Here is a 72,089-nt window from a genome sequence, read left to right as displayed (position 1 = left end):
ACTGCCCATAAAGCCTGTATTGGAGTATTTTTGAATGAATCAGAAATTAAATTTTATATTTGTACTATCTTCCTTCACAATATAACAAGTTAGTTAAGTTTTGGCCTACTAAAAGATGCCCCAGAAAACCTCTGCCTCTTTTGTCAGATACACCTTTGCCAGCACATGTGCACTCACACCTACAACTTACTACACCTACCTTCTTTTTGTCATCACTGGTGATACAAGATATATTTCATATATATATATATATACTAATAATATATGTACATACACATATTTAGTATAACACATGTTTTTCATTTGAAGTTGTCATTCTTGAGGAATGCCATTTCAAGTGTGTTGATACAGTAAGTCCTATTAGTGCTTTTATGGTCTCACATACATACCTACCAATCTGTACTTCACATATATACCAGACCAGTCTTCAATCTCCCCACTTTCCTTGATGTTTCCTCTCCATCAGCTATAAAAGTCTTTCAGGCGGTAGAGGAATATGTCATATTTTCTCATTTGTTGTGAACAAGGTTCAGGTCATCCATGCAGTCTGTTCAGCTACCATAATTGCTTCCTCTTAACAGGTGGGGAATGCTTTGCCAGAATATGACAGTAAAGGAAGTAGATTCATGAACTTAAAGAGCTTTTTCCTGCCTAGTCTGATCTCCAAGCATTTCAAATTTTATTAACCTCTTCTATTATCTGTTTTATTATTCTAGTGCATAATATCATACAAGCAATGTGGTTGGACTATCAATAAATGGCTCTGCTATTAGAAACAAAGCAAGACTGACATAAAAAAAAGAGAGATCTGACTTTCTTCTCTGGTCAAAAGGACAAAATAAGGCAACCTGACTCATGTCCTTGGCAACTTTGCTACCAGAATTTCCTTCTAAACATACCTGACTGCAGTCCCCCAATATTGACAAATGCTTCAGCTGCAAAAGGGCTGTTAGCTTCAAAATGAAGTATTTTCTTGAAAACAAACAGAAAACATACAGAGTATGTAAATACATGTTTTAGGCATTAAAAAGTTTAGGACTCAAATGGCTTCAACTTTCCAACTTCTGGTGAGACCTCTGTAGCACTAACTTAGTGTGCAAGTTTGTATTTCTATACAGGATAGCATTTGTTCCAATCTAACCTTCTCACATAGAACATTTCTATAGTTATTTCAGTTACTGAGTTTAAATTTTTCTCTCGATCCACAGTATGGAAATTATACTGTAACCACAGATATTTGTCTGGAAACCAGTATAGTATCAGTATCATCTGCTGATTTTTGTCTTCTGAGTTCACCCAAAGTGAAACAATCATTCTGGAAGACTATGCAGAATGGATATTAGATTAATCAGTTATGTATTTGTCAAGAGAGAAAACATAAAGAAATATATGCCCTGTATATTTCTAAATTTAATGAATAAATTATGGAAACAATTGCATGTGTTCACAGAAGAGAAAATCTTACTCAAGCATTTACAAGTACTTTATTCAACCATGTTGTAGATATAATGCCTCCTTCCCCTTCTGATGTACTTCACCAACAACCAAACCAAAAGGTTTTGTGCATCTCTTCATTTTGTTGGGCCAGACAACAGTAAGGGAAGGTGTGTGGAGAGATATTTCACAGGAAAAATAAAATCACCCATTGTCCTAATTGAAAGAAAAAATAGCTTTTCTGAATTATCCAATGTAGTTTTTGAAAGTAAGTGAAGAAATTGAATTTTGAGTCATGCCATTATTTGGTTATTTGGAAGAAAGGAGGGTATACCAATAATAATAATAATTTAAAAAGCATCCAAACATACACGTATTCTGTTTATTTATTTATTTATTTTCTACTTAGGAATTGGCTAATAGGGAGGGTGATGTGGATTATGTAATGGGCTACTTCACTACTCTGGAACAGCACAGCCTAATGGGAAATGTATGTAGCTTCCTGCATAGACTGGGGAAGAAGTAAAACAATTTCTTTGCCAAGGTCTCAGAAACAAAAGTAAAGAAAGCTTCATCCCTTTGTGCTGCAGTACAAGCGTACAGGGAGTCACAATGCATTCTTCTAATGAAATGCTACTGAAAGCATATCTTGATTTCCCTGGCAGTCAGACCACTACAAAGCTGCACCTGTTTTCTTCCTCGTACTCTGCACTTAAAAGTGTGGCTGAAGTTTAACACTGCCAATAGCAGGTCCTTCTTAGTGAACAAAATTGTATGTCAGAAGTTGCATACAGGAATGACAGAACTGTGCATCCATATTAGGTGTTTGTATGCCTTCAGATCCCATAGACCAGTTTAATGTTATAATAAGGCTCCTCAATATGGATAAGAAGTATTCCAAGAAATATTTTTTCATATAGATATGGAGCATCCTTCTTCACTGATGCAGAACAACTGCCTGCAGATCAATGAAAATCTGCTATTTTCACCCATTGAAGAGATATAATGTATTTGTCTCCATTCCTAATTCAGATGAAAAAATCTCTCATGATATATTCTCCTGTTAGTTTGTTGGCATAGAGACAAATACCCAGTAAAGTACAAAAAAGTGCCCGTGATAGTTAGGAAAAAAAATCCCTAACTTGTGTTAGTGCTAATAATTAAAATATAGGAAGCTACAAGTCAAGAATCTGAAAGCCAGAAATGAACACTGATTTCTCTCAGTTTTAGGCCTTTGAAATACTTTTAAAGTACTTTTGATTAATCTGAACTCTTGCCATTAAAGAAGCTCATCATACTGTATCATGCAGTGTTCAGATGCCCTAACTTTTGAATGCTTGCCTCTGTGGTGTTAATAGAGCATTAATATGCTCATGTTTAGATACATCTGAACATCGTTTTTAGTTTATAATGCAGTAATTGTTTTGAAAACAGTATATAATCACAAAGTCTATATAATCTATTTGTAACATTGGCTAGAAAGTCTCTCTTGAAGCTTGTGAAAGTATCAGATAGTTACTTTGCCAGAGGAAGCCACCTATGACCATCTAAGTGTGGTACAAGCTATTGATTTCATCTTGCCCAAAATAATTTTTTGTACTAAAAGTTGAGAAGTTTCTTAGTCAAGTCCAAGTAGTGTCTCAGATTCCTGCCAGCATCCTACCTGAAACAACTTCTTTCAGTTTTAACATCTGTCATTATTCACGTCTGTGCGCTTCCCTGTTGTCTTCTACATGCAGTTGCTGGAAGTTGCTATGTAAAAACAATCAGGCAGCTTTTCCTGTCACATTTGGTGAGTGCAGATCATTGTGAGATGCAGAAATAATAGTATGATTTAAACTTTAAGTAAATCGAATGCTGTATGTTTATGTTTGTGTGCATACACATATGCACACATGAAAAGACATACATCTCTTTATACACTAGCCTGTCTCATGCACTCACAGCCTATGAAGTCCTGTATCTGGGCTTTTTTTCAGATAACCATTTGCACTTCTTGTACCAAATCAATCTCAAAGTGGTAGCAATTTAAAAAAAGTCAGTAAATCTTAGGGAAGTAAGTGAAAGGTCATATGTTGGGAACAAAGAGAAGGAACATCAATTGTATGCAGCAAATACTGTTTATCTTTTTCATTCATCTGACAGTTTTGAAAAATTGTGTGTTATCTAACAATTGAAAATAGAAGAATGCTAACATTTTTATATTAAAAAAAAAAAAAGCTTGTTCTAGACTTTAATTTCCAAGTATTACTTTCAGTACATTGATAATTTAATTTAGTGCAACTTTTAAAAGCAGAAAACCTACAGCTGCCTGTTGTACCCTATGCGGTTTCAATACTTGTTATAATCTGATGTGTAAGTTAGTGTACCTTGAGGAATAGGGAGTCTTCCAATTTATTAGCTGAAGTATCTTACATCTTTCGATGCTTGAAAAAATTTTATATTGACATATCCGGAGTTTTTATTGAAGTTATATTAGTGCTATCTATCAGGGATATGCTAGAAAATCTATAACTTCCACCAAAATGTTGCCCATGTGAGCAATTCAGTTTATGAAGTACAATCTTCTCAGGCTGGCTTAGTGCCTCCTGGTTCATTTTTCAAGCTATGTGATGTTTAATGAATTTGTCAAAATAAAAACTAATACACAGTTTCACGTCTATCATCAAATTATGCTTTCCAATATAGAGCTAAAAGTATGAAAAAAGACACCTATATGAAGGTCTGCAAATGGAAAGCATCTCAGGTCTATGCTATTCTATTTCCTGTTTTGACACTTCTTTGCAGTCTCAGAGCTGTTTTACTTTGGTTGCAATTACACTGGGAGTTTGTCCAGATAAAGTAATGACACTGTTTCATTATGTGAAGCATGTAGATATTTGTCTGCGGTGCACCATCAAGCCAGTCAATATATTAGCGAAAAAATAAATAAAAGGAGAGGTTGATAGGTCTTTATGACCTTGTTTAAAGCAATCTCAGATCCCATTTTCTAAACTACTAAACAGAGATTTTCAAACTCATTTGTTTTACCTTATATATTAAGTCAGAACGTTACATCAAGTAACAGACTGACATTTTTAAAAATAGCTTGACATAATGTTTGCCCTTTTTATGTATGCTGCATTGTTTTCCTTGGGCCTCAAGTTTCTTTGAATAAAGCTAAGAACAGTAAACCTTTAGGAATACTAAAAGGGAAAATTAATTCTCTCTGCCCTGTTCTGCAGACATGAGTAATATATGTTATACTGGCTACCAATTTTCATAATCATAGGCAGTTGTCAATCATCATAAATCAGTCTCTGCTGTGACCTCTGTGGGATTAAGCAGGTCACTCAGAGTGCTTCACACGTTTTATTTTTCTGTTTTGATGGAGTGAAGTAATGGCACAGTGGCAAGAGGAGAGTCACAAGACCTGTAACTTCAATCAGGTGCCATGTGTGCACTCCCAGATACAGTCGGGGCTTCGGGACTACAAAGCTGTGCTCTCACTGCAACTGCAACCAGGAATGACAATTCCCCAGCCTTCCCACATGCAAGTGCAACGTTCAGGCATATTAAGCTAATAAAGCATATTAAAAACCCACTGGGGGAGCACTGCTGATTATGGAACATAAACTAGCCTAACCTTACAGCACAGAGAGGCTTCTCGTGGAGAACATATAACCATCAATAGAGATATTCCCATGTTTCATCATTAAAAAGTGTATCTTAAGAGTATCTTTTGTAAGCCTGTAGTGTCAGTTGCTGAGCTGAAATGATGTGGCCTTGAATTTACTGGAGTGATGCTGATTTATGTCTGCTGATATAAATTTTATACATGTGGATGCTATTAATACTAGCACATGGATAGAATAACATTTAAATGCCTCAAATTCATCTGAACAAATAGCTTGCTGGCCTGTAAAAACTTGTGCTGTTAATAGCTTATCATGATACTGTGTGTGCCTTGATGCATTGGAGTGTAAGCACAAGCTTAGATATGCATGTAATCATGTGGGATTGAGAATGTGAAAGAGGAGCAGTATAGTACGAAACACTAAGTGCCATCTGTAAAAAATACTCATTGTATGACAGAAAACAGCCTATTTACTGGCCAGGATAGTGCCAGTCCCAAACTAATCCCTGGCTAGTCGTGCTATTTCAGTCCTGTGTGGGCAGGTTCCGACAACCTTTCTACTGTTTTAGCATTTTCCCATGTGTGTTCAGGAGGTGATAACTGCTGGGATAGTCAGCAGAAAGAACCAGCACCACGGAAATTAGACAGGATATTTTTTTTTATTTTTTTTTCAGGCAGGGTTGAAATCACTGTAGGAAGGAAAGTTAAGATGTTGAAAAAGACAGAGGGCTGTTAAAGTCTGTGATTGCCCCAAAGGGGTTAATTGAGTTTTTCAAAACATTTTCCATTGGTCTCAGATGATAACATCTAACTAATGAATCAAGAATGAAGATTCCTTGAAGGAAGTTCATTAGCATAATTATGCTCATTAACATAATACGTTCATCACTTAATACAGATCTGATTGGCTCACTTAGGATTAAAAGCCTGGAGCTGTAAAACTGAAGATGACCTTTGCTGTGAGCTGGCAGACTTTACTGCTCAAAAGGTTTGTGATCATGGGGTCCTGGAGCTTGTGTTTTCATCAGTGCTTGCAGTATATTTTTGTTCACAATTACAGCCTCAAAATAATAAGGGCTCTCAGTTTCTTTTTAGTACTGGAACATCTAATATTTGCCAGTCAAATTCCTATGAGACAGTACTGTACATAGGAGTGTATATTGGAAATAGTTAATATATAAACTCCATATAAGTTGAGTTCATTTATTCTTGATAATAACGGAATGCTAGGTTGGCAACCTAATGTCCTATTTTTCTGCTTAGTTGGAACCTGTCATGTGCATGTTAATATTAACAGAAAAGCTGAATATGAAACTTGACTTCGCTACCTAGAACATTAAAATTTCAGTAAGTTCAAAAAAGAAAAACGCAGAACATTTGAGAGGTCATTTTGCTTGTTCTTTTTTTTTCAGTAAATTGCATGCAGCTCTCATTATATCATTTATCTCTCATAATAGCTTAATTTGGACTTCTTCCAAATTAAAATGGAGACAAAGTCATTGTTTTGCTGTTTTCAACAGAGATGCTGAATTTCTTATGAATAAGGCAATAGAGCAATGTCTTGAATACTAAAAGGAATACACAATTTCCTTCTGGTAGCTGTGCTGGCAATTGAGTTAGTATGTTTCCCTTGCTTGAATGGCTAAAGAAAATAATGGTTTTGTCCCTTCAAATGGCACTACTGAATCCAAGAGTTGATTTCGGCAATGTGACTCATACATCATGCTGTCTTAGTCCGCATATGGTCTCTTCTTCTAGAAGAGTTCCTTGATGGATTCCCGTGTGATAAAACACATCGCTCTGCACCTTATATTGCTTCCATTGCATCCTCCATGCTGCAAGGGCAAAATAAGTCAGTAATCCCTGCTTATTTCTGGAACATTCCCTTTTAAAGGCAATATATGATGTTATTACTAAAACTATAGTTTTCAGAGATGATGAGACAATACTTCTTCTTTTAAGAAGAGTTGTGATACAGTCATATCCACACTAGTACTACGTATTGTCCCTACCTGTTTAAGCTAAACTGTCAGCATGTTACATGCTAATTTAATAAGGCTGGTCCAGTACATAACTACATGTCTGTATGCTAGTCACAATAAGCCAGAACAAAAACAAACAAACAAACAAACAAACAAACAAAAAAAAAAAACATATCTTTGTGGCAGCCCCATAAGTAGTACCCATCACCTGTGAGGTGAACTCATAGGAAGTTTTATGCTATACATATGACTGATGTCATAAACCTAAGGCTGCTCTATGGTTGTTTAGCAAATTTCTACTCTAAGCTCTGTCTGCCTGCAGCTAATTCTAATATCAGCTTGTGAGAAAGAAATTTTCAGAAGTGTTTCAGTTTTCCAGTGTTTTGAGAGGGACACATCAAAGGGGCCTCAGTAACAGTTTAGCCGTCGGAACATGCTGTTTGTCATGCTTCAGGTTGGTACTCCCACCCCTCTTGTGTCTTTTTTCCACCTGGGAAAATTACAAAGTTCAATTTCAATTTAACAAATTGTGCCTTTGACTACAACCAGGAAACTCCACTGATGTTCCTGTGTTTGCATGGACACCAAAAGTAAAATTTGACCATGCACCATCATCAAATGTAAATAACAGAACTTAAGAATAACAATTGTAGGCATTTTTAATAGCATCCCACAATAATATGGAGCACCTAGCAAACAGCAGTATACCCAATTCACTGAATTTTAAGTCAGCAAAATGCAAGCATTTCTGTTGGAAAATGGCCAGGACACAACTACTATCTGCTATATTTTATTTGTGATATTCTCCTCCATAGAAAGTGATGAGAAGAGGTCAAAGACACCCTTTAACTCATGCCCTGAAGATTAATACAATTTACACTGCCTTTTAAATATTAACTAGTGACTGTTCTCAGTTTTCCTACGACGTAAGTAACGATAGTAATAATTAATATCAAATGCTCTTACGAACCTTTCAAGACATGGATTTCAAAGAACTCTGCAAAAATATGAGTGTTGTTATTTCCCAGTTTTGCAAATAAGGAAAGTGATGTGGTTTGGTTTAGTGATTTGCCTAAAAGCACATATTGATATAATGTGTTTCTAAGAATAGCACTTAGAAGTTTTGGGCTGTCAGCTAAAGGATTGCTTCCCTAAACCACTTTGCTTCTGATACCTATGTTAAGACCTGTAGAACACTGATTTAGATATGGCTGAAAAGGAAGATCACTATTTAGTGTACCAGCAATGCTATGATTTTCAGAACATCAGACTGTGTTATTGGAGATAACTCAGAGATTTCTCAGTATGAACAGACCTAAGCTGTTGCTTTTTGAACTAGTGAGGTCGTGGTCCTCACTAGTGGATGAGTATATTCAGGAATACTTGTGTTATGTTTTAACATCCTTTCCTCTGTAAAATTCTTACTGTTGTGCCTGCTCTTCTTGAAAGATTTTACTTGATTGATAATAAGTACTGACAGGACATTAAAACTTAAAAGAAAAGTTTAGTTCAAAGTGGAATAGAGTTAAATTCAGTGTGAACGGTGAAGTAAACAGCAGTGTTTGTGGGATAAAGTTGCAAATAGAAAGCTCTGCAAGTATTTTGCTTATAAGAGTAAGTTTGGCCTCACTAGTCTCATCAGAGATGTACCAACATTTCAGTCTGCACCATCATTTATTCATGGAAACTTAGTCATTAGCTACCACTATAATAGTTTAAAAATAATAGTAAAAAATTAATGAAAGGTAGAAAGTCACTTGCAATTTTTTACTTCTGGTATAGAAGAGAGCAAATATTAACAGTTTTATTGCTATTCTTAAAATGGCAAAGAAAAAGAAAATAAATATATCCACAAACTATGTATGATAATGTCTTCTTTGTGATGTACCAAAGCAGTTTACAGTCTTTCACCATTTTATTGTGCACATCTCTGATAGCTGTTGAGGTAGCAGTATTACATGTGGTAGAACATGGACTGAGATACACATTATTGGGTTTAGTTAGGCTCCATTCAGCACCGAGTAGTCCAAGGTCCAAATCTTCACAGGCCTTTATTGTTTCTTACTTTTGGTTTTGTTGGAATGCTACCAACCCTATGCTGAACCATCTGAGAACATCATGAGTCAGGTGAAGGATGGACATCCATGGCCTATGCACTCTTAGGCTTATGTTTTAGGCACCATCTGACCAAGAAAGGAGACTTCATTGTGATGCATAGGCTAGATCACCTATAAATTAGGAGTAAAATTTATAGATAAATTCAAGTGATTTAATTCTGTATCAGGAGAAAAAGGGTTGATACCTAGGAATGCATTTCAGACATGCTGTGCTAAGACAAGGGAAAGCTCTGAAAACTAGCTCAAAGAGGTGCTTCTCTTGTGTATTCTTTCTAACTTTGCTCTTACTCCTTGAACACCTACATCTAAGCTGCAGGTCCTGAGAGTCAGTTGTGCACTTAGGAGCACTGGGAAATGGTTGAGTTAGGGGGACTGGAGAAGGGAGTGAAAGAATAAAGGAAGTAACATACCTAGGAGACACTAACTGCCAGAATCTGAAACACTGCTTTTGAATGTCGACCACAATGCAGCCAGAAAATCAAAAGATATTAAGCTAGTCAGTGATATGGAGTATTTGAATTTATTATAATCAATAAAACGGTCTGGATAAAAGAATACCAACACTTCCCAGTACCTTGGCCAATGAACAGTATAGTAATGCTTTTTATGAGACCTTGTGTTATTCAATTCTTCCTGCTTGGCAGCTCCCTTCTTCAGGAAGTGCAGTCTCTGCATGCTAAGCGTGCATATGCTATGCTTACTGAATTGGGGTTTCCAAAAACACAGGCAGAAGTGAATGCTTAATTTCCAGAGTTGCTAAGGCTGTTAGGTACTCTATTTCCCATATTGGGACACCATGGCCTGTACATGGCTCAGCTAGAAGGGCTAAGGTCCGGGGTCCAGAAGGCTACCTACTTCTGGACTGTTTTATATATGTGGCTGTTGCTGTTCCTACTGTATGTTTTTTTGGTTGGTTGGTTGGTTGGTTTGTTGTTTGTTTGTTTTTAGTGCTTAAATCTGCTTATTTCCCATTGTAGGAGTCAAGGTAGAAATCTGAACCTCAGACACAGCACCTAAAGCCTGACACCACAGGAGAGAGTAACTCCCTTACTGTTCAGGGAGAAGAGAGAAAGGGATCAAACCTCTTTGTTCTCCTGAGAGATATTTTTTGTTTTCAAGATTTATTGAAAATGAAAAGGTGTATAGAGGTGTACTGTGTCTTGGCAGTATTTCTTTTCCCCAGATATGCCCTTAGAAAGAGGTGTGTGGTTTTTGGTTTCTTTCAATAAGAAATGAACTCAAAGGAGTAAATTATGTGTTTTGCAAAGAGTCTAAAACTTCGTCTGAGTTGCATGCAGGAAATGGGGACTTAAGTGGAAAGTGGCTGAAAAACGTGCATGTAGTTTTCTTCAGAAGTAAAGTACACGTGCTGATACTGTTCTTAGAAGCTACCATAGTAAATGCCTCCTCTTTATCCTTCTCTTCTGTATTTATCACCATTAAGCTCTAAACCGCATTTTCCAAAGTTTTTGGACAATATTTATATTGTTTTATTTTGGTCACTTTTCATGTATTTTTTTTTCTTATTTCTAACCAAATCCTGTCATTCACTTCTGCTAGTTTATAGCCTTTGAAGATTCATTTCTACCCTCAAAGCTTTCCTGTATGTTTGCTGCATTGTCATAGTGACATATTTTCTTAGTACTGCATTGATTTAACCTGTCATCCAGGTTGGATACAGTTCTTTTATTGAATCCATGTTGTTAAACACTAGTTCTAATGCCAAGTCATAGTGATGCGATTAGCACTGGGTAAATAATAAAAATGAAGTGTCCAATAATTCATTTGAAAGCATGATACTGAATAGTCTGTGAATATTGTTCACTAGTGCAGCAGGATCCTGTTGTGACTCAGGTAACTGTTCCTAATCTGAGCATTGCTGAACAGCCACTGAAGTCAGAAGTTCACATGCAATAATGTGAGAGCCCACCACAGTTGTCTGGGTGCTGGTGTAGAGTTTTGTTTATTAGTTTACCCAGTAATCATTTCTGCCAGTGTGTACAGGCAAAATTAACTGCTGTTCACTAATGATTGTGGATCCTTGCTTGCATCTGAAGTGTAGGTGACACATTGCAAAACACACATTTCATTGCCTAAGGTAAAAATTTAGTAATAAGCCATATCCTAAATTGGTGTAAAAGGGGTTCTGCCAGCTGAGAATTTTATCATGTTATATTCTCTAGGGACACATTATCAAATACATTCCTATTCATGTATCACTTTGTTTTGCAAGAGCACTGTTAATAACATTCTAAGAGCAAATATCTGAGAGGTTCAGAGTCTTATCCAGTATAAATTAGGATGCTTACATCAACCAAATTTCTTGTCTTCAGACTCTTGTCTGTGATTAATGTTTGTGGTAAACAGTCATAATATCAAATATTGCTTCTATTAATGTCATGTTATTTTATGATACAGTAGGTGTCATAGTTAGGGAGAAAGGGGCAGTGTAGGGTGCTACTTCTGATTTCCCTGAATCCATGCATCCAAGTACTGAGTATTGGAAGGAAATCTTGTGATTCCTTGCCTCAACAGGAGGACTGTGTCCAGATCTACATATACAGACTCATGTTTGGTGAAACTCTGTTTGCCCTGTGGTTTTGACTGCATTTCTTCTGAAAGAGGTTGATCAACAATGCTCTTAAAATAAAGTATTTTTAATGAGCAATTTGGGAAGAGAAAAAAGTTTTTTACTGACCATGTTAAAATTACATTATCATCAGCTGGCTCTTGACTGAGTTCTGCTAACTGCATACTCTGTTTTGCTAAATTGCACTAAGAGAAGACTTATATTGCATATTCCATCTTCTAGTAAATAATCTTTCAATCTTTGGCAGACATAGTTTACCCTACCAATCCTCTTTTTCTCTCCTTGTCTGTATCTATTAAGAAGCTGAGACAGCCCTGAGTGACACAGCCTAGTATCTGAGCCTAAACAGTGTGCTGCTGAATTGCTCTTTACTTTCCAAGGACCAAGATGTGACTATGTAGTTTTCCAGTTTGTATACTTTCAGTTATATCACTGTGAATGTGCCTTAGACCAGCTGTCGAGCATATTCAATATGTATACTGTAGCATCAAAGAAAGGTTTTTATTACTTACACTTACAATATGATTAGAAAAAAATTAACATGTGTCTAGACAAGGTCTTACTTAGTAACTTCGGATTTATTCAGTCCTTTTGCCTAGGCCTTATAGCAGAGGTTTGCTGCTGTATTGGTAGAGCTGTGGAGGGGAGCAATAAATCAGCGTTCTTATCATGTGCCCTGTCAGTATCTGGTCTTTATGGGGAAAACTGATGATTAAACAAGCATTGGATCCCAGTCACTCAGACATGCACCAAAGAGATAGGCTACTCTATGTGGAAATCCTCCTGGAGTGGGGGCACCTAATGACAGTAAAAGAAGGCTTTGTCATAACTGCATATGCCACTTCCCTGCTGAATGAAAGAAGCAATTTTTATTTATTTATTTATTTATTTTTTCACAGTGTGACTGTGTCTACCCCAGGATTTTTGATACTACAAAAATACACCTAGCTGACATTGTTCAATAGAAAAATGTGTGTATCTAGCTTTGGTGTAACTCTGATCCTAGAAATAAGAGATACAAGTTGAAATGGGAAATAAGCACTGCTGTATACGGTCATCACTGTCACAATAACACTGTGTATGATGTATTTGATGATTTTTTTCTATAGCAGTCTAGCAACCTAAAGATGTACTGAAGTATTTGTCATACCCTCACCTGGTATCATTAAACACGGCCAGAACACATTTATTTAATTGTGGGTGTCTAGCATGAGTGAGTCAAATTGTAGGCTAGATGCAACTTTAGAAATTGCAGGGAGATGAACTTGACTCTGCGTTTTCTTGACTTATTGATGGCATGTGATAAAATGCAAATGCCTACATTGTATCTGCGAAATAATAATTAATTATAAATACTAGTAGTTATATATTTCTTAATTGTATAAATATACATCTCAGAAAGGAACTGGTCACATTTTACAACCTAATTAAAAGAATGTATAAAAGGATTATTACATGCAGTGGTCTCTGATAATTGAGAAAGACAAATAAAACCAAGGCAAATAAAACCAGCTGCAGGCTATTTGAAGCAAGAAATTTTGTATCAGAAGAGGAAAGGAAAGTCTGCGCTGAATGGGCACTGCTCTGCATGCTGACATGGCTGATCTGCACATGGAAGGAAGGCTTCATGGGGCTGTTACCATTGTTCCAGCAGTTCTAGGACAATACTATATCACATGGTATGAAAGGAACAGCATGTATTATCAAATTCCATTACCCAGAAGCTATTCTTCAGAGTCTTTGGTTCAGGTAATTATTGTGGTCCCTAATTTGGCAGCTTGCAATAAACCTTTCTGTCATAGTGCTGCAGTCAGACAATACTCAGAAATTCTGTTGCTAAACCGGCTCAGAGTTCTTTCCCTTGGTACTGGCAGCTGCAGAGAAAAAAAGATTCAGTTAAGAAAGCATACTTACCTATGAGACCTATGCTACGTGCTTTGCTATCCATTTTATTTTGCTTCTGCTAGCAATTTCTCCTCTTCTTTTATTGTTTATTTTCTTGTTTGAAATAGGAAGTATGTAAGTATCTCCTAGGTAAAAACAAGAAGAAAAAACACATAAAAATCCCCAAAGCAACAGCAAAAAGAGAAAACAAACAAAACTACTTGCAAACTGTGGAGATGCTTTGAAGTCCATTGCTGTGTATAGCAATCTTCTCATGCTTCAGATCAGGCCTTTTGTGTATATTGTAACATGTCTATATATTAGTGATGTGTTGTGAGTTTGAAGGCACAAGTACTCAGAGAGATCCCTGGCATGCTAGGAAATCAAGTTTGAAAATAAGTGGCCTAAACCAGGCTTTAAGAACAGGCTGAACAATTTCCAACTGGAAGTTTTTATATAAGAAGATATTAAACAAAAATGTTGCATGGGACATACTACTTCCACTGAAGTTTTCATCAGAGTGAAGATGCACTGAAAAATTTAGTAAAATCAATATATCGTGTTTTGTAAAAATGCAATACAACATAATTGTTAGGGTGTGAAACATTTTGATGATCAACATGAAACATTTCATAATTTTGTTTTCGTTCTATTTGAGGTGACAAAAAATTACAAACATGAACATGTGGAGTAGAAACCATATTTTAGTTTTCCGGAAAGTATAGGAGTCTCTTTTCCTCTTAATCACAAAACCACCAAGCAGTTGAATTTGGAAGGGAGCTCTAGAGATCACTTGCCCAGCCCTCCCGTGCTGAAGCAGGGTTAACTACTAGCGGCAGGTTTCTCAGGCTGTGGCTAGTTTTATTCTGCACAGCTCCAAGACATTGCAACCTCTGTGGACAACCTGTTCTGGTGTTCAACCACCCTAACAAAGAATTTTTTTCTTGTTTAAATGGCATTCCTGTGTTTCAGTTTGTGCCATGGCATCATCCTGTCTGTCACTGGGGACAACTGGGAAGAGTCTGATTCCATCTTCCTCATTCTCTCACATCGAGTATCTTTACACCTCGACAAGATCTCCCTGAACTGTCTCTTCTCCAGGCTCAGCAATCCCAGTTTCCAGCTCTCCTTGTATGGAAGGTGCTCCAAGCCCTTAATCATCTTTGTGAACCTACACTGGACTTGCTCAGGTATGTTCATGTTTGTCTTTTACCGTGAAGCCCATCACTGGACTCCAGATGTGGTCTCACTAGTGTCAAAGAGAGGGGAATAATTACCTCCCACAACCTTTAATTCAACATCATAAACTATAGCAAATATTAACTGGATAAACTTCAGTTATGAGCCTTGTGTCCAGCTAGTCAAGACTGAGTCCTATTTTTAAAAGTATGTTTAATGTTTAGGATCTGATTTTCACCTTGTTCCTGTGTGTAGGTTGTAAGAATAGCTTAATTAAAGGTTAGCCAATAAAAGCTATAACTGCCACTAAGTCAATGCATTGTAAAGCATTAAGGATATGCTCTGCTGATGTATATGTTCATAAATATATTGACAAAACCTTTTTCTGAGCTCTAAGTTTCATTGTGAGTGTCAGCCAGGTAAGTGGGTAGCATTTTCTGGTAAAATTTTTCCTTCTCAAATGAATCAATAGCTGCTGAATGTCAATAGGACAAGATGAACTATTCTTTTAATTTTGGGACTACTCTTAATTTGGGGGGAAATTGAAAGAGGCTACAATATGTATCACGGAAATGGAGAAACCTAGTTTTTGCATATGTACTGTATTTCACTGTGATATAAATGGCAGCACACACAAGTTTACAGTAAAAACCAAGGATCTGGGAACTTCTAGGGGCAAATTCCCTAGGAGAATGGCCATGATAGGATCTTTCTATTTCTATCAAAAATCTGAAATTCATGTCAGGTGGTGTCAGGAAGTGCCTGGATTGAAAAACTTTTCCTTGCTGCTGACAAAGGATGTAATAGCAACAGTAGCCTCTTACACACTGTCTTTGACAGCTAAAGTAGGGCTTTGTACCATGTTGTCTTGGCTCCACCAGAAAAACTAAAATTACATTTATTCCAGCCTTGTTTTATCTTCCTTGCTATCTCCTGAACTAATGGAAAAACAAGAAACGGGAGAGAAGATCATACACTGATCCTGTCACAAAAGAACAAATTCATAATGCCATCCTTTTTGTCTTGCGCTATTGCAAAATAGTTGACCCTTTTGACTGACAGTGAATTTTCTGTATCTAGAAGATCTCAAACACATCATCACACAAGATGAACTCATTCATCTCCTATCATCTCTGGCTTTAGCTGTCTTTTTTATGCAGGTGTCAGTGTCTTGCCCAGTTGATTGTCAGTGACTACTGCAAGCTTTTGCTGTCTCCAGTACTGTTTGTAGTGCCTCTTGTGTCCTGGATAACATATAAGATCTGGCAAATGGTCATGCTTTCACTTCCATGAGAAGTTTTACTTTAATAAGGAACATAAGATTTGTCCCATTTTTAACAATAATATGCTTATCCTTAAGTCATAGCTATGCACACCTAATTTTGGCAATACCTTTTGCATCTTTATATATGGAGAGAAAATGCCTTCTTCTCTAGAGAGAAAGAGAAGTATCTGACAGTCCTTTGAAACATTTTCCATGTGTAAACAGATTATTAGTATTCTGCAATAAATATTTACTTCCAATTCTAAAACCCTCAGCAGAAGTGACTAGTACTCTGATATTGCATTTTTAAAATCCTTCAGGAGGCAGAAGAGTCTCCTTTAATGCTAATTTGTATATGTGAATTTTAGTATAAACCATCTATATTTTTATTCATATTAAAAATTGATGATGCATGTTTCACAGTTTCTTGAAAAATTTGACTGCAATAACCATCTCCTCCTGGTCATGTAAAAAGTCTCCTCTGAGCCTCTAGCTAAAAATCAACAATTGGCTAAGTCTACATGAAAATAATTCTTTGTTCCATTAAAAAAAACATATAGGCTCTGATTAGCTTCCTGAATGTCACAGGGTAAAACTCAATTGCAGTCCTCAAATAGGAAAACAAGCATACAAAATTGGTGCTGGTATCAAGGCTGCAAAGAGTCCCTGCAGCCTTTCAGTGACACCTAGAAAATGGTTTGGATTGCCTGGGCATGTTTTTTGGAAGGCTCTTCAATCAGTCCAAACATTGTTAAATCTACTCCTGCCTGAACCACAAGCTACAACTTTTTTTTTTTTTTTTTTTTTTTTTGGGGGGGGGAGGGTCAGATCAAGAGAATTTAAAAACTAATATTAATTGTTTTGCTACGCAAGTGCTTTCTGCTTAGGACAGATTATAATGCAGTTCATTCAACTCCAATAAGGACAAATTCTCCCAAGATCCACAGGAAATGATTCAAAGCCCTACATAATGCAGAGTAACACCAAAAGTAGTGAGTCCATTTCAGATATGAAACCATCAGCTGTTGTGAATAGTGTTGATTTTTTCTGGGCTAAAATAATCCTGTGAGGAGCAGTCTGAGTTTATAAAAGTGAATTAAATATACAGCAGAGATCTTTAGCTTAATGGTGATGTTGCTGGTGTCTTTTTCAAGTTCTCTGCTGGGATCCCAGTGCAATTCAGTTGTGCTCCAACATATTTAAACATTGCTTGCTTTAAAGATGTGATATAAATATGCTCTAAGAATAATGCAAAACCCCTAGGTTTGCAATGCCTTCAGCATGATTCTTAAGCCATTAAGATAGAACTGGAATCACGGGGGAACACAAAAATGTTGTAATCGAGTTCAGAAGTTTTTGTAGAATAGATTAGATATATTGTTTGAGGCAGTTTCTTGCCATTAATGTATTTCTGCTTAAGTTGTTGGTTGTTGCTGTGTCAAAAAAACAAAACAAAACAAAACAAAGCACTAAAACCAACCATCAAGCAAACAAAAACTAAACTACAACAAAAGCACCTAGACATGTCCACAGGCTGCAAGGCTGTGTTACCATAATCCCCTGCCGAGTGCTGAACTGCTGTGCCTGTATGGGTTTCATCGTGTGTAGGTGGTACAGCTCATGCCCTGGAAAACTGTAGCAGCATCCACCTGACACCATGCCTGTGTTGTTGAATGTATCTGATGTTAATTCTTAGGAGGGTTTAATCAGCCTGGGAGAGCTCTGCACTAACACAGTTGAGAAGCTCAGTGTGCTGTTCCAGTGTGGAGGCAGAGCAGTGGATGGACCAGCACAGGATGATGCTTCCTTATGATTCCTCAGTGCTGTCCACCTTTGCAGCCATCCTGTGTTACAGTTGTCTCTAAGGGTTATTTCCCCCTAGGAATGCTGCCTCTATAAAGAGGCAGCAGGTCTTTTGCTTGTGTGGAGATCCTGTGCATGCTCCGCTCCCTATTTCCTTATCCCCCCAATTTTTTACCCCACTTTTTTTTCTTTTTTTTTTTTTTCTTTTGAGCCCTTTCTGTAAAACCATTATTTTATGCTGAAAGTCTGTTACTGCTTTTTGCATACCACAAAGCATTTAAAATCTGACATTTGCAGAACTACTCTAATAGAGTGTTTCTGGGTTGTTGTTTTTTTCCCCCATCTGATATACAGAACAGAGATATTTGTGCTTTGTCTCTCTTGGTGAGAGGATTTCCTCTCACAATTCATACAGGCTGCTCTGTTGCTCTGGTGTCCATGTTTTGCTAACAAATACCATGCAGTGGGAAAGACTAAAGTTCAAGATATGGAGGTGACATTAGCAGTGGCTCTTTTCCCACTAAGATTCCCCCAAACCATCTGCCATCAACTGATAAGACAGTGTAAGTTGAAAAATGTAAGCAGCAGAGTTCCTAGTTTCATTGTCTGCATGACCACAGGAGAGATGAAAAAAATGACAGCACAGTTCTGCCAGGAGGTATGAGCATCAGGGGAGTATCCTTATTAAACTAACATAATAGATGCAGTGTACAGAAGAGTCACTTTAAAAAAGGCTTGAATGAATGAAAGCAAATTCTTTATAAAGGTACATAGGTATTATACCCTATGAGAGTGGAGACAAGAAACAATTCTGTAAAATCCACACCTGTGGCCTTTAGGTCTAATATTTATGACAGACAGACTGAGCTTTGATTGACCACCTAGTGTATAATCATTCTGTAAATATCCAGAGCATGCTATGCAGTGGCACTGACCCAGTGGGTGCAGTTTTATTGGAGTCTTCATGGCTGCCTTCACATTATTATGCTGCTGTGGCCTTTTGAGCATAACATTTAAAATGAATGGACTCCACACTGGGTAGGATTTACCTATAAACTGTCATTTCTGTTTATGCAAACAGTCATGACTCTTAATGAGAATTGACTCAATTGCTGGTGCAATACTGCTGCCTCTCCAGCTAGAAATCACGAGCTTCTAAGTCTAATTTTAGGAATTCAACCATTTTTTAAAGGTAGATTAAAAGAGATTGAATTTTGACACATGAAACCAGATTTTCAAGAGACCTACATATATGGCATATCACTCCAATATAGATAGTTCCTATTACATGTATTTTTTATGCATTCCACTCATTGCACAGGCTGTTGAGAATCTGCCACCTGGGGCTTTGATTTTCATAATACAAGCAATTCCCCATGCGAGTGCATGCATGAAAATCATCTCGTGTAGTCTGTGACTGAGGGTCTAACACAAAACAGTTTTGTGCATGAATTTTGCTAACACGAAAACTAAAAAGTGAGCAGAGTCAATTTCTATCACATATTCTGAAATCCTCAGTTTAAGTCATACAGTGCCATCAGAAGTGAAGTTTGTATCAGAGACAATGCGGAGCAGCAGCAGCACCGGAGGGGCATTCTGAGCGAGTCAGGAGCTCTCCTCTTCCTGGCCTTGTGGGGAGGTGTGCTTCAAACTTCCCCCACGGCCAGCAGCATAGCTGGGTTCTTGCTTCCTGTAGCTGGACAGATCCTTTTCTCTCTCTCTTGGAAAATGGCACATTGAGTGAGATTGACAGTAAAGCATTCTGAAATCAATTGGATCTGGAAGGTGAAGGCAACAGAAAGGAGGAAATGTCTGTGCCTTTTTCTGACCCTGTGTAGAGGAACCAGCTACATGTAGCTGGCCCTCACATATACTTCTCTGGCTATTGCCTTTCATTTTATTATTTTTGCTTTGTAGCAGAGATAGTACAGTCTCGTAACATCCTCCAGTTGCCTTTATTCATTGTCTTGAAAACCGTCTGCTTACCAGAAATGTGATTTTCAATTTTAAAAAGCCCTCATTATTCCCTAAATCCTGCTATTCTCGAGGTATCGGCCTCTAGTAAGATGATAATAATTCCCCATTGGCCTGTTGATGGCTGAGAGTTTTTTCCCCCTTTTTATGCTTTAATAATTCTATGAATACCAGTAATGAATGAGCTGCAGATGTTGTGTTCTTGCCTTTCTCCCAGTGCTAGTTTTACTCTAAATATAAAATGAGTTGGACCTGTTCTAAGAATTATTAGGATTGATTCCTTTCACAGGTCTTTAAGCCTTTGCAGTTTGGCAAGCCAAAATTACAAGCTTCAGTTGCTGTGCAGCCAGCGATATTTACTTTGCATGTGATAATTCAAGTCTAAAGTTCTTTGTGCAGGGCAGGAGGTCTTCTGTTTGTTTTGCAAACTCCAGATTATAAAACCCTTTTGTTTTTGCTCATGTAGGCTTATACCTTCTGTGCTGGGCTTTCATCTGGTGTAAATCAGGATCACTTCACCAGGCTTATTGAAGCTATCCAGTCTTGTACAAGCTGACAATCTAATACATGGATTTACAAACAACAAAGCCCCGAAAATCACCACACTGTATTTTCTTGATTTTGTTTGGTTTCCATGCAAAGCCAAAAACTGATGTAAGCTTCACAGAGAGGTGAGTCTGGCCTAAGTGTAAGAGTTGTAGCAGAACTAGAAACTGGTCAGTTTTCACCAGATACTGTTTTTTTACTAGGTCATAGTTTTAGTCTAATTCCCTAGGAGTTGTGTACTTGTTGAGTTTATTCAGTGGGATTTTTATCTCAGAACATGCAGGGATATGAAAACATGTTTAGCTGCTAATTGATTTGTGTGTTCCCTGTGTTTTTAAGTATGAGGAGTTGATTTGTCTCCTTGGTAGAATGAACCTTGCACAAAGGCAGACCCAGCGGGACAGAGCCCCTTGTTTTGTAGTGGTCTGCAGGCTGCAGGGGCTGCTTTGCCATGTCAGGAAGGGAGGGAGAATAAGTTTAATTCCTCATTTTGCAAATGATTTTGGGCTTTTCATCAGAAAAAATGTTGTTAGCAGGGCTGAGATGACAAGTAGCAATAGCCTGTGCAAAGGGAGCTTCTTTAGAAAGGCTGGTCACAGCAAGAATGGGTTAAAAAGTTACTAGTTCAAAACATTTTCATGCCTTAATTTAAAAGTGGCACTTGAGAGATGCGAAGTGCTTAATTAGTCAAGATTTCTGTCTTCCCACTTACATATACTCTAATCGTAACCCTCATCTTTTGTCGTCCCCCCCCCCCACGCCTTTCCGTGCCTGGGTGCTGCTCAGCAGCCCACTGGTAATCTGCCTAGAGGCTGTGACCCGCTGCCCCTGCACATCAGCAGAATTGCAATGACTCTCTTCTTATGTGGGTTTTGTTAGACTGGAACATGCAGCTCAGAAGCAATTGCTGAACTCCTAACATCCACACTTTAATTTTGCAAACCTGTTTTTTTTCACTTTGCTAACTGTTATGTTCTGAGTTACGGAGCAGCTCCACTCCTTTTTTGCCAGTAGTCAGGTTTTGGTGCTGGGTACTGCATTAGGACTTCTGGTCCCTTTCTGGTCATTAAATGGCTTGACCCAGAGCCTCCTGAAAACAACAAAAGTCATTTCATTAACTTCAGTGGCCTTTGGATCAAGCTGTGTCAGGCTGCATAGGGTGGTTCTGAAATAGATCTATTGAGAATTTTTTTCTTCCTTGGAAAATGTTAACGCTTAGGAAAAAAACAGCTTTTGGTGAACTTCTTGCTTCAGGAAAAATGCTGAAAGGTTTCAAACTGCTGATGTGTCAGTGTTTTCTAAATGAAAACAAAATACACTTTGTTTCAAAATATAAATGATATATTGGTGAAATATTTAAAAGACAAAACAATCCAACTGAAATAATGTTTCACTTTTCTTCATCTGACATTTTTTAGATGTTCAAGAAACCCAACTTCCCCTCTTAATCCCAATTTTGGGTAAGAATATTTCACAGACCAAAATAACCCATGAATGTATGATGACTGTTTTCTGTAGTTCTACTAAAGGAGATCACCTTTCCAGAACTTCTGCCACTGTGCCATTTGCCCAGAGTGGCAGCATTTACTGTGATAATAAGAGGAATGATAAAAGCAAAGTAGGAAAAATGACTGAGTGCCTTAATTCTAATTCCTAAATCTCTTTCAATCTGCAGAGAAATTTGTCATCTTTATTTTTATCAGGCTGGGTATGCATAACTTTTCTCACTCCTACTTCACATTTTAAATCTTTGAAGTTTGGCATCACTTAAGTTACTCAGTTCTACATTCCTTCAAGAGAAATTATATCTTATCTAAAAACGAATGACAAATGCTAGATATACTACTCCACATGAAGCCTAACCATTGCCTTGCAAAGCAATAACACCGCCTGCTTTGATTCACATTGTATTCCCTCAGCTCACCTCCTACCAGTCTGTTTATCTTATTCACTAGCAGCCAAATATAAGGCTGAAAAAGCTTTTGAGATTTGTTTCTGTAACAAGTGCCAAATTTCCTATTCTGATCACACTGTTGACTGTCTTTTGTTTGTTTGCACTTCCTCATGCACTCTTTCTTTTGCTGTCTGGGGCTTATTGTTTTAAATGTTCCCTGATTGTACCACATTTCTCTGTCCATTTATCTGGGCCCAGGTACACTAATAATGTAATGAAAAAGGATTTCTTCCCTATAGGAGTTGTTAAAAAAAAAAAAAAAAAGAAAAAGAAAAAAAAAAAAAAAAACAAACAAACCACCAAACTGATGTAAAAAGCTGCACAGAGGAAGCCATTTGCAGTTCACAATAACAAGTTTTATTGGTCAATAAATCCCAGAACTATACTGCTTTGTTTTTTGTAGAATCTGCTGGCCCCTTATTTATTAACTAGCGATTTCAAAAATATAAAGCACTTTTAATTCCAGGGTCCAATTCACAGGTTTTGTGTTGGTCACTAAGACAGATGAGAGCTGCTGCTGAGACTTTACTGGTGCCAGGAGAGGCAAAGATAGCTCCTCCTTGCCGTACCACCACTTAACACCCACTAGTATTAATGGCACAGAGGCAGGATTTTCAGGTAGCTCCTCATAGACTCGTCTTCTGAAGTCTACGTTCAGCATCCATCTGTGTCTTTAGAAAAACAGTCCCCCTGGCCCCCATTTAAGCACTGTAATGGCTTTCTCATGGGTGTCTGATGTTGTAGTGCTCTTCATTGAAACTGCTAATTCCCTGCTGTCGTATACCTTCAGTACACAACTGCAGTGTGTTTCCATACGTTTCAACACTAAGAGAATGGACATTAGTCAGCAGACATTGGTCTATGCCTGATTGGCAATTTGTCTGTAAAATTTATTTAACTAGAAAAAGAAAGAAACAAAAGGAAGAAGGCATCAAAATCAAAGCGTGGTCTAAGGATCAGTGTATCTTGACAGATTTCCTGTTTTAAAAGCAAAATTGAAATGTTCAGATCTCCCATTTCAGAAGGCTGATGCTATCATGCGTTATTTTGATTGATCTGATGAAAATTAGTGAAGCAAGTAGCTTCAGCATTTCTTATCCATCATTTAAATTTACTAGATTTAGATTGCCACACACACATGGTAAGTCTGATGCAATTTCACAGAGACCCCAGGCAGAATTTAGATATAAATCCACACAGTATTACTACACTACAGTTCCTAGAATATTTAATTAAATTTCTCTGTCAGAAATAAACTTTTAAACCAGTTTTGGAGTCAATATTTAGGTAAAATACCAAATGACAGCAAGACTGTGAGGATCAAGTCCCACCGTATGACTAGTCTAGTTTATAATGGTTCACTAGGCAGAAATGATTCAGTAATGCTGTTTGGTTTTTGTTTTGTTTCTTTTAATTATTGTTGCCCATGCAACTTCAGTAGAAGCTGGCTTTGTATTAATAGGTAATATATTTAATTTTATTGGTATCCTGCTTACTCGTCTGTGTGATCTGTCCTTCATGCTTTTGCTTTAACCTGTTGTATTATTGATACATGAGTAATGAGATAAATAACTCTTGTCACATCTTGAGCTCCCCATCTTCTTCAGGTGTGTTTGTCTTTCCCAGAAAGGAGATAAATTCTTACTTACTCTAGGGTGACATTTACCGTTTTCTGAAGAGGATGGAACATATGGAATGATGGCAAGCGATGGTGGGGGAAGAGAGAGAGGAATATCACCTTGGGCTTTTTAATTCATCCAGCTCAGTCAGAATCACTGTAGGGTACCAGTGGTTGCTTATGAGAACCACGTCATTGTTGTCCCTCCATATGCCCCTCTTAGCATCTGAGCATCCATTAGGAAATATAAAAGGACATTAGTCCAGGGAAAATTTAAAGTGCAGACCAGTGGCTCTGCCAGATCTGTTTCACTATGAGCAAAGTGAAAGTATAGAAAATAGCATGTCAAAAAGAGCAGATGTTGCTAATGAAACATACACTGCAATGAGTCTTTGGTGGCTGAGCTATGCAGGAGCTGAGTCATCTCAAAAACTGCCTTTCCTTTTTCACACTTGTGTTACATATTGTGTTAGGGGGATGATGACACTTAACTCCCATTGACAAGCACTTTTAGCTGAAGTGTTACTGTAACATTGAATAGTGGATGGATGATGACTGTTAGCAAAGTATTCAACTTTATCAGCCCACAGATGGTCAGAGAACATGTTGATTACTGAGTGGTCGAAATGTTTCCTGGAGACCTTCTGGTTTCCTTAAAATTTCTATTAAGAAATAGTTTGGGTTGGCAACAGATCCATTGCCAAGGCAGATAAAGCACTAACTCAGTATCTGTCTTGGTTTCTAATGACAGATGAAAAGCATCTTCCTCTCTGACAGAATAGCTGTTTATACTTGTGTTGGGTGCTGTGGGGGTCCCGATTTCACTGCTGAGAAACAGAGCCTTCATCTTCCTGTTGTGTGACAGGGTTCTCACTCCTAGCATTCTCCAGATTATTCCTTCCTACGGATATATTTGAAGGGTGTTCTGTGAGTGCAAATGAACATGCTTGAATACAAAAAAGTTTCAAAATCTCAGAGGTTGCCACAAAATGGAATTATTATCCTCTGATCAACCTTATCCCACAACTGTTTCCCACTACCTCTTATTTGGATACTTTGGAACAATTTATTCAGAAAGAGGAGGTTTAATTGCTATTTTGCAATTTTAATGAATATATGCCATTTCTGTTCATCTTTCTATTTACTTTCACAATGTAAGGGAGAGTTCTAATGCCAAGAATGAATTTCATTACTTGCAGAAAAAAAAAAAGACACTTCATTAATACTGAACTGTTGTTGCTGGCATATGTGCTGGCTGGTGAATGTGATTATCGATAGAAATACAGCATTTCAGGCACAAGAGGAAGGCTGCCATTTTCAGAAGTAGCTAACAGTTTCTGTAAGTTTGATGCAGGCAATCGAATAAAAGTTAATTTTCAGAGCAGAGGCGTGGCTGAACAGGGAACTTTTGCTGTGTATTCAAGAGAAAAAGAGTTTATGACTGGTGGAAGAAGGAAGTTTGCAGACAACACCAACCTGGGGGGAAATGTCAATCTTCCAGAGGGTAGGAAGGCCCTGCAGAGGGACCTGGACAGGTCCTTTGCATTATACAGTCATGACTAATTTTCCTTCACCTTTATCCCCATCATATTGTCCTACTGTGTACAAATATTTTACACAATTCTCTCAGCTCTTGCTATGGATATCTGAAACTGCTTGACTTTCTGATGTTATTCTCCCTAATAATTTTGTCCACATGATTAAACTTATAAAAATCACATAACCAGCAATCTATCTTTACAGTTTATATATCTGTTTTTACTTTTCTGACGATTAATAATCACACTAGTTTCAGGTTTACTACTAGCATTAAGATCTCAAGTGATTCTTTAGCACGTGCCCTTTATCATTTACTTCTCCACAATAGTTATTCTGGCTAACAGCTGATTCCAGTTAATTTTCTTTTCAATTCTTGAATGTATGGTATTTAAGAATCAAATGTTCCTGTGCTTGTGCTGTGTCACTTGAAAATACATCTCTGATATGATTGTATCAGATTAAACAAGTCATACATATCCAATTATCTTCAGTTATTCTAGTTAGCATACAGCTAAGTATAGATCTTTAGTACCTGTCCTCAGTTACCCATATAGCATTTTGTTTCCAGATTCAAATAGCCTTAACTATTCATATCTCTCTCCCAGGTCCCTGATATCTTTCTAGGGGTTTCCCAGCCACCTTGTATCACATAGGTGCAGAGGATATTGCATGTTTGCTGTATATTAGTTTCTTTTTTGCCTAATATTTTAACCTGAAACTGGTCAGATTTTACCCTCTTTATGGGTTTATTTTAAACCCTTTTAGGCTAATGTTTTTTTTTTTTTTTTTTTTTTTTTTTTTTTTTTGTCTGTTTGTTTGTTTGTTTTTCAAGAAAAACATCTCAGTAAACAAAAGGCAGTGAAAAGACAAAGTCAGGGGTTAGTAACAGAGAAAATACTTACAACTAGTAGGTAGCTTTAGTCATTTGACAGAGGGAAAGAAAAAAAGAATATGCACCTTTGGTGAACTAAATGGCAGAGCTTGGCCATTTTATGATTTGACAGCATGTCACTTTTATTGAAGTGCAGCAACTGAAGACCATCAGTTACTCTTTTTCTTACACAAGCAAGTTCTTTAAACAACTTCAACTTGTGTTTTTTTTTCCTCTGGTCACATCCGCACTGAAGCATATTAGGTGTAACAGGATAGAAGACAAGTCTCTAAGTCTTGTGTAATGCCATTGATGTCTAATGACAGCAAAATCTGGTCTGCTTTCATCTAAAAGTAGGAAAAATGAATTTAGCACAACAGAGAAATATAGCAGTCAACACAGTTTAGAAGTGTGTTAATTCCAGCAGCATTTATCAGAACTTAAGAGGGATTCACATACAGGAGGTTTAAGATACTCTACAACACCAAGAATTCCTCAGTCCTTTCAGGAGCCAGAATACTGAACTTCATGTAATGATGACCTTGTATTATTACACCAAAATCCACAGTCTTGTTGAGATTGGGAGGCGAAGAAAGGGCAGCAGTATTTCATTTCTGGCACTGACAAAAATACTAGACACTGGCATTTTGTGCAGCATTTAGTTTTAACAGACAACCACATGGAACAGAGCTATTTTGGCCCCTTTATATTGTTCCATGTTTATATTTCAAGAAAAAAAATCTCTTATTTCTCTCACATAAGCATAATCAAAGCAGTAAACAGGTATTTTACACATTCTATATAATTCCAAATAAGTGACTTCTCCATGTAAATATTTCCTAACAGGATCAGATCTTCAACTAGAGTAAATCCTTACTGAACCTGTGGTCCCACTGTGAACCACTGGTCTGTGGACTGATTTTGTCCCATGTTTGCACGTATATAACTTGCTCAGAACTCAGAAAACGTGTAGAGACATTGATATCCATGGGAAAGATGTAACAAATTACTAAAATAAACCAGACAACGTTATCATTGCTTAATGTTCATAATGGGAGATAGAGCTGTAGTCAGTGACGCAGAGAGGCATATGGGGCTATCTTCAGCTGTCAGCCTTCTGAGAGCTCATGTGCTTGAGAAGTTCTTGGCTGAATCAGGGCCTAGTGCTAAACTCATTTGTAAACTGGTGTTAGCACAGTTTTCTATTAAAACTTCTGCTAGGGGTTAACAGGTGAAACTCAAGCTGTACAGCTGATTTTTAAATCAAAAGCATAAGTTGCATTTTTCTAATCACTTTGTTCCTTTACCTGCTTTGTTTCCTATGAAGAAAGCATATGCAATTATAAACTGGAGTCCACAGCAGGCTGCAGTTCACCTCATCGGATTGCACCCGTCCTCTTTCTTTGAGCAATCACGGCACCCAGATGCCAAGCTGTTAAAATAGTTTTCTAGCTATAGCATCTGCCTTCAGATTGATCAGGCAGTTGTGTCTGAGTCAGTTATGTGGTTAAAGGGATAATGGACTGCCTGTGCTGTCTGGCCTTCCTGAATGCCAATTTCTTTTGACTTGCATTTCACAGTAATTTATGCATCTTTACCAATTGTTCAGAAGGTTTCGCTACAGTCCACCTTGCCGCATTTCAGTATGCAGCAATAAACAAAAGCTCCAAACCTGTCTTGCTTCTAACTGAGGAGTGCCTATACCTAAGAATGTGGGTTACTTTCTTTCTTTTCTTTCTTTCCTTTTTCTTTTTTTTTCCCCTTTTTCTTCCTTCTTCTTTTTTTTTTTTTTTTTTCTTTTTTTTCCTACATTCCCTGTTTAAACAACAGTGGCACCAATTGTCTGCTGTGCCGTTGTAACAGGCCCTTTATAATTATGCTGTCAGACATTTTCTCATGATTCTGGGACACAGCAATTTAGTAACCTTTCTATTATGAATATTTCAATGTTTGTAGCTCTGAATAACACACACTGGAATAACAAAACAAAACAAAATAAAAAAGCTCATTTTCCCCTTTCTCCCCAGACCCCCAGCTCCTTTTTATAGTTTCAGACAAAGAAAGAATAAAAATTAAATGTTAGATACTAGCATCTGAGATTTCTTTTTCTCTAACTTTTTTTTCTCTGTGTATTGGGGATAAATAAATATGATGAATTTATTGCATGTGAAGTAAGCATTCTGATTTTTATCTTCTCTCTGCATGAAACCAATCTTCTCTGAAAGAACATTTGAATTGAAGAAATAGATGACAAATATAAATATGGATGGAAGTTAAAACTTTCAGTATAGGTGTGAAGACGGAAACCATCTGACCAAAAAAATTAATTATGTTTCTGTTGCCAGCTGGCTGAACTGATGCACCAAATATTCTTCAGAGGTAAACGAAACAGTACGTGAAAAAATCAGAAAAAAAAGTGGCATATATGTAGTGCTAATTTTATTCTTTTGTAGTAAAGTCACTCCTCATTGCTTTCTTTTTTTCCCTCCCAGTTTTACTGATAAAAGGACTATTTTCTGGCAAAGAAACTTGCTGTGGGAATTTATGTTGTACTTCTGATTCCACAAGATGTGCACATGTATGTGTGCTCAAGGAGCACATTGGCTTAATAGTAACACAGCTTTAGGGGCTTACAGAATGCACATCCTATTTATCTTGAGGTTAAACATTTTCCTATCAAGCTGCAGAAAATGGTCAATATACTGTAGTAACTGTAACCTCATTATACATTCCTCTGATTCCAATTATTCATATGCTAATATTTTATATTAAATTTTAAATATTCAGGTTTTGATGTAAGTCATTATATTCATGTGAATAGATTTTTATATTAATTATTGAACCTTTCTTAATTTTATTATATCTGGTTCAATTTTATTTGCTAAGAAAAAAAAACAAACAGGTAAGGAAACTGAATTATACTACCTCTGGATGTAACATGCATCCATCTGTTCACACAGAGAATCTTCTATACATATTTCTGATTTTGTACATATTTTTTGTACAGAATTTGTAATTTATATTCATTATAGCTGAACCAAGAACTGAGAACAAAACTTGGTGAGAGAGATTAATATGCAGAAACACTTAATGTTTCATTGACTAAAGAACCAAGAAAGAGTTCAGAATGTGCACATCTATAGAAACATAATGATATGAGAGTGAGAAGAAAAAAAAGCCCAACATGTAGTGGCCCAGATTATATACTATGTCTACTGTCTGGAACTTAGGGGTTTAAAGGGTACTGGATAGTTCAGCGATACTTTAGTTCTGCGTACCTTCTCCCTCCACAGTGTGTTCAGGTTTGATTTTGCATGTTGAATTGTTTCTAAGTATATTTTTGGAACGTTAATCAAGGGAGTTCATGTTGACTATTATAAGCTGTATCAGCCTCTCAAATTGATAGAAAGAAAAGATATCCTCATCTGTTACTAAAATAGACATAAAATAGACAAAACCTCCACAGAAGGAGGGTAGACATTTGTCTAAGTGACATTTTTTTTTAAGAGTTAATTTAGAAATAGCCAAAATAAATTCCATATGAAATGTAAAAAGGCTTGAGCATGCACAAATACGTGTGGGATCTAGTAGACTTAGGGTGTACTGTGTTCCTCACATCATGGAGAAGGTTGCTATTATTTGTCATTTGCATCCAGTTGTTATGGTAAGGTCAATTTTTTTTTTTTTTTTTTTTTTTTCCTTTTTGATGTCTCAGTGTGCCCTCACCAACTGACTCATGTCCCATGTCTATTGTCTGCCCCATGGATCTCACCATTCATCTCTCCCTTAAATGCTTTTTTTGTCTTCTGTGGTGTCCTATTTGCATAGTTTTGTTTTGTTCTTCTTCAAGTATTACCTGTTTTCCTTGCAATTATTAATGAGGAGGTAAGAAATAGTATTTATGTGGTTTTCCTTTGTGGATCTACTCCAAAAATCTGACTGAAGCCAATGAAATTAGCTGCATGCCTGAAATACAACACATACTTAATAGCTTTTATGAGTGACGGTCTGTCTCTCTTTGCCACCCTCCCGTTTTATTATACGCTCGTCTCCTTTTACACAGCTAGCTCTTCAGATGTATTTGTGGCATTGCATACACTTGATAGTAATTGCAGAAGTAGTAAGAATAGTACTAACAATGTGGTATTCTAGGTTGTTCATTTTATACTCATTTCTATTTAATAAATGCCTGTAAATGATTCTGAAAAGCTGTAGTGAGAGAGTCCTTTAAAAAGACAATTACACATCATGAAAATCAAGCAATTGGGACCATCACAGCATCTTAAGTGAACACAGTGCCAGTCCTCAAAAGATGTCAGCTTGTTGCTGATGCCACTGATGTCTGGCAAACATGTATTTTTGTATAAAACCCTGTATTAAGCCTCTTTAATTATGCCATAGATGAATTACAATTAATATGTAAATAGAGACATAAAACTAGGTTTATGACATGTGGCTATCTGTACCAGAAATCAGTTCTTACAAATCTCTCCCCTTTGAATGTCCCTCAAGCTGTTTGCTACGCTTTTTATTTTCTATGACTTTAGCTACCAAACTGCCAGCAAAATTCCAAGCACACTGTGGCCTGTTTGCAATTCACACATATTGAAAAGCATGGCAAATTATGATTCACTTGGCTAACTAGCAAGACAGCATATTGATGGCTTACTCGTACAAATATCTTTTCCTTCCACCATATTTTATATGTGTATCTATATAACTCCACAGATTTCTGTAACCACTTCTTTATTTAGAATTAGTCAGAAACAAAGACTCACAACAGAGGACACTTTCTTTAGCCATGCTGCACAAGTCCCTGACCACAGCTTGTAGAATTTGCCAGCTTGACTGCATCTCAGTTTTGCTAGATGCATTTGCACAGCTCTGTAACTGTATATCAGAACTGGTCAGCAGGCAGATTTTCTTTTCCACAGAACAGTTAAGCAACCCCAAAATAAATCCCCCAAAAGCCAGAATTTTCACTGAGCAACCCCAACCCACATAAATCCTAAAACTGCAAATCTTTTCTTCACCCATCTGTAAATTACAATATTTATATGCTACAGAGATCATGGTGTGCATGGTTAGAACCAATGAAGAGAGTAAATGTCATACTTAATTAATAATGGTGACAAGCACTTCCTAGCATTGAAAGGCAGACTGCATCCCAAAACTGCACATTTCCAGCCCTACTGAGCACTGCCTCTGAAAGTCAAATGAGCAGCTTTATCTGATTGTTGTTGTTATTAGGGATGCAGTGAAAGCAATGAAAAGTAGGAGTCAAAGTGAGAATTTAAATATACGTCTCTGAAAGCTTCTTGCATCTACAGATGGAAAAGTCCTAAAAGAGCAAGCATGGGGATAGCTGGGATATACAGGAGCTTTAAACATAATTTATTTAGGTACCTGTTGTAGTGATATGCTCAGCTGAGCTGGTTTGTCTCAGCTTGGAGCTGGTCTGAGTCAGCCTGGCTCAGAGTCTCAGACTGATTTTTTTTTCTTCCCCATTCATAGTCCCTGGCATTCAGAGCTGCATTCACAGCCCAGAATCAGCATTTGCTGACAACTTTCCTTCTTTGCTTGAAGATGCATGTCTTGCAACAAATTTAACAGTAACTACGGCTTGCCTCTCACATTTACATGTTTAAACAACGTTATCAGTGAGAAAAAATATGTTTAATAATTCGAAGTACAAAATGCAGAAAAGTTTAAAGACTCAAATTTTTCAAATGTTTATGAATGTACCCATTTCCATCCACCTTTAAGCACACAGGTGATCTCTTGGACTATGTCATTTTCATTTGAATGATCAGCTTGCTTCAGTTTTAACTATGAAAGCCAAAAGGAAAAGAACAGTTAGTCTTGAAAAATCTATACTTTCATGTAGTCACACTGTAGTATGTCTGCATTCTTCCAGAGCCTGATCCCAGACTTGAAGCTAAATGAATGTCCCCGAATAACCCAAAAATGCACAGGCTTTCCCAGGCAACACTGCTGTAAGGCTGCTCCCCATGGCACCGTGGAATTTACTGGCTTTCTCTCTTTTGGCAAGACTGTAACAGCCTACAAAGCCATGGATGAACAAACACCCAGTTCACTCAGAGACCTGGGCCTGCATGCATCGGCTGCTTACAGTTCTATGATAATGAGAGACGTGCGGGTGTAAGTCTGTGCTGCCCAGGCTCTTTTCCAACTCTGATTTCTGCAAACTCTTACTTGAATTGTGGAAATTCTGTAAGAATCGGTCAGGAGCAGGTAAAGCAGCAGCAGCAAGAGCAGGTCCTTTTCAGGCTCCCTCTAAATCGGATGAAGATGGTCTCATGCTGTCCTAATGATTCCTGTGATGTCCCTATCACTCTAGCTTGGCTAGTGGACCTGAGGAGATGGAGATGACTGGAGCTTCCCCTCGAAAATGTCCTTGAACATTCAGGCCACAGTGGCATGAAGGGAGGCCCTGGCAGAGCACTGCCTGTGCCAAACCAGGTAGCATCTTGTTTCTACTGGACACACAGCAAGCGCTGCTGTGCAAAGGTGTATGTTAGGTAGATGCTTGGATAGCTGTAGTGTGAAAGAAAGAGCTGGGCTTTTTTTGTGTTAAACTTGGAGAATTATTCCAATAATTATTACATTAATTGAGCTCCTATGTCGTAGTCTTTTAAGTTATGAACTTCCTTCCAACCTATTGCCTGACAGATCAGAAGGGCTGAAGTATTCTAGTAACTATGCAGATTCTATCAGTAATTTTCAAAATTTATTACATTTAGAAGGTATCTATTAAAAATACAGATACATTCATCCACATCCATGTCTTTTTGTACCAGTTCCCTACCTGCTTTTTGCTGCATTAGAAAAACGGATCATTTTTGTGACAAAATGTAAAGCTACATTATTGTGCTTCTCACTGTAAAAATGGCAGCAGGCCTGATGCGTGCTGGATTTGAAATATTTATTGTAGTGCCAGAGGAAACCAAACCCAACCAATTTCACAGATAATTATGCCCACTAACTATATGCAAAAAGCATCCATTTCTCCTCCAGTGATACTATACACATATGGATCTTCTGTTAAGAATAATCAAGTTTGCGCTTACATTAAGGAGTGACAGAGCAACAAGCTCTCCTCCTCTACTCCGTTAAAAACTGGACAACTTCCTTTGCAGATCAAGCTGTTATAAAATTAAAATTAAAGCACTTCTCTGAAATCATAATACTTTCTATAACATATGTGAGAATGCAGAAAGCAGTTTGGAAAGAGAGAGAAACCTAGAGGGGCTGGAAGAAAGCCAAAACGATAAAGAACAATGAGTGGGCTTGCTGGTCTGTTGATCTTGGATTCTCCCCAAATATCATTTATTTCTGTGTGTTGCTGTTTCTTTTCTTTCTCTCCCCCCCCTCTCCCTCCCTTCTTTCTCCCCCCTTTCTCCCTCCTCACCCCATTTCTTTCTTACAAGACAAGGAAAAGAGAGAGAGAAACAGAGCAAGGCAGTACAGTAATTTTAAGAGGAGGATAACTGGGAATGAAAAAAGAGGTGTTTATTAGTACAGGAAATTGGTTTACAGCTTCATAAATTTAAAAACAGGCATATCATATTGCACAGATTATGGAGTGTTAGACTGCTCTATTCAGGAAGCTGGACAATCTGCTTTGCAATGCAAAATGTACTTATACAAGCACAGTGTGGATTTAGTAGAAAGTTAGGGACTACTTAAATAAGGTGGACAAATACACAGAATCAGAGACTAGCTGAGATTGAAGGGAGCCTCTGGAGATCGAGTCTGACCTCTCCCTGCTCAAAGCCAGGTCAACAAGAGCAGCTTGCTCAGGGCCTTGTCCAGTCTGGTTTTAAATGTCTCAAAGTCCATGTTGCTGAATGAGGACCATCCAAAGATGCTGAAAGAGCTACCTGATGACATTGGAAGGTTGGTGTCATGACAGTCAGGGACTAGAAAAGTGAAATGTTATGCCCATGAGACCCATGAGGAGGGTCTGAGGATGTGTTGGCTGTAAAGCTTCAATTCAGTCCCTAGCACAGACTCCTGGAAAGCATTTCCAGGTACATAAAGAACAAGAGGGTGATTGGTATCAGTCCAACAAGCTAAAGGGGAACTAGACAATTAGGTCCAGATTCTTGTCATATTTTACAGCAAAAAAGCACAAAGCAACAGCTACCTGTTGTAGTAAAAGAAATCCTAAATTTCTAAGGAAAATTTATCTACAGTGCAGGTGGTTAAAACATTAGACCAGATCATCAAGAGTTGTTGTGAAATAGTGTATTTGACAATACTCAGATCTGACTGGACTGAGCCCAGATCTAAATTATCAAGCTGACCCTGTTCTCTTGCATAATACAAGTATAACTGTCTGGTACGCCAGTTGTCTTCCTTGACATTTTGAAGGCAAGGAAGAAGTATGCTTTGGAGGACTTGCCAGTTAAATCTTCTCCTGCAGTGTTGCTGCATTATATATAATTTCCATGCACCCAAACTTTGAACTTCACTATTTTCATCCTTCAAAAATTTCATGTTTCATATAAGTAAAATATTTGAAGTTATATAAAAATACCTCTAAAGCCTTCTGGATTTAACAAAAATTATGCTGATGAGTCAAAACAATTACTTCAAAAATGTACAGAAATAGTCTACAAAGAGATTATTTATTTATTTATTAGTTCTGCTTTCATTTAATACACATGCTTCTTCTGTGACAGGAACTAAAACAATGAACAAGGCAAAATAAAGACATACTGCAGAGCATCAGTGTAATATGTTTCAAGTTCCCTTATTGTTTAAGTTTTATATTCAGTTTATGCATGTGAGCACCTTTGCCTTTTCAAACATGAAGACTTGCATGTCACAACTAATGATACTGGATACCCCTGCATTTTTGTTTCCTTTTAAACCAGAGAGCTGACTAAATCTCAAAAGGATTTGCTTTGCCTTCAGGGTAAGGTTGGAAAAACTATTACAAAATGGTTATCAGGATGGACTTCTCCACAAAAGGTACATCCGTTAATTTCAGGTGCATCTTTAGTCCCATAACACATATTAAAGTAATTCACTAACAGCAGCATATTTATCTTAACTCATGTGAAACAGGGAACTCACATTTTACAGGCAGAAATCAAAGCAGAGGAAATACTTAAGAAATGCAGCAAGATTAAAAAAAAAATAAAAAAATTGAAGCCTAATCAATTGCAGTTGTCTTTCTCAGACTTCAGTGTGTTTTCTTAGGTTTCTAGATGAACCAGAGTCCCAGCCAGAAGGGTACATGCTATGTTGCTACTGCATGAATAATTATAGAATCATTTAGGTTGGAAAAGACCCTTGAGATCATCAGGTCCAACCATCAACCTAACACCACCAAGTCCACTACTAAATGTACCTTCTAATAAAGTTATATAAGCATTAGTGCAGCTTTAATGCTATTCCCACTTCAATCATAACCATTTTTGGCATGGTAAAACAACCTCTCAAACACTATTGTAGAAACTTAACTTTGCAAGACGGGTCAAAAAAAGCAATTAGCTACTTATTATTAGCAATTAGCTGTCAATGACCTCTGAGAATTATAACCCAGATCAGTATGTGCAGTAAACAGAGTAAGTTTGAAACTTCAACCCAGGAAAAAGGGAGATGCTGCCATTTTCCATGATGAAGTATCTTATCTTCCACTTCATGAATGCAATCAGTTATATAAATACAACATTACTGGATTTTACAATGCAAATTTAGTAATCTCTATGTAGCGTGTGCAGTGTAAAAGTCCTCAAATGCATAAAATGAAGCACACTGAACAAAAATATGCACAATTTGTTACGCAGAGCATGGAAGGAGTGTTTGCTCAGACAGACTCTGAGCACCATCTGGGAGACAAGTGTTTAGTTTTGCAACAGATTGCATAATTTTCATGTAGAATCTGGAGAAGAGCTCTAAATGCTTTAATAGATAGTTGATTTAACATGCGTTTAATCTTTGTTTTGTGTTGTCTTAAAGGCTATGCATATGTTTTGAATGACAGAAGTAGTCATTAACTTATTACAGTGTTCATCCCTTTGCACAATTTGCTTTCTTTTCTTTTTGTCTTATTGTGTGTGTCTGTGTGCATGTGATATTTCACCTTACAGAGCTGGTTTTCACAGCACATGGTAATTAATCTTAGTAAAAGCCAAGCATCTACTGCATATGCATGCCATTTGATTGATTAGATTAAAAATTTAACATTACAGTTCATACATTAGCAATACTTCAATATAACATATACCAAGGACTCTACTATCAATAATAAGAATACTTCAAGAACAACACAAATTAACACCTGAAGCATAAAGAATGACCTTGAGAAAATGAAATGCTTTACTTAAAACTCACTGCCTGAAACGTAGTTAAATTGAGCACCATGTTTATGTTCTAAAAGAGCTGTAAAAAATACTGCACTTTAGAATAGGAAAACTTCAGATAAAGAATTTCTCACTTGGAGCCTTTTAGAAGAGGTATAATGTTTAGAAACCCAGCATTGATTTTTATTTTTTTAGTGGTATCCAACTAAATATATCTGCTACACAATAGTAAAAAGCTATATGTTAGAACTTTCGTCAACCTTCTTTTTGCCCATGTTAATAAAGTCATCAGGAGGCATAAACTGAGGATTCACTTTATTAGGACTAGAAACAGAGAAAGAAATACAAAAAAAATGAGACTATACATATTGTATAAAAAAGGCATGCTGTATTATGTGACATTGTTATGATAAAATGAAATACCATCCTTCATTTGGATATCTGTTCTTCTATATCCGAAAGCAAAAGCACATCAAAATACTTCTACGGTGATTGACTTGTAATGCAATACACTGCAGCATCTTTGAACCTTAAGCAATGATAATGCTTTCAAACCTGCTATAAACTGGGTCAACTGTATGAAGAAATTGTAAAAAATGATGCAGTAATTCAATTTAGCACTGTGTGAAAACTGCACAATAGCAGGATTAAAGGATCTGAAAATGAAGACAAGTGGTTCATTATTAACTCCTTAAATGTTGTTCCTTCTGGAATGTCATTTGTTTCTAGCTTGGAATTGTAATTTCTGTGTCATGATAGAGTGAATATTTTCTATATTGCTTCTCTATATGAGTACATTGAAGTTTCTTCAAAGGCTTAATATAGTTTATGAAATACATCAACATTCACTATTAGTTTTATCCATACAGGTAACAGAATAGATTAGACAAAACAACAACAAAAACATTATGTATTCCTGTAAAAGCTGTGGCATGTGTAAAACACAGTCATCTTAAAAAGGAAAAAAAAAAAAAAAAAAAAAGGAAAAAAAAAAAGAAGATAGCAGCTATATAAAAAGCTAAAGACCAAGGAAAAAAAAAAGTAATGAATTTAATGCTAAAGCTGCAACTGAAAAGTGCTTGTATACAGAGGAGGTACCCTTATTTTTTCCTTGTGTAACACAGTCATTTAAACAGGTGACCTCTTTTGTTACATGGTAATGTTATAGACATAACTTCTTTATGTGCCTAAAAAGGGCTTGTTTTATCCTAGGCTATTTTGTATTGTATATGCATGAGAAAATGTTTTGGATCAGCTTGTGTAACTACCATGGCCATTCCTTCAGCAGGAATCCCAGCCTCTGTCCCACTGTATCCACTGTATCACAACAGTACTCCATGCTGGTGATCACCAGAATCCAGTGTTCAATTGAAAGGCAACATCAAAATGAGTAACACTGGAGTAACCAAGTAACCAGCCTGGAATGATTTAAGGAGCTGGGTAAGCCAAAAGATTAAAAAATAAAAATAAAAAATCCTGCTCCAGGGGAGCAATTGTACTTTTGTATATGAATTTCTCTCTCTATATATAAACAAAACAAAACAAAGCAAAAAACAAAAACAAAAACTCTGAATTCTTTACTTTGAGAACTTAGATAGTTTCTATTAAATTTGGTTTGGACATCTGAAAATAAAGTTGATAATAGACAGAAGTGTAGTCTTCTGCTATTGAAAATTGTTTTTCTTCCAAACTGTAATATGTTTGATCCCACCCTTTTTTGAACTTAATCTTTTTCTTAATTGGCAGAGAATTGATTCAAAATTCCATTTGGTACTTGGCATTTGTCCAAAATTCTAGGACAGTGTGCTCCAAAATGCATGTTACGGTTCTAGCCAGCTCCTCATCAGCCTGAGGCTTTCTGACCAGCAGCAGCTAGGCCAGAGCAATGTGCCCTGGGTCTGATTTCAAGTCAGGAGCCAGCTAGAGCTGGTTAACTTTGGTCTGGAAGGCAGTCCTAGGTCCCCCAGTTTAGATACACTCATGACACTTTCCATACCTGGAACCGAGGTTGCTTAGTCTGCATGTCAAATAAAGTAAAAATTGATGTGGGTGCAAAATCGTAACAATCTAAAATAAAATATTATTACTAACCAAGCAGGCTCAAGCTTAAACTTAGTGTCTTAGCTGCAACTTACACTTTCTCCTTTAAAGAATGTGCAGTGTGTCTTTTCCTCTGCTTTTCTATCTCAAGTAAGAGTGGTAATTATATGAATTACTACTTCCTTTTGATCTCATGGCTACATGATCCCAGAGCACAGAAGCTACATAATGGCTCACGTATGCATATCTCTATATCATTTTATTGTACAGCTCTGGAAGTATATGGGATGTGGCCTTCATCATCTAGTTGTTTCAACTTATAATTCATAGTGAAATCATTGCTTAATGGTCTCAAATCTAATATTAGTGTCTGGGCTGTCATTAAGTCAGCGTTAAATGAAAAGGAGTAGCTGAGCATCCATACAAAGAGATTTTACTCAATAGCATGAATGGATATCATAAGCATAAAGTATTTTAAATGTATGTGACAAAAGAGTTTGTTTTGAGAAATAACAAGAGACAAATGAGATACAATATTCCAACTATAAATCATCATTAAGCAATTAATGCTTTCACCATCTGTGGTCCAAAACAAAAATTCCTCTCCTTCAGAAGTGATCATTCATTATGATTGTAGGTTTACTTTTATCTCATGGAACAAGAAAAGATACATAACTTACATATTCAACTTATCCTTAAGAAGAACATTTTCTTAAAAATATCTATATTATACATACATATTTAACTATAACAGAAAGTTGGTTGAAGGAGTAAGGAAAACTTCAGAATCTGAGTGGGAGTGAAAACATTTTTTTCTGATGTGTCTTATAATAATGCAGATCAGTCTTGTGAGATAAATTCATAAGCCCCTCACCATTTTCTCAGGTATTGTAGTTTTCTCAGCTTGGATGACAAAAATGATTCAACCATTATGTTTTCTTATAGTCAGTCTCACATTTCAGTCACTAGAATTTGCAACTAGAGGTTTCATGCTCTGGAAGAGTGCTCTATTTATGGAGGAGAAAAAACAACAATCATGCTGCTCTCAGATTGTTGATTTATATATTTATTTACTTTAAATGCATAAGTGCAGGCTGGATGGGGCTTTGGGCAACCTTGTCTAGTGGGAGGTGTCCTTGCCCTGGGCAAGGGGGCTGGAACGGCTGGAACAAGATGGTCTTTAAGGTCCCTTCCAACCCAAGCCATTCTGGGATTCGACTTCCCCCATCTTGACCACTGTGCTTGTGAAAGCAAAATGTAGTTTGCTTTTATGCATACTTTGCTGTATATAAATGATTGCTCTCAGTAGTAATAACACACATTTTAGGTATATGATCCAATATATGTTGAACTCAAAAGAAAAGTCTGTATTGATCTCCAGATTATTTGAGTCGGGTCCAGATCAGGAAAAGAAGTGATCTATTATCTGTTGCTGAGTGAAGTAACAGGAGTCAATTCAGTGCCACAGTTAGTGCTTGGCAGCATCTTTGCAAAATGATTGGTATTTGCTTTTGGTGGGTATAAATGCAAGAGTGGAAGAGCACGTACAATCCTTAGCTGTCTACTGTGCAAAAAAAACTTTTTTGAAATGGGGCACAATAGCAAAGAACAGGTGTTTAGAAATGACATTTCTGTGGTAGAGCTGCTGATATGTACGTGTATATGGGTATCAGCAGCATAGCCAGCATAGGAAGCCATCATTTGGATGACTCACTCGGCCAAATGATAATATGAATAGAAAAGAAAGTTTGCTGTCTTGGGTGAAGTGGGATAGACGTAATCAAAGCACAGGTGAGAGATGGCAGCAAAACCTTTAACGTAGTACAGAGGATTAAAGCACGAGGTGGGAAAGAATAGATGTGGACTCCTAAATTTGTTGGTAAGCTAGACATGCAATTAGAGGAAGTGGAAATTTAAGAGCCAATAAAAGCTAAATAGAAGGCAGGCCTGTCTGCTGTGATAAGGTAGTCATTTAGAGCCACAACAGGTGTTACTACAGTAATTAGAATATACTGAGATATCTGATTGGAACTTTTGCATGATGAGAGCATTGCCAACTGCTTTTGATATTGGTTGACGGCAACAGTAACAGGCCGAAAACACCTGTTCTGAAATCTTTTTACCAGCAAGAGGGAAAGATGCTTTTCAGTGGTTTTATCCTTTAGCATTTCCCCTTTTTATTCTGGCTTCTTAAGTCCTTTGTAAACAAATTAACAGTCATGATATTTTAAGGGCTTAGTTGTGCCAGATGCTACTCAAGATCTCTTAAGAAGAGGTCCCGTATATAAATGGTATTCTTCATTTATGAGCTTCCCTTCCTTATGTTTGCTATAAAGTTTTGGGTTCACTTTGTAAGTTTTCAAAGCTGTATTATTATATTCTGATGTTTTTCATAGGCATTGGGAAAGGTTTTTGCTGTCCTGTCTCTCTCTCTCTCCTCAGCAGTTTCAGCCTGCCTGACAGAAAAAAAAGAAAAAAAAAAAAAAAAAAAAAGATTTGCAGTAGATCAATATTCCCTTAAGATGTAAATGCATCACTCTTAAAAGTGAAGCAAAATTTGGCCTGGCCAGTACTCTAATGTTAGATCTCTAAGGATATCTCAGGGGCTGCAGAAATTGTAACGAGGAATCAATAACTAGAACAAATCTCTCTCAGTCCTGAAGCAACCTCTCAGAGTATGTTTGTGTCTTTGTATAACTGGAGCTGGCTTTCTGTAAGTGAGATGCAAAATGGAGGAATTCAGGAAATTCATGTGGCAGTTTCAGCGCTGTGCAGGACTGCAAGTTTGATCCCAGAGGTGAGATTGGGCTGTCAGTAATAATATTCTTCCTGCCTGAATTTCCATGGGAGAAAAATACTCTCCTTTACTCGTCCCTCTAAGCTGGTATATGTTGCTTCCTTTCGCTATTCAAGCAGAGGCTGTGGGGCACTCTAGGTATGTCTGAATTATAGTTTGGATTAAAGTGAATCATTTTTATACAGTGTTTTGGGGTGAAACGATCAGTTTCAAGGCCTACAAGTTATGCAGAGTATTTTGCTCTCTCCTCCAGCGTCCTTGGATGTGAACAAGTTGAGCTTTCTTGTGTCCATTCAGTAGCTTTATAAGAAAATGAAGATTAAACTGCTAGATCACTACCACCAGCATTCTGCCTCTCAGGGGCTATTTTTTCTGTCACCTTAAACTGAACTGTTCTGGGTTGTGTGTGAGACATTTTGCCAGGTTGGAGATCCAGGGCAAATTGAATGCCTCTGCAGCTGAGTGCTGAGTGTGTGTAAAGGCAAGCAGGAATCCTGTTGTATGTATTAAAAATGTGAGATGCACAGGAAGTCTGCAAATGGCTTGATATTCATACAGAGCAAAAATAAGTTCAGATGCTGCAGACTGGGATGTTACAATTTTTATACAGTAAGGATCTTTTGCCTTTGTTTTGTGAATGACCTTCTCAGTTTTGGAGTCCCTCTCTGTTCTTCTCTCTAGGCTATTTTTTTTTGTGTTAATTAAAGCCCAGATTAAGTATATAAAAGCGTACTCAAGCACACCCAGCTGAAAACAGGGCTAAATGAACAGAAACATGCTAGCAGAGATGTGAGCTTTGTCACTGGAGTAGAATGAGTGAATATGAAAGTCATTATTGGGAAGCAAAGTGACATTTAAATTATGCTGTTGTTTCTCCTCCTGGCTTCTGACAAGGTTTTTCAGAGAGAAAATTAAATGAGTTACAAGGCATTTAAGTGCCATGCTTGAAAATGGTATCTTAATGTGTTTGATTATTAAATGAAATGTTAGCCCCATGTATCTGTATGATTTTACCATGAAAGTGGCATGTAAAACTGATACGGTACCTTCTCAAATCTTTAATGTACTAACTGGCATCTTTTAAATGCTGGCTTTGTGCCATTTCTGTTGTACCCACACAATAGAATTAGTCATGTGGAGAGGGAAACAGCTGGCAAAAAAAAATGCAAAAGCAGCCAGCTTAGCATTGTCATAGGTAAAAGACAGCAATGAATCACAGACAAGTGCAAAACTATCAGGGAAAAAAAGCCAGTAATAAAGGTGATTCAACTGTAATGTCAGGCCCTCTGAAGGAAGTGTTCTGCAGATGGATAGAGAAGTGAAGAAGAAATGGCTTCAGACAGGTGAAGACCAATTTTTGCTGTTGAAAAGAAAGCTTTATCCTTCTTGTCTGAGGCCCCAGTTTAAAAAGGGTATTTATCTACGGGGTTAACTTCATCAGCTCTACTAACTGCACTCCAGTGAGAGATAAGAAGATAATTAAAATTACCGCCATGCTTAATCAACTTGCCAGCATAGGGATACTCTCTTGAATTGGGGCACAATTAAATTAAGCTTAACTTCTTCCAAATATGTGCAAGAAGTAGACATCTGGCAAAGTCTAGCTGAAAAAGCACAGAGCTGCATTATGACAATCTCCAAGGACAAAGGAAATGGAAAGTGAAAGGGTATCAGAGAGCAAGACTTCTGCCAAGTCCTTCAATATTTGTTTTGCAATGCAGACTACCAATCACAAAAAATACTAAACTACTGATTTCACTCATTTATTGCTAAATCATTCAACTAGTGATTTCACTAGTTTACCCATAGCATACATAGGTATGAAAACATATGCATGTATGCTAATGTACCTTATTTTAGAATGTTTCAGTAAGCATCTCTAACTGTTGTTTCAAAACAATTTACAACTGCAATTAAAGGGTCTGAAAGTGATATAAAAGGAAGCAGACTAATTGAGCTAATCACAGACAAGATCAAGGCCCTCTGGCCTTGAAATCTATAGCTCCATGAAAAGAAGTCTTTGAATATTTGCTGAATCTAGGGATATTAATAATCAGCAGTTACAGTTCTGTCCATTTACAAGAGGCATCAAAGAATTAGTTTTTACAATATGCCTGGAAGGTAAACTGCAGAATCTCTATTAATTTTACGAAACAGAAAGTCGAGAGGACAGTCAGAACTAATCAGAGCCAGATTGTATGTTGCAAATTTCTGTTTCCTAATCTTGTATGAGAATATCTCTGGGCATCTGCTAAAAGCTCACTGAAGATGAAAAGGCTTCCATTCAGATCAGGCCTGATGAAAAGAGCATGACTGGCAGTTGTACTCTCACACTCTGATAAGTCAGAATGCTTTAAAATAATTTAGAGTGAAAGTAAATAATTATATTTTCTTATTTTTATTTTCTACAGTAGACACCTTGAAGAACCCTTTCAGATATGCAACCCACATTTCAGAAGTGCTTTACGTAGTAAAATCACTACTAGGAGCTGAAATCTAGGACCTGCTAAGGGCTCTTCCACCTCTACTCACGTGGAATTTGCCTCTGCTTTTCCTCTTATCTTTCAAACTGGAAAAAATACATCTTTTCATTTCTCTGTTCTGTTCAGGATGTTTTTCACAACTCTGGGTTGTGAAGCCAGAGTTCCCATGGACATAGAATCAGAGGCACGCTTAAGGTTTTATAGGTACTTCTGAAGTTCTGGAAAATCTTTCAAAAGCTGTATAGTTTTAGCCATGCTGAATTGCTACTATCTTCAGATCTAATTCATTCCAGCAGTTGATTTGCACTTTATCCAGTGTGACCAGACTTCTCCCATAGGAAAATCTATGGTTCTAGCTTACTTAGAATTTTGTAATTTTTATTCCCACAGTGGCATAAAAGTGGGTCACTTTGAATCTTGTTTACAGTAGCTTCACAAACTTATTCATTGGTTTTATCATGCAGATGGTTGCATGTAAGAAAACATATTTGTTAAATGTAAATTTTAACTGCTTGGAGTCTCTATCTCTACGTAATATCTAGCCTAATGTCACCACAGGACAACATTTATGTTTTCATTTAAAAATAAAGTAAGCAGATGGGACTTCTCGCATCCATAGAGTGGTAAATTAAAAATAAAAGTAACCATTTTTTTAATGTTGTACTCTGCTGGGATGAGAGTTTGGCATTATGACATCTGGTCTAATTTGAGTATTCCAGTAGCTGCTTTATAGCATTTACTAAAACACTGAAATGAAGCCTGCTGATATTATCTTTGCATAATCCATGTGAACATGCAAACCCCATAGAGTGAGCCTGTCCTTCCCCACTTCTCAGTAAAACAAAAAACTCCAGTACAGACTTCATTGCTTTCATGGCATATATCAATAGTCACTATAGTTGAAACACTATCCTAAAAAGCTAAAACTTACCTTTGTACCCCATTGGCTTCATACAAAGTCCATTTGAGATTATATGTCAATTAATACAATGGGAAATGGAGGGGAAACAGAGATGCCAGTCTCTCAATTTGTATCTTTGAAAACTTCCTCCCAAGTAAACAGCTTTTTCTCAGTAATATTTAGCACTAATTTTCTGTGAATCTTCCAACCATTAGGACAAGTTATTAAGATTCCAGTGAAAATTCAAAGTGTTTCTTCTATAGGTAGAGGTCTTATGGTGCCAAGAAACTACCAATAGTAACTTAATCTTTGACCTTTAATACTAAACTATTAAAATCTATCATCTTTAACTAGACACAAAGCATAACTAGTACATGATTAAAGTTTGAGAATTCAACATACCATGCTGTAGATATGCTATAAAATTGAAATGCCTCTTTTATCAAAATATAAAATCCAAGTAAACACACTAAATAGATAAATGCACAGATTGTGTTTCTCAGGAAATAATGCCTTTTGTTCTATTATGGAATAAAAAAGGTTCTCGTTTGTAAGTCATTGACTCTAATCTAGTCAAAAATATTATCTACCAGAAACTGCTGCAGTTGCTAGTTGTTTCCAGACCAAATCTTAGAAAGAAAATGTAGGCAAACTTTTCATTCAGGGGTAAAGCAATCTAGTAGATATATTCCTGGACAGACTTTGCAGAACTGAGCTCCATTCTTTGCTTGACTGCTGGCTGAACTGATGGCAAGTCATAGCTGTGCTATTTCCATAAAATGCATAAGATTCTCCATCTGTTAAAAAGGAATAAAGTTAGTTGTAGTAACACTTCTAGATGGTATTTATATGGTGCTTTGAAAAAAAAAAAACCTGCTGTGGTTTGGTGGTGGTGGCGGGGGGGGGGGGAGGATGCTGTTCTCCAACAAGTAGCTCATCAGACAGTGAGAGACTGTGCTTGTCTCAGCATTTGGTTTCAGTTTGGCACTGACAATCAGGAGGAACCCTCTGACCTTCTGGACATGACAGATGACTTTAGCTCCAACTCTGTACACCCCATTACCTTTTCACAAGCACCAACCATACTTAGAAAGGATAAATTCTCCTGGATTTTCAGGAAGATGCTTTTGGCAATCTATCATAGAACCACAGAATGGGTTCTATGCAGTTTGGGTTGGAAGAGACCTTAAAAACCATCTCGTTCCAACCCCCCCTGCTCTGGGTAGGGATTTCACCCACTTCACCCAGGGCCTTGTCCAATCTGGTCTTGAACACCTCCGGGGATGGGGCATCGGCTACTTCTCAAGACAGTCTAGCCCAAATATAACTTCTTTTTCTATACTTTCATAACTTAACACTGTTACCAAACTGAGAGTAAATAGATTTTTTTCAGTAAGATTGTATTAGGGCTTCATAAGCATTTATGTTCTGCTTCTAGCTAAGGAGGATGAACAATTATACTAAGTGATATGAGAAAATAGCAAGCCATGTGTTTATTCAAAGGCTATACAATTACTTTAGTTGATATTTTTATTCTGTGACAATAATGATACCAGATTTTACACAAATATGCTACTCAGTGAACATTGTGTTTGCTGGTATTTAAAGGAATTGTATCAAGAGACAAAAGAGCATCTGATTCAGTCTTAGGTGTCATAAAAATTTGCTGTACAAGAAGATATACAATGAATAAATTTACTATATTGTCTTACTCGGGTAATCCTATATGTATAGTGACCCTGTAACTGGGGCTCTATGCAGGTGCAGGGCAACATCTAAATTCATGCAACTTTAGAATTAGGACTGAATATGGAAAAGGAACTTTTGTCCTGAATCAGCCATCACGTCTGTACTTTTATTTGCAGTAGTGAGCATATCATGTTCAAAAGACTTTGAGTTATCTTCTTTCCAGAAGACACCTAACCGCATTCCATATTAGTATTAGTCAAAAACAAACCTTTTTCATGAAGAATTCAGAACAAAGAATTTGATTTTCCTTTTTCCTTTTCAGGTTAGCTTTTATGGAGAACATAAAGAACTGGAATGCAAATGCAAGCATGTACAGAGGGCCAGTTAAGGTACTCATTCAGAAACCTGAAGGATCAGCTATGTCTTAAATAACACCTCCTTCTGTGGACTTAAGGTAGGGAGAAATGCTCACCATCTTTCAGGGTTTCTTTTGGAAAAAAAAATGTAAAAATTCTTTCTTTTAAACAGATGGCTAAAAAGTAGCTGTTTCCTCTTCTCCCCTCGTTTATCTCAGTAGCTAAACTACTCACTGAAGAGGTAGAGTACTTCAGTTCACAGCTTCTTCTATCCCGGGAATTGAAATTCAAATTTAAATCCTTATCTGTCTTTCTAGAGAGTGCTTCATCACCACTGTATGTTGCACCATGTGTATATCTGTACGTATGCAAGAGAGCATTTTTCTCAGTCTTTTTAGGGAAAGAGTTTATTTTGCATGACATACTAATTAGGGAGCAGGTGCACCCCTTTGCAGTCTAAGCTCATAGTTAGAACACTTTCCTAGATGGGAGGAAAAATATAGATACCCTAAAACACAGGAATTAATTCAAAACAGACCTCCTGCACTGTGCTTTGTTCTGAGGACTGGATAAAAAGAGTTACCAATGATTACCACTCTTGTATTCCTCTAATACTACATTTTAGAGTTCTCGTGAAATTAAAATTGAGCATTTTGTACTGAAACAGTTTTTTTTTCTTTATTACTAATAGAAAAAATAGAAGCTGATCTTTGCAATAGCATTCCCATATAGACTCCAGAGAGATATTTTATTGTCTTTAGGGCAAGAACTAATTCAGAGAAAGGCTCTTTTGTTCACCATCTATGATCTTGACCTTGACCTGGAAAGTCTATCCTCAGTGTTGCATGTGGGGCAATTAAGCTTCTGTGAAGCAAAACATCCCTATCATAGCAAAATATGTCAAGTGTATCAGAGCTCAAACCTCCAATCTCATTTTATTCTTTTTAAATGAGCCAAGCTGCTTAAAATTAACTTGAATGAACAGAGAACAAAAGCATTTAATAGCTCTGAGAAACTTAAGTTTCTTTACTCTGTTTTGTGTTGTTAGGATGTTTATTTGTTTGTTTGTTGTGGGGTGAGCACATTTCCAAAGACATAGATTTCCAACGCCAGCCACGGGGCTCAGACATTTCATTTAACTGAGCTACACTGGCCTAAGGAGTTCCTGTGCACCTCCTGAATCTTTTAGCTGTTAGTAACAGCTCATGTGCTTGCTAATAGTCTTCTCTTCTTTTGAATTAATATAAGGTAGGGGAAACCGCAGAGGAACAGGCTGTTGCATTTTACCTGGGGAGGCAGGCTGGAGTGCACATATGTACACACTGGCCCTTTATGGCAGCTCAGCTGATGGAAGTTCCTTACTACCTTTCTAGAGCCAAGTGGTTAATACACTGATCACCCCTATCCTTTAACAGACTGTGGTTGGGTGAAAGGTGGGAAGCATGCCCAACCAGAGCACATGTTGAACAAATTATGGTCAGACAGCTCAACGATTTTTTTTTCACAAAGCAAAGATGCTTTAAAATTCACGGGTCCTCAAGAGGACACTAAATGAGCATAACACAAAATCCTTGATATTCTGTTTTCTGTCAGTAGTGTCTGACCACAATAAAGGTTTGCACATCTCCAAAAGCTGCAGGTAATCATTGTTTTGCTGAGATCTATACTTAAACATACTAACATTTAAATTCATTTATTGTTTCTGCTGACTCCCTAGCAGGTGCTATTTTTACCATAAGTACATAAGGGATTGTTAGGGAACTTGGTCACTGTTATACACAGGAGTATAACATTCATTTCAGGTCCCCAAAATGTTCAATCTGTTTTGCTAAAGCCTCATTTTGTTATATATCCAATGCATCCAGAAGCCCTTTTTATCTTAAGTCTTTGAAAATAAGAAAGTTTACAACAGGAAAAAATGCTGAAAATGACATGTAACTCAGCTTATCATTTTCCTTGTAAAATCAATGCTTCTAGAATGCTGGATCCCAGAGTTTTGCAATTTTTCATTGATCTCATTCACCCTGTTTCCCATGAGAGCTTTTCTGAAATACTGCTATTGAGTAACATTCTTGCTAGTATGAAGGGAATAGAGAAGGAAAAACCTTTGCTGGTTGAGTAAAATGCAGAATGACACAAAACATCCAATTCAGCCTCCTTTAGGGTGTTTAAGACACAGAACTCATTTTTCTGGATGAAAAGCAGACAGTGACACTGCCAGCAGCAACTGTGTCAGCTCAGGTTCTCCCAGCAGGAGGGACATACAGGGTGGCTGGAGTGGGAAACACAACAGATGCCACAAATGGAAGTGCTCATTTAGAGCCCACATTTTAGATAAAATGAGACGTGGGGCATATAAAACTTAACATTGACTCCTCGGAATATAACAAACACAATTGTTCACTAATGAGAAGTATAGAACAACAGAGATCTATTTAAAATGGGGATCCTAGCTTATTTTCAGAGCATCTAGATGTGGGTGAATAATGAATAGTTTAGCCACAAAACTATTCAAGAGAAAAATTAGGGAAGAATAAAAGGGAAATGTTTTTGAGCAGCAAAAAACCTTTCCCCCCCTCCCAGAATAATAAATTACATAGTAATTGCATTATATGCCATTTAGTTAACCAAAATGCTTCATATCCTATTTTATATTTATCCTCATTAAAAAAGTCTATTGTATCTCTTTTTAAAGGAAAAAAATAGAGACATTTTTTAAGAACCTAAATATCGGAGCTAAATATATATTTTAAAGAAGAAAAAAAAGTAATTTTGAAGACTCATGCACAATACAAAAATACATCATTTCAAGTTCAACTACATAAGCCTTTTATACTCCTTTTGATAAAATAGAAATTAATTTTAAAGACAAAATATTTAAAAATAAATGTTTCAAATATGACTGCCTTGCAGAGTTTACAATCAATTAAAATAAAATTAATCACATTTTTTCAAAGTAATTTAAGCATATTTGGATGCTCCTCAAGCCTTTAAAATAAGTGACAGATATTGATTAAGTTTAGCAGTTTCCCAGCACTTACTTGTTATTGGAATGGTTCTGTGAACAAAGCTGTTTGTGTTAACTTGGGACTAATTAATAAAGCAGTGCCTGCCATGATCTGTAGATCATCAAAACCCTGATTAGGAGGGCTACAGTGACTTTGTTTCTCTGTATATATAAAGTGATCATTTCCACTGCCTACTATAGAAACAAAAATTTACCTACAAAACCTACCTGATTCTTAAAGGAAAGGAGAATATGTGAATTGCTAGCTACAGCTAAGGAAAAGTTCTTTTTCTTTTTTAACCTATTTTTAAATTTTTTTTTAGTGATTACATTCTTTCAGTCTACTTATAAAGGTGACAGACGCTTCATTCTTATTATATATATTATTCTCTAATAGGTTCTACCATAATACCTTTTACCTGAAGTTTAGTATATTCTCTAGATTGTTGCTCAATTAGAATGTGCTATGTCTGCTTACCTGCACTAGAAAAGTGCAGGAATCTATATACAGCAACAAGGCAAAAAGATATGGAAAGGTCTATGGCCCTGCATTATTGCTGGTGTACTTAGCAAACACTAGGTTACTGCCGCTTGAAGCCCAGACAGAGAACTGCAGTTGCTTGTGTTTTCTCGGGAATGCTGTTTCTCCATTCATGTCTCTTCTTTTACTTTGAACTCATACATGCAATCAGTCTCTTAAATCCCTCAGATGTTAATCCATAAAGCAGTTACCTGGTGGCCCTCCCATCATCTTCATGTGAGCCTCAGATGTGGCTTGAATATGCTACAGCTCTGCATAAGGTGAGTTACATATGGGTGAGTGGCAGAAGAGAGGTGCAAATAGCTTGAGATGGGCAATGATGAAGATTACAAACAGCACTTACATGTCATTGTTTCCATGACCTGTTTCATTTTATGAGTGGTCAGGAGTTAAAAATACTGTTCTGCCTGCTGCACAGTTTGCTTATGATTCAGGCAGACTATGTCTGTCAGAGAGAAGTACAGGCAAATACAGCTAGATTAGACGTGCCAAGGCTGACTTCCACCGGGGCATGCTTTGTACAGCTTCTCTTGCATTTAGCTCACCTGGAAAAGCTGTTGTATCCAGACCACCAGAGTCCCAGAATGAACCTCAGCTGTGGTAACGTTTAGGATGCATGCACAGCTATTCTGGGTCCTGCATGGGAAATTCTGCTAATTGGGTAAACCCACTGTAGTGTACAGGCACCAACTGGCAGACACAACTTTCACAATGAGAGAGATCCATAATTTTCAAATGTAACTAACAATTTCTGACAATAAAGCAGCAACACGAGCCAAGATGCTGGCACTTCTTCTTGTCACCTCTTTCAAGCACAGTAACTAGAATTTGCATTTGTTTCTTTTCCAAAAGCAGTAACTTATTTTATAAAGTAGGCATTTAATACATACATACATTTTCTTTGGCACAATTTTATTTTTAAACCAAAGTCTCTGAAGAGTTTAGTCTTGTCTCTTTTAAGAAAAGAACCTGAACAATATTTAATTAAAATTGTATCCAACCACAGAAATGTTATTATCCATAGGCACTGAGATCAGAATTGTCTCAAAAAGGGTAAATAACTGTCGTGGTTTAACCCGACCGGCAGCTAAACACCACGCAGCCGTTCGCTCACCCTCCCCCCTCCCTCTCTGGGACGGGGGAGAGAAATGGAAAGTGAAGCCCGTGAGTTGAGATAAAGACAGTTTAATAAGACAGGAAAAAAAAAAAATAACAAAAAATAATAATAACAATAATAATAATGATGATACAATGGGGATAATACAAAAGTAATAATAGTATGTACAAACAAGTGATGCACAATGCAATTGCTCACCACCCGCTGACCGATGCCCAGCCTAACCCCGAGCAGTCCGGCCCCCTCCCCCCGGCTAGCCACCCCTATATATTGTTTAGCATGACGTCAGATGGTATGGAATACCCCTTTGGCTAGTTTGGGTCACCTGTCCTGGGTCTGTCCCCTCCCAGCTCTTACTGCACCCCCCAGCCTGCCCGTTGGCAGGACAGAGCAAAGGCTGAGATGTCCTTGGCTTAGTATAAGCACTGCTCTGCAACAATTAAAGCATCGGGGTGTTATCAGCACTCTTCTCATTCTAAGCCAAAACACAGCATTCCACCAGCTACTAGGAAGAAAATTAATTCTGTGCTAACTGAAACCAGGACATCTATCCACCCCTTATTCCATACCATTTATGTCATGCTCAGGTTACACTCTTTTCCATACATTCTAATTAGTCACCTATAGTAATCATGGTAGTGATAACATACAGTATAATATACTATTTAACATGGTGCAATTCAGTTTATGGGCTATTCTCACCCAGTATTAAATCTCCTTGAGGTACACACCGGACCTCTCCGTTCTTTTGCATCACCCACCAAGTATATCCAGGTCCCTGAGCGAAAACAATTCCACGAATAGGTTTGCCTTTTCCTGAGGCAGGAGTAGCCCAGACTGTTTTACCCAGCATATTTTTTACATGCACTACAGGAACTTTATCCCCATCTACAGTACGTAACAGGTTTGATTGGGCAGGTCCAGCTCGGTTGGTAGATCCCCTAGTATTGACTAACCAGGTGGCCTTTGCCAAATGCGTATCCCAGTTTTTGAACGTCCCAGCGCCCATTGCTTTCAAGGTAGTCTTTAACAGGCCATTGTATCGTTCAACTTTCCCGGAGGCTGGTGCATGATAGGGGATGTGATACACCCATTCAATACCATGTTCTTTGGCCCAAGTGTCTATAAGGTTGTTTCGGAAGTGAGTCCCATTATCTGATTCTATTCTTTCTGGGGTGCCATGTCGCCATAGGACTTGCTTTTCAAGGCCCAGGATGGTGTTCCGGGCGGTAGCATGAGGCACAGGATATGTTTCCAGCCATCCGGTGGTGGTGGAGAATGCGGGCAGCTTGCACTGCTACTGCTCGTTTCTCTGACTTTGTTACAGGGTCTGCCACAGGGGTTGGAATGCCCTCTGCAGGGTCAACTTGCACTGCTACAGCTCGTTTCTCTGACACGGCCACAGGAGCTGGAGCGGCTACAGGAGCTGGAGCAGTTGCAGGAACCGGAGCTGTAGCGGCTACAGGAGCTGGAGCTGGAGCTGGAGCAGTTGCAGGAGCTGGGACTGGAGCAGCAGTAGGAGCTGGAGCTGGAGCGGCTTCAGGAGCTGGAGCTGGAGCGGCTTCAGAAGCTGGGACTGGAGCAGTTGCAGGAACTGGGACTGGAGTAGCGGCCGGAGCTGGAACTGGAGCGACTGCAGGAACTGGGACTGGAGCAGCTGCAGGAGCTGGAGCTGGAGCGGCTTCAGGAGCTGGAGCTGGAGCAGTTGCAGGAACTGGGACTGGAGTAGCGGCCGGAGCTGGAACTGGAGCGACTGCAGGAACTGGGACTGGAGCAGCTGCAGGAGCTGGGACTGGAGCGGCTGCAGGAGCTGGGACTGGAGCGGCTGCAGGAGCTGGGACTGGAGCGGCTGCAGAATCCACCGTAGGGGTCACAGTGGCCGTTGGATCTGTCACAGGGTTTGGAGTGGCCGCAGGGTCTGTCACTAAGTTGACAGCAGTATCAATGGCAGCTCGATAGGCATGAGCCAGGCCCCAGCACGTTACAATGATTTGTGTTACTTTGGAACTGCCAATATCTCCTTTTCAGTTGGAGTATAGCGGGCCTCAGATCCTCTGTATCCCCGACTCCAAAACCCCAGAGGCCGACCTCGAGTTTCCCCAGGTTCTTTCTGCCAGAGGCTCCAGGTGGGGCCGTTCTCCCCGGCTGCAGTGTAGAGCACATTCTTTACATCTGGTCCTGTTCGAACTGGCCCAAGGGCTACTGCATGGACTATTTCCTGCTTGATTTGTTCAAAGGCTTGTCGTTGTTCAGGGCCCCATTCAAACTCATTCTTCTTGCGAGTTACTTGGTAGAGTGGGTTTACAATCAGACTGTAATTTGGGATGTGCATTCTCCAAAACCCCACAACACCTAGGAAAGTCTGTGTTTCTTTTTTGTTAGTTGGTGGAGACATAGCTGTTATTTTGTTGATCACATCCATTGGGATTTGACGACGTCCATCTTGCCATTTTATTCCTAAAAACTGGATCTCCCGTGCAGGTCCTTTGACTTTATTTTGTTTTATGGCAAAACCGGCTTTCAGAAGGATTTGGACTATTTTCTTCCCTTTCTCGAAAACTTCCTCTGCTGTGTCACCCCACACAATAATGTCATCGATGTACTGCAGGTGTTCAGGAGCTTCCCCCTGCTCTAGTGCAGACTGGATCAGCCCATGGCAAATGGTAGGGCTGTGTTTCCACCCCTGGGGCAGCCTATTCCAAGTATATTGGACTCCCCTCCAAGTGAAGGCAAATTGTGGCCTGCACTCTGCTGCTAGAGGGATGGAGAAAAATGCATTAGCGATATCAATTGTGGCGTACCACTTGGCTGCCTTCGATTCAAGTTCATACTGAAGTTCCAGCATGTCCGGCACTGCAGCACTCAGTGGTGGCGTGACTTCGTTCAAGCCGCGATAGTCCACTGTTAGTCTCCACTCGCCATTAGACTTTCGCACTGGCCATATGGGACTATTGAAAGGTGAATGAGTCTTGCTGATCACTCCTTGGCTCTCCAATTGACGAATTAGCTTATGGATGGGAATCAGGGAGTCTCGGTTGGTGCGATATTGCCGCCGGTGCACAGTTGTGGTAGCAATTGGCACTTGCTGTTCTTCGACCCTCAGCAACCCCACAACAGAGGGGTCCTCTGAGAGACCAGGCAAGGTAGATAATTGTTTAATGCCCTCTGTCTCTAAGGCAGCAATACCAAAAGCCCACCGGAACCCTTTTGGGTCCTTGCAGTATCCTCTTCTAAGATAGTCTATGCCAAGGATACATGGAGCATCCGGACCAGTCACAATGCGGTGCTTTTCCCACTCATTCCCAGTCAGACTCACTTCAGCCTCCAATACAGTCAACTGCTGAGATCCCCCTGTCACTCCACAAATATAGATGGGCTCTGGTCCTTTATAGCTCGATGGCATTATAGTACATTGTGCACCGGTGTCTACTAAAGCCTTATACTTCTGTGCGCGTGATGTGCCAGGCCATCGAATCCACACAGTCCAATAAACTCGATTGTCCCTTTCCTCCCCCTGGCTGGAGGCAGGGCCCCCCTAATCCTGGTCAGAATCTGAAGTGCATTCATGAGGCAGAACAACAGGACTATGGTATTCTGAGTATTCCAGAAATATTCAATATCTTGGAGAGCTATTGTAACAAGCTCAGGGGATAAGAGGGTGGTGAAGGAGGAAGGCAGAGTGACCCAGGAGGATACAGGGGTGGTGAAGGAGAAAGGGAGAGTAAGCAAGTAAGGAAAAATATCCTCCCCTTTCCCCTCCACAGATTGACTCTCTAATGGAGAAAAACAATAGGTATAATTGCTAATAGTTCCCAAGATGCTGTTTCCAAAGTACAGAGTCCACGATGTTACTGAGTATAAATACCAAGTTAGAGTCATGACCAGATATCTTATCGTCTCATAAGCCATTGCTATAACACTTAGTACCATAATGGTCTGAAACCAGGGCCCGGAGAGGAGAAACAACACTACAGAGAGCAAATACGGAAAATAATGTACTATAATACTCAATTTGGAAAACAGGCGCAGCAGAGTTGTGATTAAAGCAATCAGCATCATGACAAGTGACTATTAAGCAGGTCTAATCCTTACACCAATTTTAGTTTAACACACTCTGATCAGATCTGCCGTTATCTCAACCTTTCGGGCCCCACGTTGGGCGCCAAAAGGACTGTCGTGGTTTAACCCGACCGGCAGCTAAACACCACGCAGCCGTTCGCTCACCCTCCCCCCTCCCTCTCTGGGACGGGGGAGAGAAATGGAAAGTGAAGCCCGTGAGTTGAGATAAAGACAGTTTAATAAGACAGGAAAAAAAAAAAATAACAAAAAATAATAATAACAATAATAATAATGATGATACAATGGGGATAATACAAAAGTAATAATAGTATGTACAAACAAGTGATGCACAATGCAATTGCTCACCACCCGCTGACCGATGCCCAGCCTAACCCCGAGCAGTCCGGCCCCCTCCCCCCGGCTAGCCACCCCTATATATTGTTTAGCATGACGTCAGATGGTATGGAATACCCCTTTGGCTAGTTTGGGTCACCTGTCCTGGGTCTGTCCCCTCCCAGCTCTTACTGCACCCCCCAGCCTGCCCGTTGGCAGGACAGAGCAAAGGCTGAGATGTCCTTGGCTTAGTATAAGCACTGCTCTGCAACAATTAAAGCATCGGGGTGTTATCAGCACTCTTCTCATTCTAAGCCAAAACACAGCATTCCACCAGCTACTAGGAAGAAAATTAATTCTGTGCTAACTGAAACCAGGACAATAACATAATTGTGATAAAGGAAGGTGAAGATGATGGAATTATACAAAATTATGAGTGACAGACACGGTAAAACAAAAATTCATGTTTAAACTTTCTTATAGTAATAAAAGGATGGTCAGTGAATTGGAAAGGTAGTGCATTTCAAACCCACAAAAGCAAACAGTTTATTAACATACAGCCTAGCTGCCCGTCGTCATTCATGATACAGCATCGTGGTTACACAGACTGTAACTGACTACATCTGTGTCTCCCTTGTGCAGTGCATACCCCTGGCTATTAGCGCTCCTTGGAGGGGAATGTACATTTTTTCATTTTTAGATCATGCCCTGGGCTACGATACATAGGATATTTATCACTTTTACCCTGCAGGTTAAACTTCATACAGAAGTCTGTGCATGGTCAATCCAGAAAAACATTTTTAGAATGAAAGTATTCTTATTTGGCACTTGGCTTTGGGCATAAATCTTTAAAGATAAAAAGAAAAAAAAAAAAGGAAAGAAAATTGGAGGGGAGGTGTGTAAACACTGATTTAAGCATTGGGAGGGAGCTGGTAGACCAAGTAGGGATAGCTTTTCCAGATAACCTAAATTCGTTATTCTGGTTCCCTCGTGCAAACTTCACAGAGAGCCAAGGGGCAGATGAAGAAGCATTCACCTGAGCTGGTGCTGTCGTACAGCACTGTGCAGCACTGTGGAGGATGCTAGTTCAAACTCCGACCGGCGAATTGCTGTGGTAGCACAGAGTTAGCTCTGAGCTGAGACCATCTGCCTCTCAGCAGCACACATTAGGCAGCCCAGCACCATGTTGATGTAAACATACTGCTTTACGTTCTGGAACCAGCTCCTGCACAGTTGTTCAGTGCACCACTGTGTGGCAAAGACTGGCCCCCCTCTCTCTTCTCTTAAAAACCTCTCTTTTAAGACTTGCTTTTTTTTTTTTTTTTCCCCAGTATTTTTTTTGTGGGAGTCCTTAATCATTTCTTGTCAGAACAAGTTTCATAGGCTGTCTGGGAAAGGACATAGAGTCATTAAAGTTAGCAGTTCTGACGTTGTTTCTTAACAGCCCCTAAGCGTCACTTGATGGATGGCTGTCTGGAATGATACCCTCCTTCCTGCTGATGTTCCTGACCAAACCCAAGTGATACAAAATGTCTCAGAATCCCAGCAGTCATCTATTAGCAATAAATTATGACATGGCACTCCAGATTTTTTGCAGTCATCTACAATACACTAATCCTGTATAGGATTTGTAAAGGATTAGACATTATATGGATAACATGCACATCTACAGTTCTCTTAGATAAGAGAAAAAGAAAAAGACCCCAGGAGTAGGATTTTGTGTTAGGGTCAGAATGAAATTTCCTCTCAGTGGATCAATAATTCAGGGCAGAGCGATGGACTAGGTGACCTCTTTAAAGTCCTTTCACGTTTAGGGTTTTGCCCATTCCCTTTTTGACTCCCCCTGACGTTTTGTTAATAAATAGGTTTTTGAAATTTCTGTGAAACATTTGTTAGTGTCCACAGCCAAAAGAAGTGTGATGGAGAAGCTAAACTATAGGCCCACTCAGCTAAAACAATTCCTATGGGGTTTTTGGCCATTATAATAAAACAAAGAAGTGGAGAAGTCATTTGGAAACTTACTTTACACCAAGAAAAGAGTTAATTTAAAAAACACAACTTGAATTTTATGAGGATAATTCATATCAAATATTATATAGGCAGAAGCTGCTCTATTTCATTCAGCTTCTGGAGAAAAATAATTATGCTCATTACAATTTGAAGTGCATTTGTATTCCTTCCAAACAGTCCTATTACAACAAATGAAGTACTTACTATACATCTTTTTCCTGCTACTTTTCAACTTAAATTTAATTTTCACATAGATTTATTTAAAACAATTCTCAATGTGACTCAGCCAAATGATGAATTTATGGAAGGTTTAGTAAATGTGTAATCTAGTTGAAGTTAAAAATTGCTACTTTGTAATTCCGTGCCTAAATGAAATTATCCATTGCAGCCAGCTATTGTGCATCCGTTTACAGCCTATTCCTTGTGGTAAAAATTCAGTCTATAACTGAAAGAAAACATAATGCAAATGTTTTGCAAACAGAAAAATGTATATATACATATGTAATATTAGTATTAAGCAAATGTTTTAATTTCTTTTTTCTGTTCTCTGAGCCTGCGCTAGCAGATATGTGTGTATAAATTTTGTATATGCAGAGAATACATTGTACATATTCATGGTCCTATTTTTTGCATATAATAAATTACTGTCTCTGTCCAAAAATAAATAGAGTCTGAATTTAAGAAAAAAAGTTAAATCAAATCAATGTTGCAAAGCATAAAAATATTTGCAATGTGATCTCACTGCACAAAAGGTTTGTGACTTGTATCGATAATAGAGCAGACTGTGCATGAACTTTGCTTCGGGCAAACTGTGAGACTGCTTTTTGCTTCATTGTCGGCACAAAATCAGCACTTATGCCAGACTCAGGTCTAAAATCAGCCTATATCTGATAAAGAGTATGGTGTAATCAGCCTGACTGAGCTTGCATTTAGCAGGAGATATGTATGAGTTTACCATTTTTAAAGAGCAGGCCCCAGTATTTTCTGAGAGAGAATGTGGCACTGAGGTTTCAGATGGATGCCCAGCATGGAAGGACACTCCGCTCTTAATTAACTGCTCTTTAATCAGCAATTTTGACTTAGAAGCCATACTAAGTTTGATTAGGATAAAGTTCATTGCTTCTACACAAATATATTAAAACCAAGCTAGTAAATTCTCTGTTCGTGTCACCACATCTATGTACCAACTATGTACACGTTGTTTAATCCAAAACCCAGTGCATAAAATTTGTGGAGAAGCTTCAGAGTATTTCTTACTGCAGTAGTGCTTCATGCTATTTATTCTGTAATGTCCTGATTCAGATAGTGGGATTTCCATTACACTCCTTGCAAGAATTAGTGGAAACATGGAAAGACTTAATTCCACATCCACAAAGATTACCAGGCTCCCAAAGTCAGAATGCATTCCAGATTGCATTATAGCCCATACAACATGCAAATTAGACTTCAGTTGTATAAATTACTGAGAGTGAGACTACTTTATTCTTTCTTTCAACAAGACTAAAAAAATCACAAACTGTTTCATCTTCTTTTCCCACTATTTTCATTTTTGATGTTAAAAGGTTGACAGCTGCACACTACGGAGATAGGCTTACAGCAAAATTACGACAAGCTAAGTGAGTGAACATGCCAGCTCTTTTGAGGTAACTGTCTCTGAGCATGCTTTTAACCCACAGCACCTCACGGCAGAGGCAGTAGAGCTTATCCATCTTCCGCTGAGGGGTCACCTAACTTGTGTGTGTTTCAGGGAAGATGCTGAACCCTGTCAGTTACCACAGAGTGTTTAACTCCATGTAAGCTCATACCCTACGTTACCCTGTAATAACTTCTTCATGACTATGATGTTACTCTTTGATACAGGATTAATGAAGTGCAGCAAATACTCAGCTATTGATTGTAAGGACTCATTTTTCATTGTTAGTATCTCCTGCCTACTATTAAGCTATACAGCACAGTGAAGTCTGGAACTTAAAACAGTGCCACATTCCAAAAAAAGAGAATTCAGAACTCTTTTGCCTATTGTTGCCTTGATTGCTTTAAACCAGACAGAATATACTGAGAAACAGCTGAAAGTTTTTGATTTGTGATTAAGCCATAGGTTTTAACCTGATCTTGTTTTATAATCCTTTAAACTGTGCATCTGAAATTTTCAGCAAGCATTTTATTGCAACAGTTGTCCATTGAAAAAAAGTGGCTTTAGGTCATGGAACCAGCATTTCCTGAAAAATGTCACAAAGGTATCTGGAGCTCCTGATAGTTCAGCTACTGACTTCCTCAAATTTTGTAGGTTCCCCACATGGCAGCACAAGGGGTTTCTTTCTTTGGAGAATGTTATACTCATGATATACAGTTCCAAAATCATACTGAAGCCTGGACTTATATGAAAGCCTCCAGAGTTCCCAGATTCTTCAAAAGGCTCATGAAATCTTTGAAGCTAATAGCACCTTCTGTTTTGTCTTCTGTATTCAGTGATATGGAAGGTAGACAAGGCATTTGGGTTTTGTTATTTTGAAACAAGCCTGTAAAAGAGGCCTGCCATAAACAAAGCTTATGAATAAATGAATGCATCTGACAAAGAAGTTAATGATCACATGGACTGAGCCCAAATTCTTGATCAATGAATCATGTAGGCTGCTTTGTTTAGGCTTTGGCAAATCAATATTCCATTTTGTTAAACAAGTAAAATAGATTTTTTTGTGGGGGTGCTCTAGATTAATTTTTAAATATAAAGTGTCAGACAGAAAATCTGAAAGGGTGCTTGAGAGCTCTGCTTGGAACTTTTCAAAATTCTTACTTCTTTGTATGCTTCTTACCAGGTGACAACACACACCAGATGACCAGTTAAGGGAAAGAAATAGTAAAATTTAAAAGACTATATTACAGCTACAGAGCTGTAAAAGAGCTCATGACATTGCAGAATTATTAGTACAGTATAATTATGTTCCTGTATTAGATTACTAATAAGTGAAGTGGAATTGGTAAACATTAGGACAGCCTTCATTATTTTCTCTTCCTGGGCTTATAACACCCAGGACATTAGAAAATAAAAACAGCAAATTCGTGGAAGTTCTTCTTTTTGTCTTTGTCATATTGTATTGGAGCTTTATTAGATGCAGGAGACATACCACACCTGTAGTGACATACCCCCTCAGTGACATACCACACCTGCAGTGGGCAAAGCAATTCCAATACATAGGCCTTTGGGTTTTGATGATAGCACAAAGGTCAAGACTCCTAAAGGGATTTAGGTATATAATGATGGCAGATGTACCCTTCTCATGTGCTAGGAAATAAGCTTAGTCTGAATGGTAGATATTTTCTATCCAGCAGCAAAGTTATGCCAATTTCATATGAAGAGACTTAGTTAAGTAACTACTGTATGTTCCTGATGGGAGGCTGAAGGCTGAAACTAGTAACTAGCTTTCAAGAGAACTTGACTGGTTGGCTTTTGAAATTTTCTCCTGCAGTATCAGATGTATCAGCAGTATGAATATCCAGATACCTCTTCTAATTCTTGCCCTCACAGCACTTCCAAAACTGATAGAGCAGATTAGGCAATTAGCTCCTGCTGAAAGGCAATGGACTCTAGCTCTCTAGTTTATATTATGCTTAACTATTTACATATTCAGGACATCTAGGTGCACTTTGAATGCCTTTATAGCTCCCTAATTCTGACCCCCCAAATGTTGGGTCAGAACTGGGACTGTGAAGCATGGGTGTATTGCTGAGTTTGCACCCGTCCACTTGGTGAAGCTAGCTACTGAAATTCCTGACTCTACGGCTCAATGAGTGAACAAAACTCTATCTTGGGAAAAGAAGAGAAAGTTTCTAGTATTGTCAAGAAAATGACAGTGTCCTGCAGTTGATATTGCCAGAAGGATATTCCTGAAACATAGCTCCTGGATAGATTTAAGTAGAGACAAAATGCCATATCTGATTACAAAGATCAGAGTGGTCTGCTTCTGCAACGCTCTGAGTACTCGCAGCTCGCATTGTCAAAATTAGATTTGTGGGTAAGTGGAATTGCTCATCATCATAGCAATTTGTTTTGGGTACTTAACAATGAATTTAGGGGCCTAATTATAAGTAGCCAACATTGAAAACTTTGGCTTTGTTTTTCTAAGAAAAGCTACTGCATCCCAGATTCCCAGAGTTATTACCTTCAGCAGTATATCTTGTTGAAAAGGGAGTTTGGTATCAACTTCCAGTGTAGAAAGCAACTAGCATTGTGATATGGATAAGAAATGACCCTTTCCCCTAACCCTGTTGATTACTGCCCTTTCATCAAGCTTCTCTGTGCAAATACTGCCCTGTCAGAAAATAACGCTGTGACTTTAATAAGAAAGCTAAACAAGAAACTGCTGTCTGAACTATGAATTAAGTATTCTGTATGGTCACTGCATTGAGCTAGTGAAAGAAAAGAAACCAACTGTTCTGCAAAAGATAAATTATTATCCCCTAAAATGGTTTATGTTCCCTTGGTTATTTGTAGCAAGTGATTCAAAGTCAGGTAGAGGACACAAGCTATTGAACAGATCACAGGGGACTCTTCCAGGTTTGGTCTGTTAGAAATCTTCACAAGTAAATCAGAAAATTCTGTACAGAATAGGAAAAAATGGAGCAAAGTAGAACAAATCCAAACCAAGTATTATGCCTTACAAGAATGTGCAAGCTTATGGCTTTTTTTTTTTTTTTTTTTTCAAGCTTGAGCTGGGTTATTGGAATGCTAACAATTATTCATTCATAGACGAGAAAACAAAACAAGAAAATGCCAGCAAGTCAGAAATAAGCTTATTCACAGAAGTACAGTATGTGTTTTGCAAAGCTGTTGGCTTGATATTCTCAGGATGAGACCACCCAGAGGCAAACACTCCTTCCATTTAAACAGAATCTAAGACCTTGTAGTATGTCTTAAAACCAGACATTTTTTCATATTCTAACATTCTCCCTGATTGCGGGTTCATACATTGCTGGAGGTACGTTGCTTGGATTTTTTTACATCCAAGTAGCGCTCAATATTAATAGTGGCACAGTTAGTTACTGTCCTTTTCTTTATCAACTTGGGATCAAATGTTCTAACAAAAATCAATACAGTATTTCCCCATTGTGTCTCTGACACCAAGAACAAATACATACACAAGATAAAATGATTATGTTTTCACAAGCAATTAGTATGATTCAAGTGCTACACTACTAAAATCAGTTTATGCAGAACCAGTGTTTTTTTAAACAGCATTTCACTTTTACTTCTCTACAAATACCTCAGTTATGGCACAGCTTTATGCAGCAGTACCAAACCACTGCCCTGTTTCAGACTGATTCAGGCCATTAATTTGCAGGCCACACCAAGTTAGGAGGGGCTGATGAGCTGCTTGAGGGTAGGAAGGCTCTGCAGAGGGATCTGCATAGGCTACATCAATGGGCCGAGTCCAGTGGCATGGCATCCAGCCTGGGTGCTTACTTGGGTCATAACAACCCGATGCAGCCATACAGACCTGGGGAAGAGCAACTGGAAAGATGCCCAACGGAAAGGGACCTGGGGGTGCTGGTCGGCAGCAGCTGAATGTGAGCCAGCAGTGTGCCCAGGTGGCCAAGAAGGCCAGTGGCATCCTGGCCTGCATCACAAGTAGTGTGGCCAGTGAGGCTAGGGGAGGGACCATCCCCCTGTACTCAGCACTGGTGAGACCACACCTCAAGTACTGTGTTCAGTTTTGGGCCCTTCACTGCAAGGACACTGAGTTGCTTGAGCGTATGCAGAGAAGAGCAACAAAGCTGGCAAAGGGACAAGAAAACAAGATGAGGAGCAGCTGAGGGAACTGGGGCTGTTCAGTCTGGAGCTGAGGGGAGCCCTCATCACCCTGTTACCTGAAAGGAGGTTGCAGCAAGGAGGTGTTGTTCTCTTTTCTGCAATATGATGCAAGGAAATGGTCTCAAGTTGTGCCAGGGGAGGTTTAGACCGGACATGTATATGTATAAATAAAATATGTAAAAATATGTTCAGTTTAAGAACAAAATGCCATCTCAGAGATTTGCATAAATAAAGCATTAAGTGATACAGGAAAAGAAAAAGAAAAGAAGAAAGAAGGAAGGAAGGTAGGAAGGAAGGAAGGAAGGAAGGAAGGAAGGAAGGAAGGAAGGAAGGAAGGAAGGAAGGAAGGATTAAATCTATAGAAAAATTATGCATCTTAAGCAACAACAACAAAAAATTATTACTGTTACTAACACATTTGTTAACGGTTTGGATGGTGACTGGAATTCAAACTCACACCACAGTTCTAAAAATAGGTATCAACTGCCCTTTCTGCCACTGTCAGTGCCAGTGCAGGCCTTACAATGCTGAGACCTCAGAACCTTCCTTTTACACTTACATGTTTAATATATTTGTTCTTATGAAGGCACCAAGATTGGCATGCACCATAGAACACATGGTAATTCGGTAAAGAATTCTGCTGGGAAACATGGTTCAAGTCATCTTTCACGAAGAAATAAACTGGGATTAATCTCGTATTTCTTAGGTAATTGTGTAGAAAAGTTACTGTGTGGCTTGAGTCCTAAGCAATAAAAAAGCCAATGCATGCTGCAGGGTACATCAGGAGAAAGGTGACAAAGAAATTCTTTAAGGGAAATGCTGGTATACAGAATAATTTTTGAGGGAACAAAAATGGCTTTCAGATCAAATGTAATGAGGCTTCGACTCATTCAAGAATTCTTTGTGTCAACGTAGTGTAAAAGTTCATAGCTACAAATGGCCATTGTGCAAGAGAGAGAGTGTCATGGAAATCTCCAGTTTAGAGAAAGCTCTAAGTGTAACAGAAAGCAAGTTGGCTGCTTCTATCCCCAAGACACAGATTTCACTCATCATTGTTACAGAATGAAAAATTTAAGAAAGCCCCAAGAGAAGAATTTCCTTATTTTATTCAAACGAAGCTTCCATCTGAAGGCACATATGCCACCATATGGGATCCATTTCAGGCATTCATTAGGAGAAGAATAATTAGTCTAGCATCATACCAGGAAGAAAGGAAGAGGCCCAGAGGATAATTACTTTAGAAACAGAAATAAAAGACCTTGAAACTAAATTTGCTAGGGACAAGTCTATGAAAAAAAATGAAAAAAAAAAAGACCTTATTTATGGGAATTTTAAATTCAGCTACCAAGGAGAAGTGGAAAAGGGGCATGCCCATGACAGGATTATGTTTAGCTTGGGGAGAAGCTGGAACACCATTGTTTTAATGATTACAGAAAATATGTAGTCTCATATTTCAGCCATTCAACATAAGCGAGAAGCCTCTTCGCTAGTACAAAAATGAGAAGCACTTCCACATTATACTAGGAAGAACTGCACTCTATGTCTTTTCTTTGCAAATATACCATTATTAGTGCTAGTGGTCATAGGCCTCAAATATGGCTGTGACCCTTTGAAGGTTGCCAGAAGGGATTATTCCTTTGTGTACTTCGTAGAGCTTACTATAAGACAACCTACAAGAAAGAGAAATATCTATATTATGTAAACAGAGCACAGACTGAATAACTTGAAAATAGAGAACACACAAAACGGGTGAGATTCAGGGATTTTCTATGAGCAATTAAGCATACTGAGATAGTGCTATGTAAGTTAATTAATTCTAACCATGTATTTAACCAATATATCTCTGCCATCTAGAAGGTGACAGATAGCCACATCACACTGAATAAAAGCCATACATTGTATAGTGTGCCACAGTCTGTCTGCAAAGCCTTGGGCCCTAAGTAACTAACCCCTAATTAACCAGTGAGTTTGGAGTTTCTGTGCTACTCAAAAGGCCCTTGGGAAGTGAATAGTGGTGAGATTTGGCCCTTAGAAAAAGCACTGGTGACTGGATCCCTCCTCTTCATGCCAGGAAACACCTGATATGCTGCAGCACTGAAATCATAATGGGAAGTAAAGGTTTGTCTAGGTAAAATCCTTTGATTGAGACAGTGGTCAAAGGGACAGCTCTTTGATGTCTGAAGCTCTTTGTAACAAAGAATAAAATGAGATCTCACATTGCTGCATGTGAAACAGATGGTATGGGTTATGACAGTAGTTCATTCATATTGGGAACACTTGTTACAATGCATTATCTTTTAAAGATACAGAGAAAGCTATCTAGCATTTTGTGACTCACCTAGAGTATAAACAAGATAATTACCTGGTTCACCTGCTAGAGCAGAAAGATCGATTATAGAAGCTAATTAGAGACCTGTTTTAAGCAGATATGAACTCATGGGTTTTCGTTATGGGTTCTTCTCCTCTTAACACACCACAGAGAAAACCATGGAACAACAGTGATTAGCCTTATTTCATTTTTATTGCTTCTTCCATTCAGAATAAAACCACAGAAAGTCAAAAGTGTAGCTAATTTACTTTAGCAAGCCAGCAAATGTAAGTTAATTTCCTTCCTTTACTACTTAGAAATCTCTGCCAGCGCATTAATGTCAAAGAAAAACAAAGAAAAAATACGCATCCATATGGAATATGAATGCAACTCATGGTAGCTTGAGAAACACTGGCAGAGAAAACTGTCACATTTGCAAGGAGGTAGCAGATATTGGTAGTGAGCGTTTGAGTGCTTAGTTATTTGCAGATGTCATTAATGCAGCAGATAATATACTAGGTTGTGATGTTTGTTGATTTTTACTTTTCTGGCACTGGAGAACATTTTAATTTCCTTTAAGTAGCAGCCTTCGTTACTGTTGTTGTTCCCAAAGGCAGACCATCTATAGCAGTGTCCACAAGTTTCTGATTGCTCATATTCAAATGCATCATATGTCTGTCATATAGCGTCATTTCCAAGTGCCATGTGATCCATTATACTCCAGGAGGGATTATTTAGAATCTGTCATGGGCTGTCCTGAGCAAAGGCAGAGTAAGCACGTAGCTGCATGCAAAGGATCATGTACACACATTTCATGAAGTTCCTAGAGGTAACCAGCAACCAAGAGATATTTTATATGTTCCCAGTGGTACTTAAAATATTGGGCTTAACTGTCTGACATAATATTTGCCCGCATCTATGGCTGTTGCATATGCAGCTGCACTGCTGCCCATCAGTGATATTAGCACTTCTGCAAAAGCTAGACAGTGACAGATACAAAGTGTGCATAGCTGCTTAATTGCCTCAGTGATAGAGTCATATTTACACCATTTGCTTTCTAAACCCATTTATTTCATGAAAACTAACACAACCTAGGTTTACAAAACGGCTAATCTTGACTGACTGCTGAACTCCATGAAAAGCTTTAGCACAGATAATCCTAAAGCAGGGGGTGACAGCCATCTCTGACCACAGAGCTGCAGTGGGTGAGTGCTGCTGTTCTACCTGCTGGGCTCCTCGTTACACTCTGGGGTAAGAAAGAAACCTCAAACAATATCCTGAGCAGGCTTTTCTCTGTGCATTCTCCATCCATACATTGTTTGGGAACACGGATACCTAGGTGGGGAGGTGAAAATCCTGCTGTTAGGCAAAGAACCAGGTTTAGGGCTGGCTAGGGCTTAGGAGATCTTAGAACTTGCTATTATAGATCTACATTTGTTATTGAAAGTTGCATTAAATATCTGCTTGTATTTCTGCTGCCAGATTGGTGTAGTGGTGTAAGAAACTACCCTGCAGTCACAGAAGCATACACTAGATAGCTCATTTGGAAAAGGTCACAGTGCATCTATACCACATGCTCTATACTTTGCTCTATAGCAAAGTTAGCACATCTGATGAAAAAGACTGAAGTCATAACAAACATGCCGAAAAATAAGAAGGGCGTAAGCAGTATCTTAGGCTCTGTGAGGACAGTGTAGTTGCTAAACTGGGGAGTAAAGATTCTTTTCCATTGAACACAGCAATGGTAAAACATTTATCAGTAGAAATAATATTACACTTTAAAGCAGACCTGGCACAGAGAAAAATCAGTGCCTACATTTTGTGTTCATTCATCTCTGCTCCAAAAGAACTGATGGCTTTCTCTTTCCTCTTGACTTACAGAACCAGTGAAAATGTTCATGAGAGCTAGACGAAGGCTAAGACCTTACCAAAGCAAGAAGCCACTCAAAACTCTTACTAAAAAACAAAGTGACAGCCCCCCCCGAAAAATAAAAATAAAATAAAATACAAATTTAAGAGTGTTTCATTATTTTTAAGAGAGCAGAATTTTAGTAATATGAAGGTTTTATGTAGTGGTTCTTTACCAATGAGATAAAGGCTGGCTTTTCACCTTAGCTCCTTAAATACCCTATCAAATGATTAATTTAACTTATATGGGACAGCTATATCATCCTTGAATAAAGTGATTTGTATAGATCTAAAAGCAAGTGCCTTGGCAGAAAGACAGTGGTGATCATTATTTCAAAGCTCTTTTTTATTTTTTTATTTATTTTTTTTTTCCCCTACACTTAAGACTTGTGAAATTATTTATTTGACAATCTGAAAATAAAACTTGAGCTGTATTAGCATGTAGGCTGCTCAGTACAAGGCAAAAAAGGGAGAGCGAGGATTAATAAATTACATGCTAGAAATGGGAAACAAGATTAGAGGTGACACTTTGGCAATGTTTTTTTCACAGCAAAGGAAAAAAAATGAAACAAGATTAGTTGGAGGGGAAAGAGGAAGTCCATCAGTAGGAAAAAATAAATTGAGAAAATGTGAGAAAGACTGTGAAAAATAGAGGAGTTGATTAGGATAAAGGGTGCAGAAAAAGTGACTCCGTAGCAAAGAGGGACATTGCTATCAAAGGGTAAAAAATGCTCAGAGAGTCAGAGGGTGAGAAGGTGGGCTGGAGAACAGCATGCTGCTGGCAGTGAGAATGCCCAGCAGAGAGGACGAGGTGAGAGCAGTGCATGCTGCTGGTGCTACAAACACCAGAGGACTGAGTTTCCCCAAGGCCTGTATGTGTGTCATTGCTACTCTCTTACCTCTCCTCGGACGATGTGGGTAAATGGCAAGCTATACCAAATCATGCAAGAAACAATTCTGTGAGAATTCACAAAGACAAGTGATCACTGTCTGAGCTGTAGCCTGAGCAGTTACTTCTTGAATTAACTAGGTCCTTCTTTCCTGCTATAGAGAATATGCAGAATGGGGAAGATGGAGGCAGAGACCACTTCCATGAGATAATGAAGCGCAGAGCTGTTCGCCACATCTCCACTTGCTGGCACTTTGCTATCAGCACTCAGTCTCACAAAACACTAAGTACCTGTTGCTTCTGAGTATAACTGAAGATTGCATGCATAGGTGTCTTGCTGTCATTCGGATAAGCATGGAGATCACACTCTAATGCACATCTAGTTAGAAACAGTAACACACAAAGAGCACATTGGAGGCAAGGGAACAAGAGCACAGCTTTGACTGTGCATGAGCCGTATGAGACTCTGGGGATTTGTCCAAGCAAAGCCTGTCCTGAGGACGAACACACTGGCAGTAGAAGAAGGTGCCTCTTAACTGCTAGCCCCAGAGAATCATGTGAACCTGATACCTGTTGGTATTTGTGTGAAGATGAAATTACCATATGCTACCATGAAAGAAAAATTTGTATGCCAGGTATTCTGTGAAGAAGCTTGGAATTAAGAGAAAAACAAAAAACAAAAAACAACAAAAAAAAACATAGCTATAAAAATCAAACCTTTTTGGTACAAGATAAGTGACTATCTGTTAACTATTCAGTGGCAGTTTCTTTCACCATCTTGGGCCTCTATCCTACCATCCAAGAGAGGGAAGGGAAGGGAAGGGAAGGGAAGGGAAGGAAAGGGAAGGGAAGGGAAGGGAAGGGAAGGGAAGGGAAGGGAAGGGAAGGGAAGGGAAGGGAAGGGAAGGGAAGGGAAGGGAAGGGAAGGGAAGGGAAGGGAAGGGAAGGGAAGGGAAGGGAAGGGAAGGGAAGGGAAGGGAAGGGAAAGAATAAAGAAAAGGCCTTTGGTTTGGCCCTATTACATTTTACAGGAATCATTCCATTACTGCCTTAATAAGGTCTTTCACAAAGATATGAACATGGGCTCTGTCCAGGACACAGAATGGTGAATCCTACTGTAATACATCTTAAAATGAGTGATCACCTGTAAAAGATGATTCCCCTAGATAACAACTTATCTTCTTTTATGAGTATCAGTAAAATGCCAATTTTTCTTTCATGCAATCTTCTACAAGATACAGGATATAGGAAGATATCTTCTGAATGCAGTAGTAATTATCATCCCCTAAAATGCTTATGTTCCAACAGCAATTACTCCAAAGCATCAGAGTCTAAGAAAAAATATAAGGGATTTTGCCTGTATTAAGATGTAAGATAAAACTGGTAAATGGCTGACATACCTTGGCAATGCTGCCCATTTCATAGAGTCATAGAATGGTTTGTGTTGGAAACGACCTTGAAGATCACCAAGTTCCAAGCCCCTGTCGTCGGGTTGCACTAGAACACTTTGCACTAGAACAGGCTGATTCATAATTCTTGTATTTACGATTGTATGTTGTTACCTATTGAAAAGTTACATTAATCCATCAGTGAAATTAGGAGTAGTTAATGTATAGAATGGAAAGTTTGACGTTCCAAGGCAGTAGGAATATTATAGTGTTAAAATGTTTATTAAACTTGAGACGGAAGTGACTTTTGGTCCTAATGGGACATTGTTTCACCTAAGCAGAAAATACAGGTGGTAGATATACAGTATTTTCTTTTTAAACTTATCAGCAGCCTATTAACATCATTTTACTTTTAAAGTATATTTTAATATTAATTCTTTTCTAGAATTCACAGCCCGCTTTTAATTAGGATGACAGACAAATTTAAATTTGCCTTTATTTTTCTTTCTCACAAAATGTTCTTTATTCTCTATTAGTCTCCCACAGAGAATTTTTGTAGTGAAGAGGTTTTGTTTCAGAATTTGTAATCTCCTGAACAGACTTTATAATAATGAAATATAAGACTTTTCCACAAAGTAACCTGCTGTTTTTCTCAGCTGTATTTGGAAAGTTTCTTGTAAGGCAAGAGGTTAAGTAAATCTCTAGTTCCCTAGGGGTCAATGTGTGGAACATGCAGATACATACCTAAACCTTATATAATCTCTTAAAACTCTCTGCAAATTTTGCTTTTCCTCTCAGCATCCTTGTTTTTAAAGTTGTGACAGAAGCATACTAGTAGAACAGCATCCTAGAAAGATGTCAGACAGTCCCTTACTAAATGCAAAATATGGTGCTTACTTAGAAGTTGTTGCTAAAAGACCTTCTAGACTGCTAAACTGCCCTTGAAGACTCTCTGTTAGCACATGTACAAAATTACTATTTGTTAATAATTATCTTTAAGAAGATTCTTTCTAGAATTTTAATACGTGTTGATCAAAGACCTTAAGGCAGCATTCAGCAGTCACTGTTGATAAAATATTTCTTATGTAATGCATAAGAAATCCGCTTTCATCTGGACATGAGCAAGATTTGTTACCAGAACAAAAACATAAAGAATTAACGTGCATGACTTCAGTCCTGCATGACTGCACATTTGACCATGCACAGAATCCATGTGCATTAGTTGACTGGTTCTTAGACTTGTGTCAATAAATTTTCGAGATACTGAGCTACACTTTTTCAGCATTTTTTTTTCTTTTACTGACCTTAAGAAATGACCTTACCCTGATTTAGCCAAAAGCGTACCTGATGTCATACCTGGAATGAACACATCAGTTCTACATTGTGAAGATACCAGAGTGTTGTAAAAGTCTTAAGTTTTTAAATGACAATACCATAAGATGCAAGCAAAAAAGATTTACATTTGAAACATACACTAGGTAACGCCTACTGTTATGAGCATTACAGAGACAATTTTACTAAATGTTAATCCAAATTAAACAACATAAATGCAAAAGTAGAGTTAGCGATCACATCTTTCAGTTTATTTGATATAAATTCTAAGGAGTAAGGAACAACTCAAGTATAGCATGGGATTATAAGAAGAATTTGCACACAATATAAGAAAAAGAGAAAAATTAAAAAGGAATCAATCAGATTTGGCAAAAAGCTAGACATGATTAAGTTGCTAGATCAAAAATAGCCTGA

Source organism: Netta rufina, assembly GCF_964035555.1.
Source record: "Netta rufina genome assembly, chromosome: 13".
NCBI classification, from domain to species: Eukaryota; Metazoa; Chordata; class Aves; order Anseriformes; family Anatidae; genus Netta; species Netta rufina.
Note: the sequence above shows the minus strand (reverse complement) of the source record.